General features: G+C 41.7%; 1 protein-coding gene across 2 annotated transcripts; it reads left to right on the forward strand.

The window, feature by feature from the left end:
- Positions 1-10357: 10357 nt before the first annotated feature.
- On the forward strand, positions 10358-37953 carry Slc18a1 (solute carrier family 18 member A1). 2 transcript variants are annotated; one of them, XM_051181915.1, is made up of 16 exons: positions 10358-10478; positions 12131-12397; positions 14253-14607; positions 15780-15838; positions 19976-20059; positions 20907-20999; positions 22475-22564; positions 22787-22830; positions 24978-25038; positions 25110-25205; positions 33420-33498; positions 34635-34686; positions 35856-35919; positions 36164-36283; positions 36500-36633; positions 37843-37953. In XM_051181915.1, the coding sequence occupies exons 2-16, from the start codon at positions 12274-12276 to the stop codon at positions 37951-37953; spliced, it is 1566 nt and encodes a 521-aa protein (XP_051037872.1). In that variant the 5' UTR covers positions 10358-10478; positions 12131-12273. The 2 variants fall into 2 exon arrangements, with proteins under 2 accessions (XP_051037872.1, XP_051037873.1); XM_051181916.1 differs by lacking the exon at positions 36500-36633 and having other exon boundaries at positions 37843-37938.
- The last annotated feature ends 34136 nt before the right edge of the window (positions 37954-72089 follow it).

Below are 72089 nucleotides of genomic sequence, written 5' to 3' on the forward strand. Positions count from 1 at the left end.
TGGAAGCTGCAGTATGATATACTGAGTCACACAGAAAACCCCTTTATCCACACATTTTTACATGCAGGCATTCATCACAAAGAATCATTTGTCTGTTTCAAGGCCCCTGATCTCTGCTATACCATTGACTCCAGACCCTCACTGGGACCCTTCCTGGACATCCTGTTGCTACCCTGTGTTGTGGAGATCTTGCAGCCCTGGGTCCACAGGGCCCCTCACCCCCACACCTCCTTTGTACTCCAGGATATGATCACTAATGGGGTGGAATATTGGAGTGGGCCAACATGTAACTCTGGTTCTAGGCCTGGATAGTTTCAGGGTTGGTCAGCCCCCCAAGCTCTCCCCTGTCTTCATTACCAGTGTCAGCTCTCCAGCATTACCCTAACCAGTTCACCCCTTGCAGCAATGAGCAAGAGGTGGGGCCATTTGTCTGGCTTTCCCATCCCCAGGGTCAGTCAGTTCTCCTACACCTATACCTTCAGGGATAGCTCTACTGTGTTGCTCAGGTAAGGTGTAGAGGCTGCTCTCCCTTGTGCTGCAGCTGATGAGGGACAGGAGCAGCTCTCCTGCTCTTATGACCTCAGGGATCCCTTTTGAATTTTTGATGCAAGGGCTATCTATATAGTTCAAGATGTCCTCAAACTCACAATCTTCCTCCCAAGTGTTGGGATTACAGGAGAGTATTACTGCACCCAGCTTTTTGTCGGTTTCTGCTGCTGAGCTTCCATTATACTTTTGAAGCAGAAGTAAAATGCGGAATATTAAGGTGCTACATGGTTTCTCTTTAAACTGATAATTTTTTTTGGTTAGGCGTGTGTGTGTGTGTGTGTGTGTGTGTGTGTGTGTGTTTGAGAAAGTATCTCGGTGCAGCCCTGGCCATCCTGGAGCCCACTATGGCTGCCTTGAATTCTCAAACAGTCACTTGCTTCTTCCTCCTGAATGCTGAGATCACAAATGTGCACCACCTTTTTGGAGCCTATTCCCTATGCTGGGATGCCTCACCCAGCATTGATGCAGGGAGAGGGCTTGGTCCTTCCTCAACTTGATATGCTATCTTTTGTTGATTCCCAGGGGGGCCTGTCCCTTTCTGAATTGAGGAAGATGAGGGTGTAGATGGGAGGTGGGGGAGGGAATGGTTAAAGAGGAGGGAGGGGAAACTGTGGTTGGTATATAAAATAATGAAAAAAATTAATAGTAATAAAAAAGTGTGCACCACCAAGCCTGGCTTATGTTTGTTGAAAGATGGACCAGGTTTGTGACTGGTGGTGACATAAACATGCCATCAGATCAGTGACGAGTCCTATAACATGAACACATGGATGGAATGAGGTCACAGCAGAGGGTGGCAGACAACAGGGTCAATAGTAGTTGATGTCTCACTCTTTTCTTGCTGTGTTCACTTTATTATTATGTTTGTAAGTTCACATGTAAAATGCAGAGTCTCTTTATGTCACTGTCCTTTTTGTAGGACTAGTTTATAATTGTTAGAACAGAGCCATATTAGATGTTGCTCTCCAGTTTACAGGTTATGAAACACAAGTCCATGAAAGTAAAGTGATTTCTCTGCAATTTGAGCTTCTTAGACTGTAGACCAAGTCTTTTGACTTTACAACTTCTTTGCACACATGTTTTTCTTATTTCTTCTGTTGCAGAATATTATTTTAAGGTGTGTTGTGTTTGTTTATGCTCTGGAACATTTGTTTAATGATGTAAAGATGTGTTGCTTTTGTTTATGTTACATTTGATTAACTCTGTGAAGCTGCAATTCTTTGCCTGGCGAGACACCTGATGGTCTAATAAAGAGCTGATTGGCCAATAGCCAGGCAGGAGAAAGGATGGGCGGGGCTGGAGGTCAGAGAGGATGAACAGGGGAGAACTCTGGGAAAGGAAGTAGGAGCAGGATAGAACAAGGAGAGGAGGACATTGGGGGCCAGCCACCCATCCAGCCACTGAGTAAGAGTGAAAGTAAGATATACAGAACTAAGAAAAGGAAAACAGTCCAGAGGAAAAAAGTTGTCAGGATAATTTAAGTTAAGAAAAACTAGCTAGAAATAAGTCAATCTAAGGCTGGGTGTTAAAAAGTAAGATTTAAGCCTCTGCATGTGTGATTTGTTTGGGAGCTGAGTGGCAGCACACCCCACTTGTGTCCCAAAAGACCCGAAGAGTAAATGAGTAAGGAGTAAAACAACCAACATTTTTGTGTTCCAACATGGACCTAGAGTAAAAGAAAATACAACACTCTTCTGTATAAATTTAGAGCAATCTACAAATACCTCCAACACAAATTATCAACGAGGAATTTGGAGAGATCAAATTAATAAAGCTGCTAACAGCCCTTTCTCTGATATCAAAAATGAACTGGGGATAAGCTGGAAATACAGCTTCTGGGATTTTTAGAGAAAGCTCCTGAGAAATTCTAACTTAGCTCACCTCTGCCTTTCCATCATTGTCATTGCCTGCATTGTCTTTAAGTCTGAAACTCAGTGCCATGAAAGCTCTTATTCCTCGATTTACTTGCCATGCTCTCTTTAAGTGGAATATTCTGTCCCACGAGCCAGCTCCCAAATAACCACACAGAGACTGATTATTAAGTATAAAAGCTCAGCAGATAGCAGATAACTAGCCCTTACAATGTAATTTGACCCATTTTTATCAACCTATGTGTTGCTACATGACTCATGACATTTACCTGTCCTCTTGCATGTCTTGCTCCCTCTCTGTCTATCTGGTGATTCCATCTTTCTTCTACCCAGAGTTCTTTCTGTCTGGCTCTCACACCTATACCTCCTTGTGTCCAGCTATTGGCCATTTAGCTCTTTATTAAACCACGGAGAGCAACACATCTTCACAGGGTACAAAAAGGCTATTTCACAATAGCAGTCAGAGAATCAAAAGATCAAATTAAAGCTTAAATGATGGCTTCTGCAAGCAAGTGCCTATTATGTGAACACTGTTAATGAACTCAACATAGTGTGATTCCTGGAAAAACACCAGAGAGCTGCAGGATGCATTCTTGCTCTGTGGCATGAATTCATTGCCCTGGGCTAGATGGAGCAGGTCAGGTTTGCTCGTAACCAGTTCTATGTCTGTGGGCCCATGCACCTCTAAAGCAAAGATGGCATTACTTGTAGAACATTTTTTTCTAAGGAACGCAGGGCTAAATAATGGAGACAAGATCAACACATATGATCCCACAGAAATAAAACACTGTAAAATGAAATGCTACATTGTGTACCTGGTTAAAAAAAAGAGTCACTTAGGGTTGATTAAGGCCAGGAAGAGAGGGGAGAGTTAGGCCTTTCAGTCAGAATTTGGAGAATGGGGCTAGATCTTGGTGGTAGATCACTCTCCCAGATTCTAGATTCATCCCCAGCACTGCAAAAAACAAAACGAAAACATCAAAAAGAAAGTGGAAGAGATTGAGGAAGAGTCCTGGGTCTTGAGAAATCTGTGAATTCTTGTGGCGAGCAAGAAGTAATGACTCTGAAGTGGTCAGGATAGATAATGCGCTTCAAAGGGGGATTTACTTAGGGAACTTAGTGTTTGTAAATTCTCCTCATAAATAGAGGGGCTATGCAGAGCAGAATCCATGTCTTCATGCTTTTCTGATAATTAAGTTCTTAGAACACAGTACTGTATGCCTACTATGTCCCAGGTATTGTGAGGTGTCTACCAGAGAAGACCATTTGGACATAGATTCAAGGCAACAGAAAGTCTTTATCAGGCCACCATCTATTACACTGGGTGCTCAGGACCTGAGTGCTGCTGTCTTGAGCCTTTCTCAGGATGAACTTTTAAGCACAAAGTCCACCTCCTGGGCTGACACACCATAGTTAGCAAGAACACTTAGCCAGAAGCAGATCTACAGAAACCAAAAAGCAAGGTTAGTGCATTTAGGGACTTTCCCAGAATTACTGACTTTGATGGTCTTTGGTCTCATTTTGGCAGGTGTTGTTGCCTACATGCTGGGTACTAAGGCCAGTAATATTAATATAGTTACTGTGTAAGGAGTAAGGTTTTTCCTGCCCACCGCCAGTCTTGTCCCGCCGCCGCGCCAGCCCCAATTAAGGCACAGAGACTCTATTTGATATTATGCTGTTGGCCAGGTACTTGTTTCTTATCGGCTAGCTCTGTCTTAAATATTAACCCATTTCTGTGTATTTCCATGTGGTCTTACCGAGAGCGGAGGAATGGTGGTTCTGTTCTCTCCAGTCTTCCCATCTTGACTCCTCCTTACTACTTCCTCTTTCCTCCTTGTCTCCTAGTCCCACCTATCTTGCTTTCCTATTGGCCAACAGTGCTTTATTCATTAACCAGTATGAGAAACATATACAGAATGACATCTCCCATCATTACTGCTATGAAATGTTCTCAAAAAACCTCTGTGACAAAATCTTGGAGGCCAGCCTGTGACTCTATTGGGAGATGGCGGAACTTTCAGAAGTAGGGTCTAGTAGATGGAGGTTATGTCATTGGGGAATGCCCTCAAAGAGTGTTTGGGATCCTAGCTTTTTTCAGCTGCCATGAAGTAGACAAATATTCTCTACCATAAAATCCCCAAGTCTAAGACTTGGGACCTGACGAGATGTCTCAGTGGTTAAGGTGTTTTGTAACCATGAGGACCAGAGTTCATCTGCTATGGCCTGTGCAATAATGCAGGCATTCCATACAAACATCTAACCCCAGTGTCTGGGATAGTTTTATGTTAACCTGACACAAGGTAAAGTAATCTGAGAGGAGGGAGCCTCAATTAAGAAAATGCTTCCTCTAAGATCTGGCTGCTGGCAAGCCAGTAGGGCATTTTTAAATTAGCAATTGATAGGGGAGGACCCAGTCCATTACTGATGGTGCCATCCCTGGGCTGTTTGTCCTGGGTTCTATGAGAAATCTGCCTCAATTAGCCATGGGGAGCAAGCCAGTAAACAGCACCCCTCCATAGCCTGTCCATCAGCTCCTGACTCCAGGTTCCTGCCCCGTTTGAGTTCCTGTCCTTCACTGATGAACAGCAATATGGAAGTGTAAGCCAAATACACCCTTTCTTCCACAACTTGCTTTGTGGTCATGGTGTTTCATCACCGCAATAAAAACCTCAACTAAGACACCCAGCTTGGAGGAGACCAGAGACAGGAGCCTATCTGAAAAAAGTGGAGCTTCAGGTTCAGAGAGAGACCCTGCCTTAAAGGGATAGAGTTACCTTGTAACCTCCCGTAATTCCAGTTCCAGGAGATCCAATGCTCTTTTCTGACCTCCATGCTCAGGAACAGTGCACGATCCTCTTTTCATGTCTACAAATGCATACAGAAATATACAAATACAAAATTTAATATTAAAAACAAATCTGGTACTTGAAGTACCAGAGGCTCTTTCTAATGGCATGCTGAGGAGCAGGGAGCCATAGAGGGAAGAGAAGGTTCTTGCCAAACAAAAGACGGAAAGGGTGAGTGACAGCGAGGGGAAAGCAGAAGGTGGGTAGACGTGTGTGTTGGAGACTTAGTCTATAGCAAAGAAGTAAAGGTCATGGCTGAGGGCACAGTGAGAAACAACAGTCAGAAGAGTCCTCACATCCAAATCCTAGCAGAGAAGTCCCACTGTTACAGGACACCTGCGCACTTCTGCCAGGCTGAGTTGAAGGGAGGGACTTGGCTCAGGAAAAGATGCTTGGCTTCACTGGCATGGAGTGTGTATTTTCTTTAGCTTTACACTTTCCTGTCTCTTTCTTCAAGAGGATTGGGAATGAAGCTCTTTGGTCCACTTACATATTATTGAATTTGCTACTGGTGTCTTGAGATGGAAAGATTATGTGAAGTCTCAGTTTATGTCAATTTGGGGCATTGTGGGGCATGTGGGGGGAGGGAAGAAGGGAGGGAGAGAGGGAAGGAGCTCTATTTCTGGCTTTGTTTTATTTTAGATTTATTTATTTTCATTTATGTGTAAGAGTGCTTTGCCTGCATTGATGTATCTGTACCATGTACACGCCTGGTGCCCTCAGAGTTCAGAAGAGATTGTTGAGTCCCCTGGAACTGCCTTAAAGCTTCCCAAATGCTGAAATTATTGATGTGTGCTATCATGCCTGGCTTTGACTTTTGGTGTTTTAATGTGCCTTGTTCACCTGGATCTAAAACCAGCACTTATGTTCACACACAGTGACTCCTTGCTCTTTGGACACATCTCTATTCCATAGGATCTTCAGTGTCGTAACAATCATGGCCACAGAAAGTTACAGTTCCTCCCCATAAATAGCCCTGTTCTTTTTCAGAAGCCTGCACATAACTTCTGAAGCAAAGCCATATATTTGGGAACCAAGCCTCTGCAGTCTGAGCCTACGACCCTGCAGTCTGGTAAATATGAAGACTTATGAAGTGATGGTTAAATATTTGAACAGCTAGGGGAAACAGGAAGGAGCGAGAAACAAAAACTACCCCTCAGATTTGAGTCATAGGATACACACCTGTTGTGACAGGCCATGTAAACCTCGGAAGCAGTCATCGTTTTATGTGTATATAGAAAAAAAATCTGTCTGTCTGAGGTCCCGATTGCCAGCCATTTAAACTGGAAAGAACAGAACCGTGGCTGGAGAACCTTACACTTCCACTTTGCTCTGATCAAAAATACAGGAATTTGCAAGAACCTAGAAGCCACTTGCATATCTGTATCTAGATGGAATTATTGCTTTTTACTGGTTACTCTTTAGTTTTAAATTTCTTCCACCATTATGTGGAAGGTATGTAGAGCTGAGATGTACATTCATGTACTTGGGAGGACAAAGCAGGAGGATTGTGAGTTTGAGACTAGCTGGAATATGTTGTTTCCATCTTGTTTGTTTTTTAGACATGGGTTCACTCTGTAGCCTAGGTTCTCTTAGAACTCACTGTGTAGTCCAGCTTTAAACTTATGGAGATCTCTTACCTTAGCTTCCAGCATGCTGAGATTATAGATTTGATTGTGATATATATTATATATTCAAATATGTATTATATGGCCATGATGTCATATAAATTTTTTGAAAAAGTTTATTTTTTTTCAAAAGAGACATAAGACCTATCATCTTAACCATTTAAAAATATACAATTCAGTATTAAGTGAGATTGGTTCCACCAGCCAACTTCTTTCTTTCTCCTTCCTACCTTTTTTCCTTCCTTCCTTTCTTTTTCTTATTTTACACCTAGATCCCAGTTCCCTCTCCCTCCTTCCCTTCCTCCCTCTCTCCCACCCTCCCTTCCTTGCCCCATACCCTCCCATCCCATCCCTCCTGCCACTCCACAGGGGGTGATGCCCTCTAAATCTGTCAAGTCATTTGGAGTAGGGACTAGGCCCTCTCTTCTGCCTCTAAGTTAATAACAGAAGTAACCCTCCATGGAGAATGTGCTCCCAAAGTCCTTTTGTGCACCAGGGATACATCCTGGTTCCATTGTCAGAGGTCCCTTAGACTGCCCAGGCCTTCTAACTGAGACCCATGTTCAGGAGGTCTGAGTCAGTCCAACGCTGGATTCCCAGCTCTCAGTCGGGGGTCCATTAGCTCCCCCTTGTTCAGGTCAGCTGTCTCTGTGGGTTTCTGTAGCCTGGTCTTGTCCTCCCTCTCTGCATCTCCAGTTCGGCTCAGTGTTTAGTTGTGGGTGTCTGCTTCTGTTTCCATCAGCTACCTGATGAGGGCTCTATGATGGTAAATAAGTTAGTCATCAATCTCTTATCAGGGAAGGGCATTTATAGTAGCCTTTCCACTGTTGCTCAAATTGTCAGTTGGGGTCAGTCTTGTAGGTCTCTGGACATTTCTCTAGAGTCAGTTTTCTCTTCAAATTTATAATGGCTCCCTTTTTTATGGTCTCTCTCTCTCTCTCTCTCTCTCTCTCTCTCTCTCTCTCTCTCTCTCTCTCTCTCTCATCTATTCCTCCCCTGACTCCATCTTCCTAGTCCCACTTGCTTTCCTCTCCTCCCCTTCTCTTTCTCCTGGCTCCCTTTCCAATCACTGCTCTCCCCCCCAATATGCCCAGGAGATTTTGTTCCTTTCCCCTTCTTGTATGAATCTCTTAGATTCCTCCTTGCATCCTAATTTCTCTGGTGGTGTGAATTATAGGCTGATGATCCTTTGCTCTATGTCTAAAATCCATATATAAGTGAGTACATACCATGTTTGTCTTTTTGTGACTGGATTATCTTTTTCAGGATGGTTTCTTTAAGTTCCATATATTTGCCTGTGAATTTCAAGATTCCATTGTTTTTTTTCCTCAGAGTAGTATTCCAATATGTAAATGTGCCATATCTTCTTTATCCATTCTTCAGTTGAGGGGCATCTAGGTTGCTTCCAGGTTCTTGCTATTGCAAATAATGCTTCTACGAACATAGTTGAACAGATGTCTTTGTTGCATGGATGTGGATTATTTGGGTATGTGCCTAAGAGGGGGATTGTTGGGTCCTGTGGTAGACTGATCCCCATTTTCCTGAAGAACCGCTGTACAGATCTCCAAAATGCCACCAGCCAATTTCTAAAAGCTTTTCATCCTGTGAAACTGAAACTCTGTGTTCACTGAAGAACAGCTTCCCATTTCCCCTTCCCCCAGACCCTAGTAAACATGCAGCTTCTGTTTCTATGAATTCCACTATTCTAGGCACCTCATAAGATGACATCATAGAGAGTTTTACCTGTGATGAATGACATACTTTTAGCATAATACCCTCAAGATTAATCCACACTAAATAAGATCTCATTGTGAGTATTTATCTCATTTGCTTATCCATTCATCCATTAGGGAGCATCAGGGTTGCTTTCAGCTTTTGAGAAGTGTGTGCATGCCTGAAAATTTATATTTCGGCCTACATTAAATGGCTCGTGGTAAGGGCGCTTGCTGCCAAGCCTGATGACTTAAGTTGGATTCACTGGATCTACTTGTTGACCAGCCAGCCTGGTGAGTGCAGTGACAAATGAGAAAGGTCTCAATGACATACAAGGTTGTCCACTGACACATGTGTCATAGCACACATGTATCGCCCCTCCTATAAATAAAAACATTAACTGGAAAAAGATAAGCACTCATTCCTGTGCTCATCAGTACCTGTAAAGACTTACTTGTCCTGCCTGTGATGAACATAAGTAATGCACACTTGAAAATGTACATGATATATATATATATATATATATGTGTGTGTGTGTATATATATATATATATATATATATATATATATATCAGCAATGCTGAAAATAGAGTAGCCATTTAACAGCAGCTGTCACTGTTACTATTATTTCTGCTAATGTAAAGTATGAGCACCCTTCAGCCACATTTGCTCTCTTAAGCCCCTAGTTCCCCAAATCACCATTTTCATACCCTCTGCATTGGCGGGGGAACATGGAGGCAGAAGTGTCAACTGGGTTCTGTCTTTTCGTTCAGACCTAGAAAATATACTTACTGATATATCCCTCCAGCTTTTGACCATAATCCTTTTTTCCCTTAGAGACACAGGTCTGAGGGAATGTTGGGAGACCCACGTGCTTTGGCCCCTGTGATAACAGGGCACAAAGGCACAAGCACCCAGAGATTCTCACATCCTGGTCATGAACTTGTGACTGTTTCTTGCGTGCTAAAAGGTACAGGTGTTACAGGTATGATTATCTTAAGGCCCTTGGGACAGGAAACCAATCTTGAAATATTTGAGCATGCTTGGTGTAACCACAAGGGTTCTTGTAAGTGAAGGAGGGAGATTATTTTAGACACATGCTAGGTATTTTGAAGGCAGAAGCTAGGAGCCAAGATCTGAAGGTGGCCTGTAGGAAATGAAAGAATTAGGTTGTCCCCAGATCATCCAAAAGGAACAAAGCCCTGCTGATACCTTTATTGTAACCCAGGCAGAGCTGTGTGGACTTCTGACCTCCAGAGTTGTATAATAGCAAATGTGTGCTAGGAATCAAACTATATACATGTGTGGCAAACCCTTTATTAAGTCATCTCCCCAGCTCCAGATGTTAGCTTTTATGGCTAAAGAATGGTAGGCATATAAATTTTCTTCACATAAATGTTTCAAGATTTATTACTTTTGAGGAGAGAATAGGAGCCCAGGAGATGTCTTTAAGTAGCAAAGATAGGAGATGCACCCTGGTTCTATCTTGCATTCTAGTTTGTATTGAGATCCAGGCAAGAGTTAAATGAGTGGCATGATAGATAAGTGTAGATGAAAACCAGCACAGCCCAGAGCCTCTTTGCTTAGTAGGAAATCCCTCCCCCTCCATCCTCTCTAGCCCCAGCCCTGCCTGCTTTTGACACAGGGAGCTAAGGGTCTAAATGAAACCTATTGGAGGTTCCAATTAAGTCTTTGTGGACAAAGTGCCCGAGTACACACACACACACAGGCCACAGGCACACAGAGTATTCTCAGATAACAAGCCGCAATAAATCCATCTGCACATCCACTTTCAGAGCACAGACTCTCAGCTGTCTTGCCAATAGCTGCCAATTTCTCTCTGAATGCCTCACATCAAGATGAACTGTAAGGTAAGGTAAGGTGTTTTTTTTTTTGTTTTTGTTTTTTTTTTTTTTGGACAAATGTAATTCTTTCTCAAAATTTCTGTTTCTTATTAGAGCATTTTGACTGTTCAGTTTATTACTGACGGATTGACAGATATTTTGCTTTTTTGATTTATTTTAATCTCTCCCTACTTATTTTACTCTAATAACTTTATTTTTGTTGCTTTTTTTTTTTTTTTTACTCTTTCCTTATTTTCATTCTATGTGTATTAAGTAAGTTTGTAGTTCAACATTTCTCACTATACGAAAATGTGAAGGCTCCCAGGTATGTGGTTCCTGGGTCAACATTATCTGGAAATTTGTTTCACTTGGGAGCTTGCTCCTTGAATTGTAGTGTGGAAGATATTCTTCTAGCCTGGGGCATAGAAGACACCTTCTCAGTGCCTGGGGTACTTTTGCTATTTGAGGCTAACATTTAAGCCCATAGATAATATTCAAAATTATTTACTGTTTGTTTTATGAAACTGGTTCACTATAGAATATTTTGAAATGATAAACAAAGAAAAGAGTAAAATCCCTGGTGATAAGTAACCAGCACTTGAATGTCCATCTTTCTAGTCTTTTAAAAAATAAGCTATGTTTTTATGTACAAATGTCAAGCTATGAATGTAACATCTTCTCCATATTATACATTTTATGACAGTAGTCTATTTTCAGTGTTACTGTATTAGTATTGTTGGCACTCTAACAGAAGCCTCATAAAGAGCAAATGGAATCATCTCAGAAATTTCAATTCCCTGAGGTTAGACAAGGATCATGTGATGATAGCATAAATAGGAAACTACTGATACAGAACTCCTTAGGGAATTCATTGTTAAAGTGTCTTATTTAGGCAGCAATCTAGTTTAAATACAAGAATACAATTAATTCCAATGTACAGCCACAATATATGAATATATGAATATATGCAAATATATGAATTAAGATGCTTGGGATTTTATCTCCATTTGATAGCAATTATGTAACACAGGACAAATCTTTCCAGCTCCTGAGTCTTTTTTTTTTTTTTCCTTTTACTGTTTTGTTTCTGGTTAATGCTAATGCTCGTCAGTGGATATACAGCCTGGGTGACACACAATTTTGCAGTCTCTTATACCATAATTTTTGAGTGGTGATGAACATAAAACTTTTTTCTGCATAGTCATAAGGTTACCTTTATTTGCATTAATGTTATTTTTGAGGCAAGGTCTTGCTGTGTAGCTGTGACCTGGATCTCTATGTAGTTCAGGCTGGCCTCAGTCCTCCTGGCTTCCTCCTAGCTTCACCTCCAAAGTGCTGGGATTACAGGTGTGCACCACCATGCCTGACTCATGAAGGAACTCTTAAAAAGTTATTTCAAAATTACAATGATTTAAAAATGAGTGGAAAAGAGAATGTAATAGTTCAGGTGATGCCCACACCATTCATACGAAAGGCTGATGTCTGTCATTTGGTCATCTGTGGAGGCTGTTCAATGCAGTGTGTGCAATTTCACACATAAATCCCTGGTAAGCAAAGTTTCCTTCAAGGTGGTGTGGGAAATATGAAATTATTGGGATTATACAAGAAATGAGCAGACAGGCATGGAAAATTCAAACTCGTTTGCTACTTGCAACCCTTCCCATTTTTGATTTGAACAGTGAGCTTTACTGGACCAGGCAGACTTCCTCTTCTTCTATAAAGGTGACAGAAGACCCACATCTGTCCAGGAACGTTCCTAACCACCTGGAGAAGACCCCTGTTTTCCCATTCCCTACCCAGCCCAGTCCTCTGAAGGCCTACCATGTTTCAGGCTGTTCTGGGTGCTCCTCGACGGGTGCTGAAGGAAGGGAGAGAGTCCCCACAGCTGGTACTGGTGGTAGTGTTTGTGGCTCTGCTCCTGGACAACATGCTGCTCACTGTGGTGGGTACGTTTGGGGCTTTTTGTGTGAGGGTGTATCTGCTTTGGGTCACAGCGGGCAGCATGAACCCTGTTTGATTTCATCAATGAGAAGACTTGTTAAGTTTTTCATATGGAAACAACATGGAGATTGGAGGGCTGGAGAGAACAGTAGGCAGCAGGGTCTGAAGGCTGTCAACTTCAGACTAATGACTCCAGAGGACCAAACAAAAACAGGTTCAGAGGTGCCTGTCAGGAAAAGAAGACCTAAGCCAGAATGTAACTTCTTCACCATGTGTCTTCCCATGGTTGCTGATAACCCTGGATCCACCTGGGGCAGTGAGCAAGGTTTTCCTAGGATGCTTTTCCAGCCTCTTCTTTGCAAACATAGGACATTCAAGTCCTTACCAGGCCTGATATTGTTTGCAATTCATTGCCCACAGTCCCACCTTTTCTGACTGACATTTCATTAATTTTTACATGATATTACAGAAGCATAAGTACCATAAGTACTAGCAAGTTGTCTCTCCTGGGTGAAATATATGCTTTAAAGAAGAGTCATCTTGTGACAAGTAGACAATCCAATACAGTCAATACTCATTTCTTCTGGTTCTATAATTATATTAATACAATTCTCACAAACACTGAAATAGCAAATAAGGAATCTTTGAATTAAAGTGAAATATGCTTATATACTCTTCACTTCACCAAAAACATTAAATCTTGTCATAAATGTGTCTTAATAGGTTCTGTCTCTTTTACAAAAAGCTTAAAGATGTTAAATGACATGTCCAAAATTTGCAGTGGCAAATTCTGGGGCTGGAATTCAACACCCGTGAACTGCCTCAGAGCCAGAGTTTCTCATACCACACTGCCAGAACCTTAGCCTTGCCAGCCCTCTGGTCATCTTGGAGCTGATACAAAGAGGCAGAACCAGCTTTGTTCTACTTCAGCTGGAATATGTGAATTGGGTGACCATTATTTTTCCTATTTTGCACCCATATGTGAAAATCATTATAGGTCATCATCAATATTGGTTCTCAGGTTATGTATAATTATTTACAAGTAGGTGAATTAACCAGTAAGGATGCCACAAATTCATAAATTTTAACTATATGGTAGCTAGAATTTGGTTCTTTAGCTAATAGGACGATTTGAGCATGTGTGATCTTGAGTAGGCTTTAAATGATGTCGCATAGGAGTCTTCTTCTGCATAAAACCAGACCTCATAGTAATGCCTTTGGACTTACTAATGGTAAAAGGCAAGCTAAACAGACAAACCCCTAATGAAAATGTGAGGGGGAAAATTGGGGCTCTGTTCTCTTGATCCTGTGTTGTGGGTGGAGATGGTCACTTCATTTTTTTAATTACTGTTTTGTCCTATCTTGTTTATCTTAAATACCTTTAATTTATTTAATACCCATTATTTAGATTTCTTCCATTTTGAGTACTTGTCAGTTACTAGTATTTATGTGTGCCATAAGTGTGATTAGAATGTTTTATTTGCAGTAAAACGATCTCCAAAAATTTCCTTTTGAAAATACTTTTTCCTCATTTTTAATTTTTACGTCCCCATCTTACTAAATATTAAGTGTTCTGTGATCATTTTGATGCTCATGTGTTTTGGGAACAAAAGTGAAATGAATCTGTTATTACACCAGAATGTTTGTTTTCAACTCACAGATCAAATGTGCCTTAATAATTTGTTTTCATTTAGATGTCAAACAGTTGATAGATTTGCCATTTTTATCGTTGGAGATCTGCTTATTTGTAAATAGCCTATTGCACATTTGAACAAATAAACCAGTGGACAGTATTTTTCTATTGTTAAAAAAAAGGATCTCTGTCTTTGAGTTTCCTTACATATCCTCATTGATTTTCAGTGCCCATTGTGCCTACCTTCCTGTATGCAACAGAGTTCAGAGACGTCAACTCTTCTTTGCATAGGGGTCCTCCTATAAGCTCTCAGCAAGCACTCACCTCTCCTGCCTTCTCCACCACACTCTCCTTCTCTGACAACACCACCATGACTGTAGAAGAGCATGTGCCCTTCCATATAGCATGGACAAATGGCACCATCCCTTCTCCAGTCACTGAAGCTGGATCAGCACCTAAAAACAACTGCTTGCAAGGGATAGAGTTCTTGGAAGAAGAAAACATCCGGGTTGGGGTTCTATTTGCTTCAAAGGCTTTGATGCAACTTCTGGTCAACCCATTTGTAGGACCTCTTACCAACAGGTAATTCAGTAGTTACAGTGTCTGTCTTAGTCACTGCTCTATTGCTGTGAAGAGACACACCACAATCAAGGCAACTTTTGTAAGAGAAAGCATTTAAATTCAGGTCTTGCTTACAATTTTGGAAGTTTAGTCTATTATCATCATGGCATGAAACATGGTGGCAAGTAGGTACTGGAGTAGTAGCTGAGAGCTACATCCTGATCCATAAGCAGAGAGAGAGAGAGAGAGAGAGAGAGAGAGAGAGAGAGAGAGAGAGAGAGAGACACTCTGGAGTTGGCATGGACTTGAAAGCCCACTCCCAGTGACACACTTGCTCCAACAAGACCACACCCCTTAAACCTTCTAATCTTTTTAAAGTGGCACTCCTTTGTGACTAAGTGTTCAAACAGCCTATGGGTGCCATTCTTATTCAAATGCCACAGTGTCCCATCCACATAGTACAGACTTGGGCTTAGCACAGAGTTCCGGGTCTCATATAGGTCAATGGTTCTCAGCCTTCCTAGTGTTGTAACCCTTTAATATAGTTCTTCTTGTTGTGCTGACCCCCAACCATACAATTATTGCATTGCTACTTCATGACTGTAGTTTTGCTACTGTTACGAGTTGTAATGTGAATATCTAATATGCAAGATATCTGATGTGTGACCACTGTGAAAGGATCATTCCATCCTCAAATGGATCATGACTCATGGGTTGAGAGCTATGGTATAGGTTGCTATAAGAGAAAAAAATGCTCTGATGCCGAAGGGAGCTGGAAGTTTGGAAGCTTGTTATCCCAAGGATAATAGGTTATTGGTGAAGTGTTACAGGCGTCACACTTTCTTAGTGATGTGAATATTGAATACCAAGAATAGCTGGAGGTTGGAGAGCATGGCTTGAATGGGATGGAAGAGTGAAAAAGACAGTCTGAATATAGTTTGAAGCTCTGGCTTCCGAGAAATCTCATCTAGGATGATCCTGAGGTTTTGAGAGATACCTTTTCTGGAGAGGATAATTTGGGTCTTTTATGGGTAGATTTACATGTTTGTTCATTGATGTGTATGCATTCACATATGAAAAGCATGCTCCCAGGTTAACCCTATCTCTGTTCCTACTGAGATGAAAACAAACAAACAAACAAAAACACGAATGCCTACTTCAACACCATCTTTCTTTGTTCACTTCCGTTTTAGGATTGGCTATCACATCCCCATGTTTGCTGGCTTTATGATCATGTTTCTCTCCACACTAAGTAAGTCATTTGCTTCCATTCACTAAGCATATTTGATTCCATCATGTAAATGTAGTGTAAGGGAGCAGGATTGAGTTACCCAGAGGAAAACAGGACATCTGAACAAGTCAACTGGGACACTGACTGAAAAGTTTTGAAGTCATTTGAACAGGGCTGGGATAGTCTTAGTAACCACCTCCTCTAGTTGGAATCATTCTCCTCTTCTACAGGAGAAAGGATTCTAAATCATGACAGCTGTTTGAATGTATACACTATGGGATATACGTGTGTGTGTGTGTGTGTGTGTGTGTGTGTGTGTGTGTGTAACTAATCTCTTGAGCAAGCTTACTACAAGCCTTCAATCTTTTAAAAAGAAATAGTATTAATTTAATGTGCTATGGTAAAGGTATTATTTTGGTATGCTATGGTAAGGGTGGCTAACAACAACAAAAGAACATTGTATCATAGTAACTAGAAAAGTCCCCAAATCCTACTTTTTGCCCAACGAAGGACATTAAGGGTAATACCCTAGGAAAGTAAATTTGCTAGAGAAACAGGTGAGTAAATGACAAAGCCTGTCCAGTACCAGCTTTATGTTCCCAATAATGTGGAAGTGGGATCAAAACAGTGAGATGAACAAGCCTGACGTGTGACCCGGAGATGTGAAGGGACGAAGCACCGAGGTGAGTTGTCCACTTTCAGGGAATTAATGCAGGGAAGGCACCTGCAGATCTTCCTTTGGTTCCTACTGCCTGTGCTAACTCCTTGCTCCAAACTGCACAGCTTCTCCCTCTTGATTTTTTTCTTAGTTTTCTATCACACATCCTTGTTATTCCCCCTTCTCAGCTTTTCTTTCCTCTACAGTAACCCAACCCAAAGTTTGATGAAAATTAGTTGCACTTAGAGATGAAAGGAAGTCTGAAGTGCAAGAGCTTGAAATGGGATGCTTTTGCTGAGAACTGGAAATTCTCTTGGGTAATTATAACAGAATGAAAGAAAATGAAGTCACCAGGCTCTACTGCTTAGTTCTACACTCAGGGTCACAGACAAGGCCCTCATCAAACTCTGTGGGACACTAAACAAAACCAAAACCAGTAAATGAAGGCAAGAGATTCATGGGGTGGAAGGGCTGGTTGGGTTCAGAGGAAAATGGGAGAGGGTGGTGGGGTGAGGACCAAAGTGCACAAGTATGAAGTGATGAAAGAACAGAATTTGCTCATAAGAAAAAATGTTAGAAACTTGTTAGCAGTATTCACTAGTTTCCCCTAAGTTCAGTCTGCGTTAGAGAACACAGTCTGTGTTAAGGAACACAGTCATCCAATGTGACTTATAAGTTCATTAATTTTTTTTCTGGAACACATGTAAAGAATGAAATATGTTCTAGGTGTCTCGAGGAGGGTGTGGTGGTTGTCTTGGGAATTATGACCATACCATGCAAAATAAGATGATGAAGTGACCCAAGCAATTTAGCACAAAATCCTTTGCCTGCTCCTCTGCCAAGAGATAGTAGATTAAAAACCTTTTCTATTCACCTAACTTTATGTGTTAAATAACAATTATGGTTTACATGAGGTCACTAGTGTTGCTCTACTGAGTTAGCCCAATTCTATTAGAAAGAACATATATTTGGCTGTTAGGATAGCCTATGTAAGTCTTACTTTGGGTTTGAATAAAATAATAAGTAAGAACTGAGCATGCTGGCACATGCCTGTAATCCTAGCACTTGGGAGCTAGAAGTAGGATGCTTAGAAGGTCAGAGTCATCTTTCGCTATAGTGGGTTCAAGGCTAGCCCAGGCTACATGAGACCCTGCCTCAAAAAACCAAAGTTACTAAGAAGCTGCTCGTGCTTATAACTCCTCTCAAAGCTGCACCCTGGGACTTCTTGATGTAACTGGGAGACAAATAATGGCCCATATTAATTTAGAAAAATGAAAAGGAGTCAGGTGGTGGTGGCTCATGCCTTTAATCCCAGCACTTGGGAGGCAGAGGCAGGTGGATCTCTGGGCATTTTAGGCTAGCCTGGTCTACAAATTGAGTTCCAGCACAGTCAGAGCTGTTACAGAGAAAAATCCCATCTCAAATAAATAAATAAATAAATAAATAAATAAATAAATAAATAAAACCCAAACCCAACCAAATAAACAGAAAAGGAAAATGATTGTGTTTTTCTCAATAGTGTGACCAACTATCCTGATTTTCCTGGGATTGAGGTTTTCCACAATGTGACTTTTAGTTCTGGCACTAAAAAAGTTCCAGGTAATGAAAGACAAATTGGCCACTCCATTCTTTAAGGATATAAAAATAGTGGGGTTTGAGCATACTAGATATTAGAACATCTGAGAATGGGCACTGGAGGTCAAAAAAGGAGGGACCAAGAAAGTGTGCTTTTGGGAGATCATGAGTGGTTGGGTGTGGTCATGTTGGGCTGTAACTGAAGATCATAAAACACAACTAAAGACACCTATAATAAGTGGTCAGGAGGATTAAAGTTTGTCTGAATCAGGCACCTAGGGAAGGATTTTTTTGAGATATCATTTGGGAGTCAAGGATGAGTGATGTCTGGGACTACCAGCACAGCCTCTAAACCTGTAATTTAGTTTGAGACAGCGCTCTCCAGTTTGCCTCTCAATTTCATTGTGTTAGTCTCAAGTAGATAATCTGTCTTCAAGGGCACAAACTGGATGTGCTCCTCCTTTTTCACATCTGCTATCAGTCCAGTCCAGTCCAGTAGTGTACCCAGCATCATTTAATAAACCCCAATTTGATTTTGTGGAAGCACCTTCCACCAAGGGGAAAGGTCAGCTAGAATGTAAGACGTCTTCTACCCAATGTCTATGGTCTTTGAGGTGCACACAACAGATGGCCCAGGAGGGTCTAGCCATGGCTAGGGGCCAATATGATGTAATGCAGGATCCAGGAGTAGGGTTAGGTACCAATTAGTAGAATATCAGACTCTCAGCAAGAAGTACCCCGCCTTCCTTCCACTTTGTACTGATTTGATTTATGCATCTGTGGCTTCTCAGCTTTTTCATCAGTTTAAAATAAGTCCTAACTGAATATTGGAATGATTAAGTAGTTAACTTCAAGAACAAAAGACAAATATCATCATGCTTTCTTCTTTTATATTTAAATATGTTAATTCTGAGAAACATGAGTCTTATCTCATAATGCATGCTTAAGATCTATGTAATAGTGACTCATCTTTATGGAATCTGGATCAGCTTGCTAATTCTTGTTTTTTCTATGAAAAATCTGATGTTTATTTATTATGTTATTTATTTATTATATGCAATGAATGCCATTCAGTACATTAAGGTCAAAGGACAACTTGAAAACAATTGGTTCTGTCCTACCATGTGGGTTCCAGGGATCAAACTCAAGTTGCAGTCTTGACAGCCAGCACCTTTACCCACTGAGCCATCTCTCTAAAAAAAAAAATGTTATTTTATTAATGTCTTGCTTTGGTTTTTGCTGATGTGATAAAATATTGTTACCAAAAGCAACTTTGTTTTTAAAAAAAAAGGTTTATTTGGCTTACAGAGTATAGTTCATGGTTGGGGAAAGCCAAGTCTGGAACCCGGGAGGCAGAAACTGATGTGGAGATCATGAAAGAAAGAGGCTTACTAGCTTGCTTCTAATTGCCTGCTTAGCTACCTTTCTTACACAATCCAGGACCATCTGCCTAGGAATGGCACTGCCCATCTTGGGCTGTGCTCTCCTGTATTAATTAGCAATCAAGAAAATGCCTAACAGACATGGCTACAGGCCTATGTGATCTAGGTAATTCCTCAACTGAGGTTACTTCTTCCCAGATGACTCTGGGCTACCTCAAGTTAGTTGCCAAATCTGACTGTGACAGCATAATTAACCTAATATCTAATAATGGGCTTTGTTATGATTGTGTCATGCATTATACTTTTGATCATGTTCATCCCCCTCCCCAATTACCTTCTTTTATCCCCCTGACTCTCATAGATAATCTTCCTCTTCCCAATGAGCCCCATTTACTTGTCTTTTTTGGTGACCCAACAAGTTTAATTAGGTTTACTTATAGAAGCATGAGTGAGGGACTATTTACACCCTACTAGTGGCTACACCACTGAGGAAAATGTTCTCCTCATGCCAACCTGGATCATTCTGAGTCTTCTCTTCTGCAGTGTTTGCTTTCTCTGGCACCTATGCCCTGCTATTTGTGGCCCGAACCCTTCAAGGCATTGGATCTTCATTTTCATCTGTTGCAGGTAATGCTGCAACACACACACACACACACACACACACACACACACACACACACACCACCACCACCACCACTATTACTACTGTTTAACTACTTCAGGTACTACATAAAATTTATTTGAGGAAATTAAGGAAAAACTGATTGTGGACTTGTGGGAGGAGCCCATAGATCCCTGGCCTGTGTTAACTTCAGATGTTATGCAGGTGCAACTAGCTCAAATCAGAATGAGCCAAGGTCAGGTTCTTTATCTACACCCACTTCATGGCCTTTCCTTTGCATTGCTTTTATTTAATAGACACAGTTATTTCAGTAATGTCATCGTAGTTTTCAAAGTATTTCTCAGCAAAGAAGTCACAGCATCTCATGAGACTGCTGCTGTGATATGCCTCTCACACAACTGAATGGCCTGATAACACAGTTGCTGCATGTTGCCAGCCTGTTCTCTCTCCAGGGTGCCTAGTTTTTCCTTGAGCACCACTGAATACAATAGTCCACTAATATGTTTTCTTTTCCTGGCCTGGTCTGTGACCTCCTCATGCAAGGAAATATATTTGGAAATGACAAAATCCTATGAAACATGAAATAATTAGACAATAGTATTATTATATTATCCTTCCTCTAAGGCTTTTTATTTTTTTAACAATATTAACAATATCAGCACAAAAATAAGTTGCATGTAGGGAAAGAGGGAGTTGCAACTGTAGGAGGCAGTATGAGCTATGTTTTATAACCCCTCCAATGAAATATCCAGCAAAGACAGTCATCAAGATATTATAAGGCTAGGACCAAGGGCTGTAAGAAGCAATCAGCAACCTCCCATATGCCAACTTCAGCTGTTCTTTTCTGTGCAGGACTTGGGATGCTGGCCAGTGTCTATACTGACAACCACGAGAGAGGGAGAGCCATGGGAATTGCTTTGGGGGGGCTGGCTTTGGGCCTTCTGGGTAAGTAGCACCTAGACAGAATCCTGAATTCAGGAAATGGGGGTGATGCAAACTCCACAAAGATGGCTGTAGGAGTCAGGTACTTTCCTGTCATGGAAGATGCATAAGTATTTTCCTTGCCTTCTTGGCCCAATTGTGTTGACTCTTCCAGAAAGATCACTAGGGAAAGGTGTAAAGTGTATGAAGCTGTGCAGTGTATGAGTATCTGGAAAAGTCCTGAAGGCCAGTCTGTCCAAGGGAATGAATGTCCCTACATTACTGCCTCCCTCATCTCTACTTCCATGCACAGCTGGTGCTGTCCACAGGAGAGCTGGGCTTAGCTTTTTAGCTCCGCTAAAAAACGGAGTCTCTGCTGGTTTCATAGAACTAACATTTTTCAATTCTTATGACTTATGAATGGCTGTCCCCAGGCTAGATAAGAGAATTAGAAAGATTAAGGAGTTATCCAAAGTAATGCCAGGGCCAGGATAAGGACACATATGTTCTGTACTCAGAAGTCCCAGCTCCAAACAATATGTGTTTAGACTTCATGCTGACTAATTCTACAAGCTGCTTCCTTTTGCATTCTCTCCCTGCCAGGCACTATGCTGGCACAGATGACATAGAGGTTAAAGACCCTGCCCTCAGGGAGTTTACAAACTTGCCAAGGGGAAGACCCAAGTCTCCTTCTTCCCAGGTCTATGCCCTACTAGCCACCATGGTAGAGAAGAGAGGAAAGAAAGCTCTGTTCTTTGATAGTAGCCATATGGATACTCAGCCTTGGATGCAGGTCATATTAGAGTCCTTTATAACAGTTGCTTTTACAAGAAAGAGCATGCTACATCTCACAGAGCCCCTTCAATGTCAGCTGCTCCCTTTTCCATGGTTTGAACATGGCACTAACCTCCTACAGGTTCTCTTTCACCCACCTCCTCCTTCATAGTACAGACTACTATGTTGGTGTTTCTTCTCTGCTAAAAAGTAGCATGTTTCTCAATAACCAACACGGCTATTGCTGTTTACATCAAATCTGGATACCTGGAACCCTTGATTAGTGTTGCTTCAGTGATCTTCATCTTTATATTTCCCCACAAAATACTCTTGCTGCATTAATATCAATTTTTACCCCCATGTGTGTCCCCATTCAGACCCTACAGTGTTGTTCCTACACGTGGTCCCAGGTGTAATAGACTTGGCAAAGTGCTTATGACCATCCTGCATGACTTATTTCATTAGACTTACACAGTATTTTGGGCACAAGACTGTTTACTATTGAGCGTTTTGCTCCATTTCAATTACTTGTCCTGTTGCCTCTCCCATCCCTGCCCTGCTATATTTCATTTAGTAGAAAGGAATTCCTTGAGGACAAGACTGAATCTTCCCACCTCTGAACCCCCAATTCCAGTGGTGCTTAGAGCCCCAAGGCCTTCAGTAAAGGCTGAGTGGGTGATGGGGAAGAGTTACATTGCAGGTGCCTGTGCTGCCTTCCGTTTCAGTGGGAGCACCTTTCGGAAGTGTGATGTACGAATTTGTGGGCAAGTCTTCTCCATTCCTCATCTTGGCCTTCCTGGCACTTCTGGATGGAGGTAGGTCAATGCTGATACTTCCAGGCAGAGAATAGCTCAGCTCAGGTTGAAAATACATGATGCCATGGTGTCTATCTTGACATGTTTAGATGGGTCAAGGACTGACCAATTTTAGGAAAAAAAAATGAAGAAACTGAGGGAGTCAAGCTACACAGCCATTAGTAGTGTACTGGATAATTAGTGAATAAACAGAACTGTCCCTTGGTCTCCCTTTTTTCTCAGCTCTCCAGCTTTGCATCCTATGGCCTTCCAAAGTGTCTTCTGAGGTAAGTGGACATGAAACTCCATTGCTCTGGAATAAATAGCATGGCTGAACACAGGAGAAAGGGAAGTCAGGAAATTGAACCCCAGATCTGGATTCCAGACAGGCCTACACTTAGAGTAGCAAAGGAGTCTGGCTTGGTATTAGACGAAGACAGAAGTGAGGCTGTAGAAAGAATTAGGTGTTTTCTATGGAATGACAAATGTGATGGAGACCTCCAGACAAATAAGAACATCCACAGTTGAGCACCATTCAGTTATGGTTAAGAAATATCAGTATTTATGTTTATCTGACTTCAAGACAAAGTTACTCTGAGAAATCCAGATGGAGCTATATTATGAGGGTCTGGGTAGAGCATTGAGCAAGGAGCTTCCCAGCATGTGACACTGGTTAAGGAGGTGCTGGTGTGTAGGCATTTGTGTGTGTGACAGAAACAGTGATGCCAGATGAGAAGGGAAGAGTGTGTCTACCATTCCTGGGTCAGACTGTCTGAAGTCAAGGAGAAGGGATTGTAACAACAGAAGTAGAGAAGGATTGGATACCACTGGAAGGGCAAGCATGTGTCTGAGCTGGAGAAGATTCTAGATGTGAAGAGCAAGGATATGAGATCTGTTACAAATTTTGATAGAAAGAACTTACTGTAGATGGTGTTACTGTGGCCTGAATGTCAGTGGGAAGACTATAAAGAATTTTTTCTTGAATGTAGTAGAATACTTTGTTGTATGAGTCAGTAGGGATGTAATCACTTCATAACATTAGTATAGTATTTTGGGGAGGTATAGACCATTACCATCTAGGAGCCAAAGCTATCTAGAAAGATATATTCAAAGGATATTAACTTCTCTTTTGCTATTTTTCCTTTTCCTTCTCTCACCTCTATCTCTTGAAAGTGACCACTTTAATTCTGTTCTTTGTTTTTGTTTTTTTCCCAATGATTTATGTGTTTTCTTACACTTATCCCCCTTCCTTCCTTAAAAGCTAACATACTCTATATGCTTCTTTACATTCTCCTTCCCCACTTAATGTATGCTAAAACACACCCCCCACCCCCCCACACCCTTATTGTTTTGTAGTTTTATGATCCATATTAGGGAAGAAAATGTTTCCTTCTGTTTCCTATTTGTGCATTTAGGGGGTTTTCAGTATGTTGCCATCACAAAGAATACTTCAATTAATAACTTCATGAACATGCATTGTATAATATTGGAAGTAATGTTTTCTTCTCCATCTGACCTTTTCTCTCTTCCTCCTTCCCCACTTCTGGCAGTGCTGTAGTAGGAATTAAACACAGGGCTATGCCCAGCCCAGAAGAGCACTCCACCACTGAACTATAGATACCCCAGCTCTGGCAGTTATCATTACATATCTTTAACTGTGATGTTTGCTAACTTCTTTGTGTATATGTTTACTATTTATATCCATTTCTTTACTGTGATTTGTATATGGCATGAGAATATTATAATTTTGGCTTGGGCACATCTGTATTTATCCATTGTTGTGTGTGCATTGTATGGGGTTATTGTATCCAGACTGTTAAATGTCATATGTGATAGAGTAGAATGCACACAAGAGCTTAGGAAATACTCTTCAGTCAGGGGACACTGTGGGAAGGTAGAATTTGAACTTGATCTTGAAGAACAGGTAAGATGGAGAATTAGGGGAATGAGAAGGTTGGTAATTTGGTTAAAGGTAACAACAGGAAGGTGAGGGGTCCAGGTGTAGCTGGTATATATGAGAGAGGGGCAATCAAGACTAGTCATTGGGTGTTCAAGCTCCCCAGCTGCACAGTATAGCTCAGAATGGACCAAAGGGAGCACTCTGCCTGTTGTCAAATGTTGCCTGTGGATCAAACAATGTCTCCAGAGAGATATAGTAGAAAGGCCTGAACACTTCCTGACAATCCTGGCCTTGCTTCCATTCATTGGAGGTAGGGATTATGTCCAATACATGTATGATTGTCTCAGGACTTGAACACAAGATGGACTCTGTCCCTAGCTGTGATAACAGACATGTCACATCCTTTCCCTAGACCCAAGTTTCTTGGTTTTTACAATAAAGGAGCCAATGATATCTAAGGTTGTATCTGAGATGTTGTGAAAACAGTTTCTGAAGTCTGTGGAAATGCAAGGTTCATGTTATTTGTTTTCTCAGAATGCCATGGGAACTCCACTTCTGACACTTCTCAAAGACCCTTACATCCTGGTAGCAGCAGGTAAGCTGAGCATGACTTCCTTCTGTGTGAAGAGTCAGGCAGCCACATTGGCTCACAGAACTGTCTCTCAGGTTCCATCTGCCTGGCCAACATGGGAGTTGCCATGCTGGAGCCCACACTGCCCATCTGGATGATGCAGACCATGTGCTCCCCTGAGTGGCAGCTAGGTAAGTGACCTGGGTCCCCACCAATGGCTAAGGCACCAGGCAGGTGATGTGGGTTTTTTTGAGGGTAATCAACAACCATCAAGTACATATCAAAACCAATCACATTGTCACTACACACCCTTCTGTTGCCCTATATACTCTATGAAGGGTGTTCAGCATCCATCCAGGTCCAGAATAGAGGCCCTCAGTCTCTTCTGCTTCATGGAGGCCTTGCGATTTGAGTGAGCTTAGAGAGAATGCCTGGGCCTCTCTCAGGAAACCTGAGGACAAGGGGGCAAGAGAGGCTACGTGCAAACAACTCAATCCCTACAGGCAGAAGAGGTTTGTGGTGCTTCGGGAAAGTTGATAAGAACCGGATATAGCACATGGACCATAAAAAAATATAGAATCTAATTTTAAGGGACCAATTCAAAGCAGGGCTCCAGCTGTACACTTAACTTCAAATTGAATTTCTTGGGCTGTAAGTGCCTCTGACTAAGACAATTAATTGAGTTAGGCAATGATCAGTGCAGATAACATCTCTTCCAAAGAGGTTCTGGACACTCTGGCTCCTGGTACTAGGGAGCCACTACAACTTGGAGCAGCCATCCCCCAGCAATCATTAGCAGCCTCACCTACAAGTTACAGGTCACTTGGTTACCATGGACCAGCATCTTATACTAATTCCTCAGTGCTGTCTGTATCTATAAACTCTACACATTCTAGATGATACTGGGGCTTCGAAGTAAGTTGTCTAAAACAAGTCAACTTCACCCCACTCCTTTTCTTCAACTTTATTTTTGTTTTCAATATACCCTGACCACAGTTTGCACCACTCCTTCCAATACCCCCCACAAATCTTGTCTCTGCCCTAGATCCACTCCTCCATTTCCCTTCAGAAAAGAATAGATCTCCAAGGGATGTCCACTGAACATGGCATAACAAGGTACAATAAGACAGAACCTCATATCACAGCAGGGTGAGGCAACCCAGTAGGAGGAAAAGGATCCTAAGAGCAGACGAAGGAGTGGGAGACACCCTGACTCCCAGTTATGATGGCACACAATGATAGGGTTTCTTAAAGGAGGCTGAGGCAGGAGGATCACAAGTCCCAGGCCAGGCTGCGCTATACACCTATCTTTTTTTTTTTTTTCCTCGTGATTCTGTTTTTGTTTTGGGACTGGGTTTCTCACAGCCTAGTCAGGCGTTGGACTGGATATGTAGACAACTTAGCCTTGAACTCTTGGTCCTCTTGCTTCCATCTCCCTAGGACCTTAGGCTTTGAGGCATGTGCCCTGCATCCCATGGAACAAGTGACATTTCTAATGAGTTTCCAGGGAACAAGGGTATACACCATACCTGTTGTTAATCACCCTTATAAAAACAGTGCCCATGAAGAACATTTCTCCAGTTTGCAGGAAGAAGCAAAGGCAAAAACCAAACGAAACAAATAACAACAACAACAGTAAAAGCTGTTGAGAGTGATGTGTGGTCTGAATTGGACCTGGTACCACATGGCTAATGGGTTTTAGGTACTGCTGCCAAGTACAGAAGATAACACTGGCTTTGGAAATGGATGCACTCTGGTTTGAACTTACACCCAGCCATTTACCAATTATCATGCTGGAGAGCCCAGCTTTTTTCTTTTCTTATATTTATTTATTTAGACAAGATCTCACGATACAGCTTGGACAGATCTTGACTTCCCAATCCTCTTATCTCAACTTCCTTGGTGCTGGGATTATAGGTGTAGACCACCACACCTGTCTTCATTTCATTTGTAAAATTTATAAAAATCTTTCACTTCTTGGTCTTTGTACTTATTTCAGGGAGGTTAGTGCAATGCATGGGTTATAGGATTTACTAAGCTAAGAATTCATCTTGACAGTCATAGCTATGTGCAATCCACCCTTGAAGACAGGCTGTGAACAAACAGCCTGTGGGTGTTAATTAGCCTAGAACACAAAGTACTGCTGAAATACCAGCTAGGGTCCTGTGCTATGGAACAAGTACATGTTTGAGGGAAACCTCGCTTAGGAAATTTCACACAGTTTACAAGGATGTCAAGCAGACAGGGAGCTAGGCCAGCGAACTTCCTCTCTCTATGTATCAGCGAAACCATTCAGTAGTTATTACCTCTAAACTTTCAAAAGCAATTAAACACAAATGAACAGGTATAGTTTGAAGCAGATTGCCACCCTGTGCAGATAAAGTAGGCAAACACAGGACAGCATGCTCCACTTCTGCTGCCTAGAAGACAATATTAAAAGCAAACAAGAGGCTGCCAGGCCCTGGCCAACTGTTTACATTGGGCTTTGAAATCAGAGACATGGTACTTTTTATTGGGTTACATTGTTTCCTTGAGGTTCAAAGTGGTACAGGGAGGGGCTATGAGACCCAAAGAGACTCACACTACTGGTTCCAAGCACACCTTTAGGCCAGAGATGGCAACAAGTCATTCTGGTGGGCTTGTGTAGAGGAGACACCTGGCCTTGAAGTGAGATGCCTGGGTCCACCCTATCACAGGTCACAATAATGAAGGCAAGTACTCACAGGGAACTTCTTGTGTGCCAAGACAGTCTAAAAGATATGCAGTGTGTTCTCACTTCTTTTGTTTTATTTTTTATTTTCGACAAGCATTCGTTTTTTAAAATAATTTTATAGCTACAATGTATTTTTATCATAACCTTTCTAATTCTTACCACTTTGCCCTATTCTCTCTTTAAAACCATGGCCTTCTCTTTAATTATTATTGTTTTAGTGTGTGTGCACTCATGTATGTATACATTTGCATGTTCATGTACATGCATATATGTGTGTTTTTGTGTATCCTACTGAGTCCAATAGTGTTGTCCATATGGTCATGGGTGTAGGACTGACTACTTGGGCAGGGGCAATTTTCAAAGGGGCTCACTTCTGAAGAAAGCTATTTGTCTTTCCTTTTGATGCCTGGAGATCTTCAGTTAGGGAGGAGCTTTGTGAGCCCTTCCCCCATGTATACTGAAATACTGACCGGTGTGGTCTTGTGCAGAAAACCATATTATTGAGATTTCATGGTTGCAGCTTCCCATCACATCTGAACATGCCATATAACGACAGTTGCCTTGTCCTCAGACTCTTACAATCTTATGTATTGTGTTCTCTGAGTTTTGGGTATAGGGTTATGTCACTCTGCCTGTTTGGGGACAGGCTCTCTGAACTTTGGGTGTAGGGCTATGTCACTCTTCATTTGGGAACGGGCACTTTAAAGTTACTTGTTTTCTGCATTATGACCAGCTGTGTTTCTTTGCAATAGCTTCCAACTGCTACAAAAAGAAGATTTTGTGATGAGGGCTGAGAGCCTATGTAGTATTTTCTTGGCGAATCACAACCACCCTGTCCCTGTATTAATTTTATTTTTATAACAACATAGCCGAGGTGGGCTAACTTAATAAACTTAGGAAGCTTTGGAGGTGAATGGTACAAATAACATAGTGCTGGATGTTAGCAGCACGTACAATTCAGGATGCAATCCCATCCTTCAACCCACCCTCAGAAAAATTCTAGAGGTTCATGGGAGCCCCTTAATGTGTCCCTAGGAAAACCCCTCTGATGATCAAAGGACTCACCCCGCACCTTTAGCAGGGTCTCACATAGTGGCTTCTAACTCACTGTGTATTGAGAATGAACTTCTGATCCTTCTGCCCCCTCCTCCAGAATTCTGTGATGTGACCAGTTGTAGGACAGAACCCAGGGCCTCTTGCTCATGCTAGGCAGGCACTTTACCAACTGAACTATATCTGCACCACAGGCCTTGCTCTAAAAGGCCTTTTCCCCTCCCACAGAAACCTTCTGTGGAATAAGCCCCCAGTACATGAATTTCCCCTGGGGGGGGGGAGTCTCACATACAAACTATTTACAAACCTTTATTTAAAAGATTCTTTTGACCTGACCTAGTATGCCATGGCCCTTCTAAATCCTGGGTTTTGTGGGACTCCCTGACCTTGGCACGTATCAGCATGCTATCTTCCTCTCCTCTGCACCTCTCACCCTTGCTGAAGAGCTGGATACTTTCTTGAAAGCATCACGGAATCCTGAGGGTCCCTGATGACAGCCTACTCTGTATGTACCCTGTGGACAGTCTGCCCCTCGAGGCTTTGCTCTCTTTTGTTGCTTCTAGACAGTTTCTTCCCTGTTTACTTTCAAAGACCCCTGAATCCTTATAGTCCATCAGCTTTTACTGCCATCCACTGACCTCTTTGTTACCCTTTCTCCCACAAAAACTGTCACACTTGTTCTTTCCAACGCTATTCCTGTCCTGAAATAGTGACTTCACTGTCCTGGTGGATGAGGGTGTTAACACCTAAGCCTCCCACTTTCTCGGCTGTTTTCATGCAGTGATCCTTTTGTTCTTAATTTAACTACTAACACCACTCCTAATCCATCCCCTCTGTAATTTCAGTTCCAGGCAAACTAGTTAGCATCTTCCTGTTCTTTGCTTAATTTAACCTCAGGCCAGTCATCCACTGGCTTCAGGTCTCTTTTTTTTTTCCATCACTGCTCATGCCCTCCCCTCCCACGGCCGAACAAGTGCAGTTTGGCTTCTAGAGTCCTGCACTAGTGTCGTTTCCTTTGAAAGTCTTCTTTCCTTCAGAGACTGTCTTCTGGCAAAGTCCTAGCCCTGGTTAGACCTTTTAGTCTTGCCTCTGTCAGGAACAGTGAATAGAGCAGCAGTACAACAACACATCCAGGATGCTTTTCCTTATCTTATTTTATTTCTTGCAGTGCTGGGAATTGAACTCAGGGCCTCATGAATGCTAGGCAAGTGCTCTACTGAGACCCATCCCCATTGTCTTTATTATTGCAGTAGTAGAGACATAGATCTCATATATGCTAGATAAACACTCTGCCACTGAGCAAAATTTCCAGCCTTTTAAATTTTATTTTGTGATAGGCCACACCAACTTTCCCAGGCTGGCTTTGGACCTGTAGTCTCCCTGCCTCAACTTCCTGAGCATTTGGGATTGAAAGCATATGTTATCATGTCCAGTTCTTACCTAATATTGATGAGCACAAATCTAATGGTCTTCCTATATGCTGCTAATTATACTCTACTTTTCCTTCCAAACCAACTGTGTTGTTTTTATACTTCCCCAGTGAGACTTCTGTACACTCTACATCTCTACCTTTACCATGCTCAACTATTGCCTTTTCTTAGAAGGCAGGGCAAGGGGCTCCTATGGTCTGTCATCATTTGTCCACTTTCTTGCATCTGTGCCCTCGATAATGCCTTCTCTCTGGGGATGGTGAAACATTCCAGTGACTCCCCATCACCTTCTTAGCTGCATCCCTCACTTCATCAGTTTCTTCTCTCGTACTTTGCTACCTTTCAACAATAAGAACTTGGGCTAGAGATGGCTCAGTGGTTAATAGCACTTCCTGCTCTTCCAGAGGACTAGGGTTTCATCACCAGCACATACATAGTGCCTCATAATGATCTGGAACTCCATTTCTAGGGGACCTGGTGCCCTCTGATGACGCTTCATGGACAAGGTACACATATAGACATGGTGCACATATTTACAAGCAGACACACACTGATTCATATAACTAAAATTATTAACCTGGGTGTGGTGGCATACACCTTTATTCTTGGCAGGAGGCAGAGGCAGAGACAGAGACGGGGTGGGGGGAGTGGGTATCTCTGTGAGTTCAGATCCAGCTTTGTCCACATAGTGAGTTCTATATTGTTCTGTGCAGACTAGGATATCTATTCGTTTTTCCTGAGCTTTTGCAGGAAATCCCACCCATTTTCAATATTAAAACAAAAAGAGTTTGTGCTCTTAAGAAGTCTCTATTTGTAATTATGAATATTTGTGTGTGGCAGTGGACCTGAGCATGTGGGTGCAGCTACTTGCAGAGGCCAAAGGGGTCAGACCTCTCTGGAGCACAGGCAGGTGTGAGCCGCTCAACCTGGTTGTTATGGACAGAAGTCAGATCCTTTGCAAGACCAGTAAGCACTTCCAATCACTGAGCAATCTCTTCAGCCCTACTTCCATGATCCTAAAAGCCCAGTAGAGACCAGCTGGTCCTGAGCTTGTGTGTTCATGACCTCTCCCTAGAGCCCTGCCTATGCATCTGCTGTCTGGCTCCTCCCCGTGGTTGTTTCCAACCTTTTATGTACCCCTGACTTCTCCTCCCCACTGGTCTTCCCCCTCCCCATCACCCAGTTGGTTGAAACAAGAAGCTTTAGTTATCATAATTTCTCTCTTCTCACTCTCATTATGTCCCCACAGGAGCGAGAGCTTTACAACTCCACCTTAAAAAATACTTACAATTTTGCTCCCTCCTCTGCTTCGAAGTGGAGACTGCCTTTTCTCCAGGGTTTGCGAGAGTCTCTGCCTTCACTCTTGTCCTGTTGTTGTAAGACACTTTAGAAAACACAGGCTGGGCTGTTATTGTTTCCAAAGCTTCTCATGTGCTGTCTGCTCACAGGTGTCAGCACCAGGCAGCCTTCCTTTGCCTGCGGCACACTATGTGGTTTCTTCTTTAGGCCTCTGAGCTTGTGTTAGGTGTTGCACATGTTTCTGTCTTCTCTTTTTTGGTAAACAAGGTCTCAGCTTCAGCACCAACCCTCAGCCTTTCCTTGGCTTCCCAAATACATGGTTGTCTTTCATCTAGTCACCCTGACATGTGGCTACATGAAATGTCTTTCACATTTTTCAAAATTATTTTCTTCACTTAAGTTTTAGCATTTACTTTAGCATTAATATTTAGCACAGTAAAATAAATTATTTTAGCATTAGTTATTAATCTCTCCTTAAATGTGAGCTTCCTTTGAGTTATGATCATCTTTTATGTTTACTTCTTTGTTTTATGATAGAGTCTTGCTATGTAGACCTTGAATTTACAATGCTCTCTACTCAGCCTAGTAGAAAAGTTATTGGGGATCTCAATAAAATGGCCACATAATCCCAAGTACTTCTGCAAGGCAATAAGGTACATGAACACTTATCTGCTAACCGCTTAGCCAAGCAAGCACCTGCACAGGGCTCCTGGGCCTCACTCTCAGTGGTTAGAACTGGCTTTGCATTCTTACCTGATTGGTTAATGGACACTGTCATAGTAGATAAGAACATATATTAAGCATATATTTTGATTTTGGAGAAAATGCCAATATTTGTGTGTTTTCTATTTCTTTTTAAATTTTTCTCTTAAAATAGCACTTCCCTTCTTTGACTAAAGGCTTTCATTGAGAAGACAATACATTTTCACTGTGTTTGCTATGTCCTCCCCCATACTGGGATTATAGACTTGCACTGAATTTGTTTCGATGTTTATCTTTTAAAAATATTTTATATTTTATGTATGTGGATGCTTTGCCTATATGTATGTTTTATGCGCCACATGTGTGCCTAGTACCCAAGAAACTGGAGTTACAGATGGTTGTGAGCCATGTGGGTGCTGGGAGTCAAACCTGTGTCCTCAGTAAGAACAGCCTGTGCTCTTGACCACTGAGCTATCTCTCTAGCCATTCTGTGTTCTGTGTTGATCTTATTTACTGTTAAATTACTGGCCTTAAGAATACACGACAAATGGTATACTCATCAGAGGGAAAGAGATGGAGGGATGGGGGGAGAACTTAGAAATAACAAGTAAAATTTCCAAGTCACATAGTTGACAAGTGGACAAGCCACATGCTGAACCCCAAAGTGTATGCTCTGAAGTCTGTGTTCCAGATCATCTTACTCTGTTATCTCAAAGGCATGTGACCAGGATGGTAGTTAATGAAACATTTCCCAACTTGCTCCCACTGTTACCTGGCATGATATAGTAACAGCTCTGCTATACTCAGCTGCTGGAGCCATGGCTTGGAAAGGCAAAGACCACAGGCAAAGCAGTAAGAAGACAGATCATAGACAAGTGAGGGATTTGACTTCCCAGGAAGCTCCTACTCTTGTGCTGATAACCAAGTGAATCTTATACATGCCAGTGGCTTACTAAGTCACTTGTCAGAGCCTGGGAGCTGAGAGAATATTAAATATATTGAGGCTAAAAACTGCCATGTTTCTGAGGAAAGCAGGGCTGTGGGGTCCTGAAACCACTGCTCTTGAGTTGCACAAAGATCTTCAAAGCATACAGCAAAGTGGTTTGGGGACTTGGAGTTGGCAGGGGTACTTTGCTGAACTGTAGGAAATTAGGTGCTTTACATTAAATTGAACCTGTCCTAAGGTGAGCTTCTGTGTTCTTTCACAGGTCTGGCCTTCCTACCTGCCAGTGTGGCCTACCTCATTGGCACGAACCTTTTTGGTGTGTTGGCCAACAAGATGGGTCGGTAGGTAGCCTGACAAAGTGGAAGAGTGATTAAACTATCACTTAACAGTGTCTTTTGAGCTTGTTTCTGTACTTGGGACAGCTTCTTTGAGACACTCTAGGCCACAATGGTAAAAATTGCTGTGAGGGAGGTTGATGGGCAGGTGATGAGGACAGTATAGAGAATGGGTTATCCTGGGCTGATTGCTTTCCAGAGGCAGTGGTTACATAGATATAGCTCTTTATTTCCAGCTAAAGAGGTAATGCCACCCCAATAGCCAACAGCTGGAGAAAAAAAAAGCAGTTGCCAAGCTCTATTCCATGGAATCCTAGGGAATTCTAGAAAGGAACATCAGAAGCCCACAGTGTGTGTGTGTGTGGGGTGGGTGGCAAGAAGTATGAATGTAGATTCTCTCTTCCCCTACTACAGTGATGAGATAGTTTTGATTTTAATTTTATCATTATAGCTCAGTACAAAGAAGTAAACACATTTGAAAGCACTGCTTTAGATATGAGGAGATATGCATATTTCCATGTGGTTTTTGAGATGCATTTGTAAAACCACATATACCACAAGCAGGTAGAGTCTGAACTGGGCTGTAGCGATGGGCCAGTGGGTAAAGGCACTGGCTGTAAAAACCTAGTTACCCAAGTTCAATACCCAGAACCCACATAAAGGTAGAGGAGAGAACTGGCTCCACTAAGTTGTCCCTTGACCTCCACATACATGCTGTGATGTGCTTCCTCTTACAACAACCCCATTCCACACAATCTGCCCTCCCCCCACACAAATAATAATAATTAAAAGCTGTAAAAAGGAAGTAACCTGAACTGGCAGACAATAGTAATCAAGTGCATGAACATCTCCCTAGAGCCGAGTGCATTTGGAACCGACAGACCAGTTCTAAGGGAAACAAGCAAATCCCACTGGACTACTCCCAACCTGGCTATGAGAAGAGATGTGAGGTCAGGGAGGATAAGAGGTCAAGAAAAGGACAGGGACAGAAAGGCTGCAGCCTGCTCCTGCTCTCTGTCTCTATGAAGCTCCTTCCCCTAGTCTAAGGCGTTGCTTGAATTAGGGAGGGTGGGGCTGGCCAAGGTGGTGAGTAGCAGCCATCTCTCTGCAGACAGTGTGTGATGATGGCTCTCTTCTTCCAGGTGGCTGTGCTCCCTTGTTGGAATGGTGGCAGTAGGCATCAGCTTGCTCTGTGTAAGTACAAGAACAGGAGACATGGATAATTTTCCTTCAAATGGGCGGTAGGCTGACTTGGTAGGAACTTCTAGAAAACTATTTCTACATGAACGGAAATGAGATGCCATCCACTGAAGTGACATGCCATCAAAAGGAGGTGGAAAAGGAGAAGAATAGGCTGTGGGTGGGAGGAGCCGGAGGTGCGAGGCTGTGCTCATAGACATGAAGTGAAAATGTTGTTGTCTATTTCTGGAGCCAGCCAGGCAATGGTGTTTTATGTATCCACCAGCCACCAGGCCTGGTGCCATCAATGGCTCAGTCTCTAGAACCAGGACATTTGGTAGAAGAAGGAAAGCAGGGATTTTCATCTTCAAGAGCCCTTTGCCCTCTCAGGCCTCTACTGTCTCCTGTTCTCAGTGGAGACTGTCTGTTTGTCAGTCCACTTGGCTCCAGGCTCAAGGGATGTGAGGACAGAGCTGCTGAGCTTTGGGTACTGCATCCAGGATGAGCTGGAACCCTGGCGATAGGCATGGGCTCAGGCCTCCACCTTGCTTTGTCACTTGCCATTTATGTGTCTCTGAGCTACTCATGTCACCCTCTGCATAGTATCCTCACTGGAGGACTCTGCTTGCATGTCACAGGATATGTGAGGTAGTCTACATAGACTGCAGCATGAAGAGGGCACACGAAAGGCCCTCAGCAAGTCAGCCCTGCCATTGATAAATATGAGCACCTCTTGAGGTGTTGCCCCATAAGTGTGATGAGTTGTCAGTGCTAAATGGCGTGCTAAACCTTTGAAGGCTGTGTGATGGAATGGTGGGTTGGGTAACAGGTACCGAGGAAAGGGTAGGAACACTGCTTGAAAGGGAAGGGCAGGCTTTCAGTAAGGTGAATGCATGCCATAGCTTGCTCTTCTGGCACCCAGATGATGCCACCAGTCTCTCCAATTGTTGAGCTGTGAACTGTGGGGCTCATTTTTTTTTGTCTTTTTGCTACAATGATTACCAAGTTAGGGTTTCAAATAAATGTTGGGACTTGATTTGGTGGTGCAGGTCTTTAAAGCCAGCTACCCCAGGAGGTTAAGACAGGAGGTAGCACATGTCTCAAATACATGTCATGTGAAAACTCGGCCCGCAGTGCCCCATCCCAGTGGCACTCTCAGGATCTCTTCTTCTGTCCCCTTCCAGGTGCCTCTGGCTCACAATATTTTTGGTCTCATTGGTCCCAATGCAGGCCTTGGCTTTGCCATAGGTGAGTAGTGCCCTCAAAGTCAAAAAGAAACCTTTGAGAATTTCCTTTGGGTCAGGTTCCTTTCCTCCCCATTTTCCCTGGAATGGGAGAGAAGCTGGCAGATGTGCAGAGGTGGGTTTGTGGTCCCTACCTGGACCTGTGTTGGTGCTGAGTGTGGGGAAAGCAGGTCATGGAGGCAGAGTGGAGGGAGATGCTATAGCTATGGGTAAACTGACTGACAGCAACCTGCTTCTTCTGGCCACAGGCATGGTGGATTCCTCTTTGATGCCCATCATGGGATATCTGGTGGACTTGCGCCACACCTCTGTGTATGGGAGTGTCTACGCCATTGCTGATGTGGCTTTTTGCATGGGCTTTGCTATTGGTATGTTGGTTGGGGGGCAGATGGGAGCTCCCAGGCCTAAGTGACTTAGTCTCCCCTCTACATTGTAGCTAACAAGGATGTGCAACCAGAGGCCTTGTTCTCTTAGGGATCTGAACATAGTGGAATCTGTTACAGTCTCTGTGGTTACCCAGTTTTCCTAGCATAGTATCTCCCTAATTCAACAAACACTTGGAATTTGATTTATTTTTTCCACAGGCCCATCTACCGGGGGTGCTGTTGTACAGATCATTGGCTTCCCATGGCTCATGGTCACCATAGGTGTCATCAATATCATCTACGCCCCTCTCTGCTGCTTCCTGCAGAACCCCCCAGCTAAGGAGGAGAAACTTGTAAGGCACCCTGAGTTCTGGATAAAATACATGTCCGTTTCTTCCTGTGATTCCCCTGACCCTTCACTTCCTTTCTGCTGGCCATTTCTCTGTTGTGTAGCATTTCTGTTTCTCCTAACACACACATCCTTCCCTTTCCCTTCTTTCTCTAAGCAACCAGGTCCCCTATCACCTGGATCTTAAGTGAAGAAGGAATGGTCACGCATATCTGGTCTCCCAGCATTTGGGAGGTAGAGGTAGAAGGTCAGGGTTGTCCCTAGCCACATATGGAATTAAAGGCTAGCCTGGATTTCATAAGATCTACTTAAAAAATCAAAACAAAACAAAAAGAGAAAAGTGAGATCATGCTAAGAGTTCGGGATACTGACTGTAAAAGGCATCATGTGGTTATTATAGCAAGACTCAATTTACTAAGCTATATCTTGTATAAATAGCAGCATTCCACTGAGTATGTTCAGCTATTCACTCACATGCTCATTCATTTGAATGTGCCTTTATCCTTATCTGGTGGTGTAATTTAAAAAAAATTACCTCATTTATTTATTTTTATCTGTGTATGGTGTATGCAAGATAGTGTATAAGAGGACAGTGTTGTCGGATTGAGACAGTGAATAAGATGCTTGCCCCTTTGTCTGGGCTGGCTTTCCAGTGAGCTCCCAAGACCTGCTAGTCTCTATTTACCAGTGCACAGTCTTTTATATGGGTGTTGGGGATTCCAGCTCAGTCTTTTCTCTTGCAGAGTTAAGTGTTCATGCCTGCTGAGTCATCTCTCAGCTCAGGCCATGGCTTTCAAAGTAAAAAAAAAAAAGTCTGTAGGTAAAAAGATCCTGTACACTGTATAATATAGTTAATATGATACTGCATTCTTCTTATAGCATGAATACCTCAGCAGTCCTAGGAGCTCATGGATTTAGGAAGGATGCAGAAGCTTCTCAAAGGAATAGGAATAGGCAGAAGAGCATCCATTTCAGGCAGCTTATTGCTATGCCTTATACCTATTGATGCTAGGATTCAAGAACAAGCATATCAGATGTTTGTCCTGACTGGACTTGATATGCCTAGGTACCTTGGAAGGCCTGAGCCTATCCACAAGGCAGAAGGAGGATGATGCTATACTTACATCTGACGTTAAGCTTGGATGTGCTAGTGTGGACAGGAAACAGGATGGTCAAAGCTATACAATCTATCTATACTTGTCTCTTGCTGCAGGCTATACTGAGTCAGGAGTGCCCTATGGAGACTCAGATGTATGCAGCCCAGAAGCCCACACAGAAGTTTCCCTTGGGGGACAACAGTGATGATCCTAGCAGTGAAGAGTAACTGAAGAAGTCATCCTAGATGACTCCGTAGGACTTGGATTTCAGTGACTACCTGCTCCTCATGGACCAGATCACTATGGACCATTCGACGGGTTTCATTTTCCTTTCATCTGGTGTCTCCCTTCCTGTCTTCTCATTGATGGCTTGCTCTTACTCTCCCTCTGTGCTTTGATGTCATAGGTGGCCCACTTTTTGTGAGAGGACAGTGATACTTCCTGCCAGACCAAAGTAAGGCTGATTAAAGTTGAGTTATGACAAGTTCTGCAAGGGATGACTCACTTCCTGCAGGCGTTACTGAACAATGTGTCAGTGAAACCAGAAGGACAAATGGCAAGCCTTGTTTTGTTCTCTGGTTTTCTTTGACACATTTCCAACAAGTTATGAGATTTGATCTCTGTCCTGGGATATATTTTCCCTGTTGAGCTTCAATATGTGTGTGTGTGTGTGTGTGTGTGTGTGTGTGTGTGTAATCTTTATGTGTAGGTGTATGTGCTAAAATGACTTCACCCTCATTAAATGAGGCCTTCCTACTCTTTTCATTACCCAATCAAAAGAAAATAAGCAGCTTTCTTAGGCTTGAGTGATGTCTGTTTTTGTGATTTCTTGTATATGTTTTCATCTTTCTAGAACTTCTTAAACTCTTAAAAATAAAAGTGGCTGAAGGACAGAAAACAAAACAAACAATAAAACTACCCCAAAACCAAGAACATTGCTTTAGACTCAAGATTTCTCTGCATGAAGCAAAAAGAAACTTGAAATGTCTCCCAGTGTGTGTTTCTCAATACTAGGAGTAGAATAAGGCATTCATTGTTCACATGTGTCAATGAGTAAGTCATTATCTAATTCAGACATGATAACCCAGATGCCATTTTTGTGGCAGGAGAGAGTGTGTGGGAAAATACAGTAGGTGCTGTAAATCACATGACATTTTATTTTTGAAATGGTTATTGGGTGATAGAGACTCAAGAAAATGGGAGACATGGCACTCATCCTAAGTAGTTCTCATTTGTTTAAACAAACATAATAAAATTTCCAAACAACCCAAGTTAGCATATACTATATATGGATGCTCAGGTCTGGGTGGGGAATAACAGCAGAGAAAGACACGGAGAAAGAATGCTGTGAAAGTACCTTGATGTCAGACATGTATGCAGACTTGACCTAGATCACTATGCTTTCCCCTTGGAGTTGGATAGGTTCAGGACAAACCCTGATTCCTTAGAACACATTTTGGCTCTCAATGAATCTGTGTCACTTAGACAATGACTATCTGATTAGCGTTTTGGGGAGTTTGGTTTTAAACTAGACTTCCTTGATTTGTAGACTTGTATCATTTAGTACAAATGGCATGCTTCTCATACTTTAAAGAAGCTTAAAGGTCAAATTAACAAATTATTTACCTGAATATTTAAGCCATAGTTCCCAATGAAGGTGGAGAGAGAGAGAGAGAGAGAGAGAGAGAGAGAGAGAGAGAGAGAGAGAGAGAGAGAGAGAGAGAGAAGGCCACCAAAGTTTTAAAGAGGGAAGGGAGGGAGCAGATCCATGCAGGTGGGGTTTGTAATAAAAGTTGGGCTTGTTATAGGGACTGCTAATGTTTGTTTTAAAGCCAAGGAGAATTTAGCAGAAGTTATCTTGAGGATAAACTTAATTTTTATTAGTGGCCCTGAAAGGGACATGAAAAGAATGCATTGTAAACATTAAACATTGGCAGGTCATAATGATCTTCAAAAAAGAAAATGTCAATCCAGTGAGAATAAAACTCAAGGATTTTCCTGTAAAAGCAGCAGCTGTTCCAAGCAGCAGGTGATATGCCCCATGAAACAACTGAGGTATACTTTTCTCCTCATAAAAGGTAGCAGTACAAAGAGCATCCATTGATGGTCAAACAAAGAAAGCAGAAGAAAATGCCAGAAAGATGTTGGGCATTCTCAGAACCACACCCAAGGATTCATTCTCCAGTATAAAAGTGTGGCATGTCCACATCTCATGGAGAGGGAGATGGTCCGGGAGCAGTTGGAGAAACACAGAGAAGATATATGGGATGATGACAGGGAAATTCATATGGGGAGGAACCCAAGACAAAGAAGCAAGGATTAGCATGGCTTACATCTTCTAGAAAGTTCTGGTTATGGTGGCCTCAGAGCCTCAGGATGCTTCCACAGTAAAGTTGTCCTACAGTGTCAGTGAGCTGAGACTGGGGTGACTTGAAGAATATTCCCTCCCAGTGTGTTGTCTTACTCATGGGATTTGTCCTAGATAAGGCATGAGCTGAAGAAGTGACCATTAGAAAAAGATTGTTCTCTGTCACTCTCCTGTGCAAGTCCTCTGAGGCTGACATGAAGAAAGAGCAATGTAACCCATCCACTTCAGATGCCTGCAGATGGCATGTAGCAGGAAACCGTAGAGCTCTTTAGTACTTGTTAGTTGTACCTATGTAGGGAAACTACATGGGCTGTCACCAGGACCATATAGATTATGCAGTTTGGGCTTCCTGAATTCACCCTACAGCCTTATGTACAAGACACACAGGCTCTAGATCATGGGAGAGTACAACCAGACAGTTCTCCAGTTATGCAGAGGTAGGAGTAAACAAAGTGTTAACTTTGAATGTGAAATACTCCTTGAGGCTCATGTATTGAATGCTTGGTTCCCAATTCATGGTGCTATTTCAGGAGGTTCTACAAGCTGTAAGGTGAGATCCCATTGGAGGAAGTATCACAGGGGTAGGAGTCTTTCAAGGGGCTGTCTTGTACTGGCTTCCTCCTGTTCTGCTTCATGTCTCCCTTAGATGAATAAGGACCTCTGCCATGTGCTGTCCTAACACTCTGCTGAAATATGTAGGGTCATCAGCCATGTGCTAGAACCCTCTGAAACCAGGAGCCTTCAGCTGTCCTTGCAGAGTTAGTCACAGTGGCAAGAAAGCTGGCTAATTCACACATCTCCTTGTCCTGCCTGTCTGCGACCCAGAAATTGTCCTTTCACATCTCTGTGCCAAAGTATCAACTTCTGCAGTCATGGCTTTCTGTGTGTTCCTCAGTGTGTGTAATAGTTTGGGATTGCTTTCAGAGTCAGGGACCGGGCTTCAGTGAGGAACTTTTAGCAAAGCTGAGAGGCAACAAGCACTACACCACCACCTCAGAACCACAGCTGTACCCCGCCCCATTTCTTCCCTCCCCTCCTTCCTCTGTACTTCCACTTTCCACACTTCCTTCTCCTTTGGTACTTCCTGATCTCCTTCCTCTTCCTCCTCCTTTCATACTTGTTCCAGAGAATAAAGAACACAGTGTTAGCAGAGGCAGGAGAGTGAACAAGGTCTGTTCAGATCTTTCATCCAGGCTGAGTCATTACAGAGTCTCCTGCATAAGGATGTTTCAGCCAATGATGGATTGAATAAGATAGTGGTCCCGTGGATTATGTGAAAGGTCAAATATTCCCATCTCCCAGTGATTTTGAGCTGTTTTAAAGCCAGTTTTGTCTGTACACATACTGGTGTTTATTAACATTCCATGCTAGTCATATCAAAGTTGAGCAGTTATGTGTGTGACACTTAATAATGACAATGAAAAACTAAGTGGGTTTATTATTTACCATGTTGCACTTCCTTTCTTCCTTTTCTTCCTTCCTTCCTTTCTTTCTTTTCCTTTCTTCTTTCTTTCTTTCTTTTCTTTTTTTTTTTTTTGAGACAGGGCTTTTCTGTGTAATAGCACTGGCTGAACTCATACTTACTCTGTAGACCAAGTTGGCCTCAAACTCAAAGAGATCTCTATGTTGCACCTTTTAGAGATTTGTTTTGTTTTGTGTATGACTGTTTGTCCATGTACCATGTGTATGTCTGATGTCCTTGGAGGTCAGAAGAGAACACCAGATCCCCGAAATTGGAGTTACAAAAGGTTGTGAGCCATCTTGTGGTTGCTAGGATTACAACTTAGTTCCTCTGGAAGAACAGCCAGTGCTTTTAACCACTGAGCCATCTCTCCAGCCCCATCTTTTATAATGGTTACACACACACACACACACACACACACACACACACACACACACACACACACGCACGCACGCACGCACGCACGCACACACTCACACTCACACACACACTTTTGAGACTGTCTCTTGCAGCCAGGCTGGGCTTGAATTTCTGATGCTCCTTCTTTAATCTCCATAGTGAGTGCTGGGATTACAGGCATGTGCTATCATACTTCATTTATATTTGTGCTGGGGATGGGACACCCAGCTTTGTGCATCTAATATGAAATCCATCTGCAGCCCCTACCTAATATATTTAAAAGAGCTCCAGATGGGTCTTTTAGGATGCATTCAGAACAATCCAGGCATTGTTTTTGTAGGGGTGATGACAGCTACATGCAAGCTTTTATCTCTGGAAACCCTCCAGTGAGACAAAGGTAGAAGACAATGATAGGGTGATTTGACCTTGTACAGACATGGCATATATATATATATATATATATATATATATATATATATATATATATTCTTCATTTTTAATTTTAAAAAGTTTAAAAATAAAAATTTAAATTTAAAAGTAGCAACAAGTTTACATAATAAATGGACAAAGACAAAATATTGTAGTGGGTTTATTTTGGTTTGCTGGAGGTATGTTATGGATGGTTTTCCTAAGTAACATAGGTTTACCTTGAACTCATAACAACCCTCCTGCCCCAGCCTTCTGAGAGCTGTAATCACAGTTACTCATGACTATGCTCATCTAGAAAAATATTTTTATACAGTTGTATATTGCATTTGTTTTGTTTTCCAAGTATTATTTGATAAAAATATTTTAGAAGCATTTTAAAGTAAAAATGTTAGAGAAACCTAAGTCATTTGTTATTTCAAATACTTTAAAAATAAGTGTAGCGAAGCCCATGTGTATAGTGCTCATAAAGTCTTCAGCAGGGTATGGTGACATCTCCCATGTTCCTTCCTACCCAGCCCCTGACTCTCCGAGCAGCTTCTAGTCCTGCAAGCTCCATTAAGGGTAGTGCCCCAATGGGTGTGCCATTGCAGCTTTCATACTGTATTGCCATTGTACCTTTAATTTATTTGGATATATTTAGATACCAAATGCTTAACCACTTTTGGAGTTCCTTGAATTGTTCCACCATTGTTTCTAGTGTTCAGTCTCAGAACAAAGACAGCTATGGTATGTAGCCTAGATGTCTGCTGGGCCACACCTTCAGGATTTGTAAAGCAGACAGTGCTCTTGTTCTGAGCTATACCTCCAGCCCTTGGTTTTGACTTTTTGTTTTGCTTCAGTTACCCAGGCGTGTCTTGAGTTCATTCTATATCCCACACATCCCTTGAACTTATTATGATCCTCCTGCCTCCATCCTAGGATAACAGGCCTATACCACCAGGCTAGTCTCTACCTGAGTTCATGTTCACACAACCAGGAAAATACCTAAAGATTCTTTCATCATAATTGATAGACTGTAATTATTAAATAATGTGTGACCATAGTTAAAACAAAATGTCTCACACATGAAAAGATAAGATTTTTATTAATAACTTTTGTTTCTTGACTTCATATATGTTATGTAGTACATTCTAGATACTTTCTCCAACATTTCTCTTATTTCACTCCCACCCTGGCAAGTCCCACTTCCTTATGAACCTCATTTTTTCATTCATGACTTTTTGTTTTGTTTGTGACTGAGTTTAACCAGAGCCATCTGTGTGACCACAGGTTTGGATGATGGGCTCACCAGTTGGTATGCAATTAGACACTATGTCTCCTCTCTATAATCTTAGCTGTTCATAGTTCAATAGTAAGAGGTAGAGCCATAGGAGGCCCTGTCCAGGCAATAGCTGACTCTTGGCCAGGGCAGTCTTATGTAGGCCTAGTGCCAGCAAACATAGTTGCTGATAATTCATCATTGCCATGGCCATGTTGTGCCTAGAAGATGACATTTCATGATTCTTCTCTCTGTCTCCCAAATCTTAGATTCTTTCCCTCCCTCTTCCAAGATGATCAATATGCCTTAAGGCGGTAGTATAGGTGTGTTCGTTAGGGCTGAGACCCCAACAGCCCACTTCTTCCTTTGTTTGATGATCATGTGTTTTTTTATTTTTTCAAATTTTTTTTTTGTTGTTATAAGAGACTCATGGGCTCATAAATTTATATACTCAGTCCCCAGTTGGTAGAACTCTTTGGGAAAGATTAGGAGGAGTGGACTTGTTAGAGAAGGTATGTCACTGGGGACAGGCTTTGGGGTTTCAAAAATCAATACCATTCCAAGGTGGTTCTTTGCCTCTTACTTATGGATGAGATATAATCTCTCAGCTTACTGCTCTAGCACCATGTAACCTGCTGGCCTGCCTTGATGATCATAGACTCTATCCCTCTAAAACCATAAGTCTCAATAAGAATTTTCTCTTACAGTTTTCAACAGCCTACTTCTTAGCATCTTGTGCAGCCATGGGTTTTCATGCTCACCTCTACTCACTGCAAACAGAAGTTTTCTTTAATTAAGACTGAGAATAGCCTTTGTTTATCATACAAATAAGTTATTTAGAAGGCATTTGATGCTATGTCAGTTTAGCTATATAAGAGTAATATGTTCTCACTTAGATTCTAAGACCCCCTCAGTCATGACTTTTTGATTGGGTTTACAATATTAGGCATGGATACTGTGTTGTGCAACAACACTCAAATCCAACCACTAGTCAACCAATGGGCACATAGGAAAGTTGCAATAGCTTGGGGTTAGAGAGATGGATCAGCATTTAAGCATGCTCTTCCAAAGGAACCAAGTTCAGTTCTGAGCACCCACCCTGGGCAGCCCACAACCACCTGTAACTTCAGCACCTGCTTTTGATTTCCACAGTCATCTGCATGCTTGCCTATAGTGTGCTGAGATGCACACACATACACAAATTCAACTGTTTTTGAGCCACTCTTTATGGTTAATGGGTCCCATCCTCTACATCCTTTCATTTATTTTTTTTATTTATTTTTCTCTGAAACATCATATCCCAACTGCAGTTTTCCTTCCCTACACTCCTTCCAGTTCCCGCCACCTCTCCTAGTCTCCAGACCCACCCACTTCTCCATTTCTCTTCAGAAAAGAGCAGCCCCCCAGACACATTGACTGAACATGGCATAACAAGTTACAAGAAAACTAGGTGTAAACCCCACATCAAGGCTGGACTAGGTAATCCAATAGGAGGATAAGGGTGCCAAGAGCAGGTGAAATAGAGACACCCCTACTCTCACTGTTAGGAGTCCCACAAGAACACCAAGCTACACAAACATAGCCTAATACATGTAGAGGACTTAATGAAGACTCACGTAGGCTCCCTGATTGTCACTCCAGTCTCTGTGAGCCCCTATGAGCCCTGCTTAGTTGATTCTGTGGGTTTTCTTGTGGCGTCCTTGACCCCTCTGGCTCCTACAGTCCTTCCTCCCCCTCTTCTGAGGGGTTCTCTGAATTCCACCTAATGTTTGGGTGTGGGTCTCTGGATCTGCTCCCATCAGTCCTATCTATTTTCCTATTCTTATCTATTATTATTATTACTATTGTTATACTATTACAGAAGGATTATTATATTATGGAAGTTGCCTAGCCTTTTCTTGATTTGGCAATTTGATATAATCTATTATCTCTCTTTAACAGTAGATGGACATTGAATATCTTTGCTGACCCCTTCCTTGTTCTTCAAATTCCAAATACAGTTTAATCATGATTTTCTAAAATAATGATACCTATTTGCATGATTATTTCTTACTGCTGAACTGGGAGTGGAATCTGATTTAATTTTATTCTACCGCATTTTGTTTTCCTGGAATCCCTGTTTCCTTAAGAGGCTGCCTTCTCTCTCTGCCAACTTTTCCTTTCCCTGGGTCAAGTTCCAGGTTCATTAGCTTTTCCTCTGCTCATGGCTGCACCAGCAGGAATTCCTCATGGCTTCTGCAGGAGGCTGTCTCCTTGGCTCCAGGGCCCACAGACGTTGCAAGGATACTTATAAAGGGTGTGGTGGGGCGGGGTTAAAAACCTGAGATCATTGTCTTGACACCACAGTTAGGATTCTACCCACCCCAGTGGTCCTTTCTTTTCTTCTTCTTGTCTTCTCTCCTCATCACTTTTTTTTAAATTAGAGTGTAACACATTCAACATGTATAAGTTTTAAGTGTGTACCTCATCAATTTGAAGATACATTTTAATATATGTATATATATGAAAGAAAACACATTTTCCCTCATGTTTTTTCCCAGTTACTCACCCACTCCCACATGCATCTTAATTCTTTTCTATCCCTACTAGTTAATTGTGCTGACTGTCAAAGATCTTACACAATTCTCAACTTAGAATCCTTTCATTTTTTCCCTGGGGGTTTTAAATACTTTTTCTTAACTACATATATCAAGAGGACCCTTAAATGACCTCTCACTCTATCCCATTGGGTTTGGCATGATGGCCCATTTTGCAGATGAAAAACTGAGTCTGAGATGTTAAATCATTAACTTGGTTTCAGATCATCACTTCTCAAATGACAAAGAGCAGAGCCTGTATTGAACTCAGAGCAATATGACTCCCAAGTCTGAGTCCCTTCCTTGTTAAGCCAGTATTGTTATAAATGCTGTCTGCTCATGGATAATATTTCGTAGAGGTTTTCCTATGTATACATATACAGTTGCATGTGCATGTGTGTGCACATGTCTTTGGAAGCTAGAAGTTCACATTAGGTGCCTTCTTCAATTGCTTCCCACATTTATTATTATTATTATTGTTATTGGAGAAAACGTCTCTCACTGAACCTTTAGTACACTGTGGTCTGTCCAACCAGCAGGCCCCAGGAGTCCAGCTTTTTGTGTCTCTCCAGCACAGTGGTAACAGGCATGCAACCACACCTGCTTTTGAGTTCTGACTGTCTGAACTTCGATATCCATGCTTGTAAATCTAATACTCTATGAACCAAGTCATCACCCCAGTTGCATTTTAAAAATAAATTATTATTCAAGTTTAAATGGGCCACAGGAGTCTTTCTTCATATTTTAAAAAATATGCCTTGATGCTGCAACCTTTATCTGTTTCCATCTTGCTTCTCCTTCGTCTGGAGTTACCTGCCCATTCTATCTCTCACAGTGAAATTGGCCTCAGATTTCCATGTTCACAATAATAAGTAAGGGTCAATTTCCATTCTCTCCAGAAGAGGGCAGCAGACTCCACACTAAATTAAAAAACAAAAACAAAAAACCAAACAAAAAGGCATCAAAAAAGGAAGCCAGACAAATCCCTCTGATAAACTTGATGCAGCATTTTTTGAAGGTTTATTATTTATTGTGATTATTGTGGCGTTTACACATCCTTAATTTTTTACACTTACAAGTTTTAAGTGAAAAAGTATTTTCTTGGGAGTTCATATTTTGTTATGTAGAGCAGGCTGGTCTGGATGTCACTATATAGCCCAGGATGGCCTCAAACTTTCAGACTTCTTGCTTCTACCTCCTGAGTGCTGGGATTACAGGCAGAAGCCAGATCCAGTCTTTAGAGCAGTTTTCTATAGGCATTCTTCACCCCTACCTTGTCCAGATTTTTTTTTTTCTTTCTGCTGAAGGCTCTGCCCTGCCCTCCTTCCAGCTCTCCAAGCAAATATGTTTTTATCTTATATAGATTCTGTGTTCTCTCTAGGACAGTTCCAAAAAGGAGCTGACTGGGTGTTTGGCAATCATAGCTGTGTGGCAGCTGGCACACGATGTCAGTGCAGTAAGTATTGCTTTCATCTGCTCAGAGTCAGAGCTAAAGAGTTAAGGGACATAGTAATGCAGAAAATAACATTTGCTTCACCAGGTGTTTTTAAAAAAAAATGTCCTCTGTATGTCACTTGGTATGGAAATTAGATTATAATGAAATTGTAGGCTGTGGGGTGGCCTCTCTGACAACCGTCTTGAATGCAGGTGTTTTGCTTAGCCTACCTTTGGGCTTTCATTTCAGGATAAATATATCCCCAGGGTGGGAACACAGATTTGGCTAGGTCACATCACTGAGTAACAAAGTGGTTGTTTCTGACACATATGGACAGGGATCCAGGCAACCCAGACTTAGCCTGGATGATCTGTGCCCAGGAAGAGCCTGAGCAGATGCCTTTCTTTATAAGTCTCAATAACCTATCCTGGCTGCCCTGAGATGCTGCAAGGAGGAGATAAGGGAGTGCTGCTCTGGGCAGGACCAGAACAAAGGATCAGTCTCTCTTAATGGCTCCAATGCACGCAGCTTTCATAATTCCTCAGCTACAGGGAAGAAAAGGGACTTGGCTAGGAAGAGGCTTGGAATCCCCTGGAGGGTGTTGTTAGCAAGGCTGTGGGAGAGGTAGGGAAAGGAATGCACAGGGGAATAAAGGTTGGCCCAGTGAAGAGATAAAGGCTCTTAAGCAATCTACAGGAATCCTTCAGAAGAATAGATGAAAAGTAAGGAGTGGAGAGGCTGTATGTGCAGCTCAGTGGCAGAGTGCATCCATGTGTGGGGAGAAGAAAACTGGAGAAGCTGACACATTGGACCAGGACAACATAAGCGCACAGAAAGTGTGGGGATGGTGTCTCTTATCCCAGTAGTTAATCTGCCCTGGCTATTTGATGAGATTCTTGGTTGTGGTGGTACTGCTGGTGGTGGTGTGGGGGTTAAGACTTCTCCCCTTGGTCAGATAAGTGAGTTACAGAGTGAGCCTGTCCCTGTGCTCAGGAGAGAAACAAGGTGGGAGGAACCTGGATTCTGAGTGGCTTCTCCTGCCTGACAGTGTCAGAGCACCGTCCCAGGGTAACCTTCCCTGAGCCCCAACAACATCAAAATCCCTGGAAGCAGAGAATACAATACATTTTCATGGTAAACTCTTGGGATGGGGCGATTATTTTGGATCTTTAGGGATGGACTCTTTCTAGACTCTTCAATAGAAGGCAGCCTATCCCAGCTAAGGTGGGAGTCTGAAGTATAGCCAGAGAAGGGTCAGAGGATTATGGAGGTGGAAGGAACTGTGAGCTGTGAAGATTGAAGGTCTCAAGAAGCTGGAAAAGGTGAGGGGGGAAAAGATTCCCCCAAAACTCTCATCCTACAGCAGAACACTTCCTGCCATTGCTTGGATTTTAGCCTAGCAACATGTATTTTGAATTTCTATTCTACAGACAGTTAAAAAAAATTTTTTTTAAAAAAATGTATTGTTTTAAGCCACTAATTTGTAGAATTTGTTATAGTAGCACAGGAAAATAAATAGATACATGTAAATAAGATGAAAGCTTAAGAAAATCAGAGAGTTATAAATTTTTACCTTTTGTTTTGATTTTATTTATTTTTGACATTTTTCTTAGCTATTGTATCCTGATTGTGTTTTCCTATCTCTACTCCTCCACATTCCTCCCTACATCCCCTCTCAGCTGGATCTATTGCCATGCTGTTCTTCATTAGAGGATAAATTAGAGGGATAAATATAAAATATAAGATTAAAATAAAATTAACACATCAAAATATGACAAAATAAATACTTGTTTGCACACTCAAGAATCCCATAAGAAGACTAAATAGGCCAGGTGTGGGGCTGTACGCCTTTAATCCCAGCACTCAGGAGGCAGAGGCAGGTGGATCTGCCAGGCTGGTCTACATAGCAAGTTCCAGGACAGCCAGGGCTACACAAGGAAACCCTGCCTCAAAACAAAACAAAACAAAACCCAATAAACAAACAAACAACCACTCCCAAAACAAACAAACAAACAAACAACACCCACCCCACATGGGCTGGAGAGATAGCTTAGAGGTTAAGAGCACTGGCTGCTCTTCCAGAGGTCCTGAGTTCAATTCCCAGCAACCACATGGCATCTCATAACCATCAGTAATGAGATCTGGTGCCCTCTTCTGGCTTGCAGACACACACGTAGGCAGAACACCATATACATAATCAGTCAATCAATCAATCAATCAATCTTAAAAGAACCCAAACCACAAGTGTAATATATGCAAATGATATGCAAAGGACCTGTAGAGTAAAAAAAAGAGAGAAATTAATACATATGAATAAAATAAAAATAAAAAACAGGATTTTTTTTTTTAAAGGAAAAACGCTATACATGACATAAAACAAAGATCCTTCGAAGATGTCTTTGAGTTTGTTTTGTGCTGGACATCCACTGCTGGCCATGTGACCTACCCTTAAGAGAGGTTTGTTTTCTCAGTGAGACTCCCTTGGAGGAAATTAAATTTTCATTTTCATTTACAAGTGTCTACCAGTTAAAGATAGCTTCTGGGTTAGGGATAGGGGCATGTGTCCATTTCTCCTGTCAGCTCTAGAACCCCATGTGGCACAGAACCATGCAGCCTCTGGGCTTCTCCATCGGTCTCTGTGAGTTCATGTGTTGATTGAGAGGCCTTGTTTTCTTGGTGTCCTCCATCCCTTAGGTTCCTTGATCCCTGAGGGGGAGGTTCTGGTGGAAATATTCCTTTTAAGGGTGACTGTTCCAAAATCAGTCTCCTCATAAAATCTGCCTGTGGATCTCTGTTTTGTTTTGTTTTTGTTCTTGTTCTTGTTTTCTGATGATGGCTGTGTAGGACACAAATCTGTCAGTATAGCAGAATGACATCAAGAGTAATTTTATAGATAGATAGATACATGCATATATATATATATATATATATATATATATGTATACATATATGTGGTTTTACTCTAGATCTCTGGGCTATCTAGTCTCACTTTCTTGGCCACCCAAAGAGTGTTGGGTATGTGTTCCATGTAATGGAATAGACCTTAAGTCAAATAAACATTAATTGTTTGCTATCATAAGCTTTGTGCCACCATTCCACCATTTCCCTATCATATGTTGTAGGCAGGAGACCATTGTAGATCAAAGGGATTGTGGCTAGCTTGGTGTTTACATTTCTCTTTTGGTAGTATGAAGAGTAATTTCCTATACCAAAGATGCTAGAACACAAGGGTGAAGGCTTTATGTAGTTACCAGCTTGACTTCTCCATGTTCAATGAGCTGTGTAGGTGTTTTCTTCAGCAATGGGACCTTGACTTTGGTTTGAGGAGAGCAACCTACAGTCTTGGCAACAGCCTGGGTTGTTTGAGGGTTCCTGTGGCCCTTTGGCCAACAACTCAACTACATGTAACCCAATCCTGGTACTGGAAGCTTCATTTGGTGACAAAAGATGCCCAGTTGGGTCCCTGTCCCCACCATTACTTGGTGATGTCATCTAGATCATCTTCATATATGTATACATTTTAGGGAGTTTCTACTATACTATATTTCCATACTACCCCTCAAATGCCCCTGAATTTATCTGTCTCTCCCCCTCCTCTCTCCCGCATCCCCTTTTCTCCTCTCCCTCCCCACTTGATGCTCTTATTCCCCCATCCATCCATAACTATCTATTCTATTTCCCATGGTTTACTCTATTCATAACCTCCATGGTTCTTTGGATGTAGCTTGGCTACCATTGACCTCACAGGTAATACCCATATATAAATGAATACATACAGTATTTGTCTTTCTGGGTCTGGATACATCACTCTGGATGTTTTTCCAGTTCCATCCATTTACCTGAAAATTTCATGGTGTCTTTTTTTTTAAACATCCATTGTGTAAAGGTACTACATTTCCTTTATCCATTCTTCTGTTAAGGGACATCTAGGTTGTTTCCAATTTCTGGCTATTGTGCATAAAGCAGCAATGAACATGGCTGAGCAAGTTGTCTCTGCAGTAGGAGGAAGCATTCTTTGGGTATTATGCCCAGAAGTGGTATAGCTGGATCTTGATATCAATCAATTCCCATCTTTCTGGAAAACTGATTTCCATAGTGGCTGTGCAAGTTTGCACCCCCCACCAGCAATGGATGAATGTTCCCCTTCTCCATATACTCAACAGCATGAGCTGCCACTTATTTTATTGATCTGACAAGTGTATGTTGAAGTTTCACAATACTTTTAATTTGCATTTCCCTGATGCTAAGGATATTGAACATTTAAGTGTTTTTCAGCTATTTGAGTTTCCTTGTTTGAGAATTCTTGTTTTTAGATCTGTACTCCATTTTTAAATTGGGTTATGTTTTCCTGATATCTATTTTTTGAGTTCTTTATATATTTGGATACTAGTCTTCTATTACATATGTAGTTGGTAAAAATCTTTTTTCACTCTATAGGTGTAGTGAGATAGTCCTTCTTTGGCACTGACCATGCCCATTGGGGGGTGGAGCCATGGGCGGAAGTGACCTGTGGAAGGAGGTCAGAGAGAGAGCCGGGAAAAGCTCTCTTGCTGACGGGACTCGGACAGGAGAGCATCGGGTGGAATTTCCTGGTGTTCATCTGTCTAGGTTGTAAGTTATTTCTCCCTGAATAAACATCTATTCGGCCTATTTGTTTATCCTGATCCTTATTTAACCGCGATATATAGGCTGTTGCTTTGTCTGGATGGTGGTGTCATTTGCTGTGCAGAAGTTTCTCAGTTTCATGAGGTCTCTTTTATTTATTGTTGATCTTAGTGCCTGTGCTAAAAGTGTTCTGTTCAGAAAGTCTTGGCCATTGCGATGCATTCAATGTTATTCCCTATTTTCTCTTCTATCAGGTCCAGTGCATTTGGTTTTATGTTGAGGTTTTTGATCTATTTGGACTTGAATTTTGTGCATAATGATAAATATGGGTCAGCCTGCATTCTTCTACTGTAGCTGTCCGGTTGGACTGGCAGCATTTGTTAGTAATGCTTTGCACACTATGAATTTCTGGTTCCTTTATAGAAAAATCGGGTGTCCATTGGTGTGTAGATTTATGTCTGTGTCTTCTATTCGATTTCATGAATCAGATTGCATGTTTGTTTTTGTGTCAGTACCATGCTATTTTTGTTTGTAGTATAACTTGAAATGGCTTTGTAGCACAACTTGTAATTGGGGATAATACTCTCCCCTCAGTTCTTTTATTATTCAGGATTGTTTTAGCTAAACTGTGTTTTTGTTTAGCTGTTTTTTTTTCTTTTTTCTTTTTCTTTTCCTGTTGTAGCTCAGGCTGGCTTGGAACTCAGCTTTGGAAGGCTGGTATTACATTCATTGGGGGTCTTTATTCATTCTGTATAAATCCATCAGGTGGAACCCTAACTACACTGGTGAATCTGACTTCTTGGAAAAACGCTTTCTGACCTTCACCCTCTTCATAACCCCAATCCACCAACCCTGTGAGACTGTTGTTTGACAAAGGGCCTGAGGGAAATTTATGAAGTGGCTGGGTTTGTTTGTTTGTTTGTTTGTTTTTAATACTGTTTCTGTCACCTTTCAGTTTAGGCTTTACAGGTCACCACAGGCCCTGTCATTTGCTTGCTTTAACTTCTGAACTCTTGGCAGTATTTTGCTAGATCCTATCACTTAAATTTAGTGGATGACTCCCTGATCTAAGTATGCTACTGTGTTCTCTGCTTTGGCCTTCTCCCATCTCTGACCTTCATTCTTTCCAGAAAGTACTGGAAACGGTAGTTTACACTCACTAATCCACTTATTTAATTCCATGACCATCATTATCATTTATGAAATTCTTATGGTGTATCAGTTACCATGCTAAACACTGTTTCCTTCTAGAAGAACAAGACTGAAACTGAGGAGATAGTCCTGTCATAAAGTACTTGTGGACCTGAGTTGAATCCTCAGAACCCATGTAAAAATTTGGGGGCATGGTGATGAATGTGTATGTTTGGAGAGAAAGAGACAGACAGGAGGATCCTTGGGGCTTGCTGTGCAGCTAGTTGAACCTATTTGGCTCCCGAGAGACCCTGTCTCATAAAACAAAGTGGAGAGCATGAAGAGCACAGAGGTTGGCTTCTGCCCTCTGCACATAGGTGCACATATACCCGCCCCAACATTCCAATGAAAGACCAGTGGTTGATCAGGAAGAAAAATGATGGTAGTGGTAAGACTCCTGGTAGAGGGGATATTTGACCTTGAAGTATCTATAGGTGTATGACTCTCATGAAGGAGAGTTGAGAAGCAAAGGCAGTGGGGGAGAGGTGGGGCATCAGGTCATTGCATAGCCCTAAAGTGGCTTTAGATATTGGAAGTAGTAAACTTCCTTTCCAAAGAGACTTGACTCTAACCCAGGAACTTCAGGCCTAAATTTACAGTCATCTGGGATTATAGCTGACCCTGCATATGGAGGCCTGTGTATCCCATTCACTACTTCAACTGACAGCAGAGAGTGCCATAGAGTTAGAGTTTGTGAAGTTTACATCTCTACTGGACATGTAGATGAGTTTTCAGTTTTCCTTGTTATTTTCTCTAAGCAACATACTATAACAACTACTCTCTCATTGTTTACATTGTATTAGTGTAAGTAACTATATTAGTTATTTGTCTGCTGCTATGATAGACAAAAACAAAGTAAAGGAGGAAGAGTTTACTTTGTCTCAGTTTGAGGACACAGTCCATCATGACAGGGGAGGGGAGTTGTCGTGGTGGCAGCAGGTCATATGACATCTGCTGTCAGAAAGCAGACAGATAGATGCTGGTGCTCACCTAGCTTTCTGCCTCTTATGCAGCCCTGGGTTGCAGCCCATGGAATGGTGCTGTGCAGCTTTAAGGTGGGTCTTCTCATCTCAACTAACTTAATATAGAAACTCCATACAGCATACTCAGGGGCTTCTCTCTGCAGCAACCCTGGATTCTGCTGAGTTCACCCTCCTCCACATTAGTCACCACAGTATTCTAAAGATAGTTTAAAGAACACAGAAGGGTACATGTGGGTTATATGGAAATATCCTTTCATATAAGGATCCCAAGCCCCAGAGGATGTTGGTGTCCCAGGAGGAGTACTGGAGCCACTTTCCCAGGATGACTTAAACGCTTTAGTTTTGTCTTAACGTGGTCATATTTGTACCTTCATTTTATTTTATTTTTAAAGATAGGGCCTAAAACTCACAATTCAATAGCTTAGAATTCACTATGTAGTCCAGGTTGATGTTAAAGTCATAGCAATTCTCCTGTCTCAGCTTCCTGAGCCACTACACCTGACTTTGTATCTTTATAAAGACCTATGTGATCAGGAAGACTGGGTAGGTATCTTAATGTAAATAACAAAAAGGGTCATACATGGGTAAAAGAAGTGACCCAAAAGGGGGGCAGCATTTGTAAAACTTTGCAAACTAAATATGGAGAGGGTAGAATGGAACAAGGTGTCAGAGTGCACAACCTTCTGTCTCCACCTGAGTGATGGGCACTATTGACGCCTTTGGTCCAGGAGAGGATAGATTTTTAGGTTAGAGAGCAGTGTGGTGCACAAGCCACAAAACAAAATGAATCAGAACAGCGAGGATAAATCAGGAAGAAAAGGGAGGCTGTTGCAGACAGGGAAGCAGTGACCAGTAACACTGAACAAAAGGCTAAGAAGAAAGAAGAATGGCAAGACCCATGACTGGTCACATTTAGAGTGTCTTGAAAGTCCGTTTCAGCCATGGTGAGGATAAAGGAGGATTAAAACTGTGCAGTGGTTCCCATTTCCCTTTCCAAAGAGTTGCAGCCTCAAACAAAAGGCTGGGAAAGGGGTTGGGTAGAGATGTGGGAACTTGGATATATTTATTTTTTAGATGGTGAGGATGGAACGCTCTCCTGACACAGGGAAAGCAGTCAGTGGGTAACAAGAGACAGAATAAAGACAAACATTCTTACAAATTGAATAGCCACAGGAGATATGATGGTGTGAGCTCCAGGTAATGTCTGTGAGCAGTTGGTGCAACTCTCAAATCCTGTACAGTGGGCCATGGCTTCCCCTTGCCTGAATGACCCTGGAGTTCTTATGTAGTCTAGGACAAGGCATTTCATGAAGGCTTTGAGTCCTAAGGAGGAGGTAAACAGAGCTAGGGGCCAGCTCCAGGCCTGCCAGTAGTCACACTGGGCAGGTGGGATCATCTCTGATTCTCAGCTTTCCTCCAGGGAAAATGAAGGTGAGGGTGTGTGCATGCAGTCTCTCAAACTTCCATACTACCCTACATGTTCTACTTAAATTTGTGTTTTTGCTTTGTTTTGTTTTTTCATCCTGAGAAGGGGGTTCCTTATGATGAGGTTTCTTTAGCTTAAGGAGACAGTTTCTGTTTTGTGTACCTGTGGCTTTCCCTGGGTTCATCAATGTCAAGTTTCTTCACTGTGGCTAGCTTAGCTTGGTCTCTCTTTAGTTCAGTGCTAGACAGCCTGAGCTCCCCATACCCCAGCTGAAGAATGCTGTCCTTGTATTGGCTTGGCAAGAGGGAAGTCAGGAGAGACTAGGCCCAGGCAAGTCATGCATTTCCCATTAGGAGAGAAACTGGGCCTGCCATTGTTCTTAGAAAGTCTTCCCTGGGATTCACTGACCTCGTAACAGGAATCTAACAACAGACGACTCTGGCCCAGGACCCTGCAACAGTTGGCCAGCCTGCACACTGCTCTTGCTGCCTAGCAACATTTGGCTGAGATTATCACTTATACTCATAATGAACACCATATTGCTAGTTTTAGGAACCTTGATTTTAATCTTTCTGAAAAGATGATGTCTCCAAAGCTTTTCCCAGTGGAGAGACCAGTGTAAGTTCTTCTAGAAATCATGGATGGAGCAAGAGGGGTGCTCCAGTTTGCTTTTCGGGAGGAAAGGGTTTGTTTCATCTTATGGTCCATCATGAAGGAAGTCAGGGCAGGACTTGGGGAAGGAACTGAGGCAGAAGCCACCGGAGTAAGCTGCTTACTGGCTTACTCAGCCTGCTTTCTTATACCACCCAGGACCACCAGTCTGAGGTGGCATCACTCCCAGTGAACTGGACACTCCCACACTAATCTTAATCAATTAAGAAATATATGAAGGTATTTTTTCAGTTGAGGTTCTGTCTTTCCAGATGACTCTAGCTTGTGTCAAGTTGACAGGCACCTAACCAGCACAGGGAGAGTTGAACTTCCAAGATGCTCATCGGGGCCAAAAGGAAATGATGTATGATAAAGCCAGAGTACACGATAGCTTTCAGGCTTCCCCGGCACCTGTGGCTCCACTCAGCTCTTCTCACCCCTCCCTCTTCCCTAAACTTCTCCAGCTCACGGGCTTCCCTTCCCCCAGCTTCTCGTTCCTTTATAACTCTGCCATTCCAGCCATGTGCTTTCTTGGTTCTCTCCTACCCCCCCCCCCGACCTTGTGACCTCTTTCTTGCCCCTTTCTCTTGTCCCTCCTCTCCTGCTCTCTCCTTTCATGGCCCTGGTCAGTCTACTGGCCATGTCTAGCTTATTACTTTCACTTTCTGTCTCTGCTCTGGACTCTTCCAGATGCCTCTAATGGTACTCTTCCTCACATGTACAATGAAACCTTCCCCTCAACAATACCTTAGAGCAATCAAGTCCTCCCTTTATAAACATTTGGTTCCAAAATCTCCATTTTATACAATGCTAGTAGGGTAAGGCTGGCAGAGACAAGGAAAAATTACAGCATTGGTGGCAAGGCTCTTTGTTGTTGCCTGTATCTCTAAGTTCTGAACAGCTTTTGGCCAGGGTTTTGGACATGAATGTGGTCTTCAAAAGCCAGATGGACTTAGAAAAGGTTTGTCTTTTTCATTCAGTATGCAAAGAAGGACATGGAAGGGCTGTGGAAACAGGCCTGTATCTGCCCAAGTGCTGGGAACAGGGAGAATGAACGCTGCTCTGCATGTGTTTTAGTGTGGCCTTAAAGCTGGGAGAACAGGTTCAAACTAGTCTTCTAAGTCCAGACTTCTCACTCACACCTTTATGGTACTCATAGACAAGACACAGAAAAACAGAGCGAACCATTCCTAGAAACACTTCTTACAGGGCCTGTACAAAGTTTGGAGTGGCCACGTAGGGGAGTCTCCTGGCCAGACTTTCCATCAGGATCACTGAGTTGGGGTGTGTTACCCTGGTGGCACTGCCTGTGTGTCTATTGAAGTGGTCTTGGCTAGAAGTTCAATAGAGCAAGGATGAGTTAACCCGAGTGCAAAGTTCTGTGATTCCTTTCTGGGGTGGTGGTTTGTTTTCCTTGAGGCATTTCTGGACTGAGATCAAATGGGTTGGGCTGCATTTTTGGTGAAAGGATCATCATGGCCACCAGAAAGCTGTGACACAGAGCCAAGACTGTCTGTAGCAGGGAATGGCAAGCTGGCTACTGGCTTATAACCATCCAGAAAGTTTGTTGGGCTCTGGCACCATTAGGTCCTCTGAGGTTCTTGATTATAGGGAATTTGTTCCAAATATTAATCCTCTATGGCCTGGATTCATAGTAATATTTTCACAAGTAAGCCAGAAAACCTATAGCAGACACGAGAGTCCGATTCTTTTCCTTTTCTTCCTCTGGTTTCTGGGAGTATTTAGTCATTGGGGATTAGACAGATTACCAAGGCTTCTTGACTCTTGACCATTTTAGCTTCCAATTCATTCTCCTTTTAAAATGTTTCTTCTTTGTGGCTGCAAGTTGCCTTCATTGTAGCACACAGCAGATTGATCTAAACATATTAAGTGTACTTAGAAATGTCATAACCCAGGGAAAAGGTTTTGTATCAGGGATAGTTGGGCCATGGAGACCCTGAGTTCATTCCAGAGCTATTGTTGAGTGAATGACAGAGTGACTGTGCAAGCCAGAAGCTTGGTGAACCTCGACAAGGAAGCTCTGGAGTGCTCCTTTTGCCCTGGTCATCTGCTGAAGCCATGGCCTACATTGGAACCACGTAGCCTGGAGTAAGAGAGAGAGGGGCAGGGAGGGAGGAAGAGGGGATGAAGGGAAAAGAGGGGAAGCAGGAGAGATTTTGTGTGATGTGGAAAACATTCAGAACACTGAACACCATCTCTAGTTCTATAGTATGGACCATTAGGACTTTAGGTGGTCATTCAATGAAGGGCGATAGTTTTGGACTCTAACGGGGAAAATAGTAGGAGGTTCATTGGAAAGGAAGACTAAAGGAGACAACTATGAGGGATTTTAATGCTGTGTGTCTATACTCTAGCCTTCGTGTAATGACTTACTTTCAAACTAGTGTCCCTAATACTTTAAGAAAGTACTTCAATCTAGTCCTGGTGTCACACAGAAGTACATCAAACACTCAGGAGTCTGAGGTAGGAGGACTGTCATGAGTTCATGGGCAGCCTGGGCTTTGGAGTTAGACCATATCTCTAAACAAGCATTTAACATCACCATTTCCTCCTGGTCACAATAGAAGAAATTAGATTTCTTTGTAACAAATAACATTTGAGCAAGATATGAGAAATCGAATTTAATCACTGAGGACATAAAAAAGAAATATGTATGTAAATTCTATGTGAAATATGCAAGGGCAGTGAGCAGAAGTGCTAGAGAAGGCAAGCACTACATAGAGTGGAAGACATGGGAAGGTACACCCAGGCAGTCAGAGGTCCCTGGATCAGTGGCCCACTCTTCTGAATACATTTGCAGTGCAGCCTCCGTCATCAAGGAAGGCTTTACTGATTCCTTCCTACAGGTAACTAACAGCTGCTTAAGGATAGAAAATGCAATGGGACCTTTTTCCCAGTGAGGGCAGAGCAGTCTCCCTGAGTCAAGTGACTGGATCTGGCAATCTCACACATATATCTCCATCAGCTGCCGTGATGGCTGAACCAGCTACAAGGAGGAACAGTGAATTCTCAGAGAGCCCGGATACTATGGTTTGAATGCCCATCCCCCCAACACTTCATGTTGAAATATGACCCCTCCTTGTGAATATTGAGATCAGGTGACACATTTATGAGGAGACTGTGTCATGATGGCTCTGCTTCATGAATGGATTAGTTCATAGATTTGCTGACAAGTTAGATAATGAATTGGTGAACTCACCCATTTATAGATTAGTAGGTTAGAGAACTGATGGGTTATTTTGAAGTGATTCAATTATAAAAGAGAGCTCCTTGTTATACTTTCTCTGTCTAGTCATATTAAGGCTTCCCCATGCCATGGCACAGTAGGAAGACCCTTTCCAGGTGCCTGTGGATGTCAGCACTGTGCGTTTGGACTTCCAGAGGTTCAGGATATAGAGATTTGTGTCCTTTCTAAATCACCCCATGTGTGGAATTGGTTTTAGTGAGGGGGGATGGACCAAGACTTCACTCTTTCCCTCATCTGCTATTACTAGGATGTGTTATTATGTTTCAGAGAAACTATCAATATCTTGTCTTAGACAGAACAGGAGTCAGAAGCTGGTCCTAAGCACCTTGGGTCTATTTACTTATTTATTAATATTTTTTTTTCTTTTCAAGAGTTACAGGCAAACTAAAAAACAAACAAACAAACAAAAAACCAAAAAGGAACTCCCTGCTCTTCTAGAGACTAAGCTGGCTGCCAGAAGTTTTGCCCCCAACTCCTGAGTGGAGACTCCCTGCTCATCCACAGGCCACACTGATTAGAAGAAAGAAAGGAAACAGAAATCAAAGAACAAAACATCCATCCAACAAACTCAGAAATCAGTACACCTATAATGACCTCAAACACAGCAACCCCTGAATATTCAAACACAGCTGAAAGCACAGAAAGCACAAGAAAAAATTATTAAAACCAACTTTATTAAAATGATTGAGTTCCCTTAAAGATGAAATGAATAAATCCCTCAAAGAAATCCAGGAAAACACAAACAGGTGAAGGAAATAAATAAAACTTTCAGGATATGAAAACTGAAATAGAAGTAATAAGGAAAACACAAACTGAGGGAATTCTGGAAATGAAAAACCTAGACAAGTAAACAGAAATCACAGATACAAACAATACCAACAGAATACAAGAGATGGAAGTGAGAATTTCAGGCATTGAAGATATGATAGAAGAAATAGGTAACATCAGTCAAAGAAAATCATTAAGTCCAAAAAGTTCCTGATACAAAAAATCCAGGAAATCTGGGTCACCATGAAAGATCAAACCTAAGAATAATATGAATAGAAGAAGAAGATTCCTAGCTCAAAGGCTCAGAAAATATTTTCAAGAAAATCATAAAAGAAAGATTCCTAACCTAAAGATACAAGGAGCTCGAAGAACACCGTAAATTGGAGCAGAAAAGAAAGTCTCTGTGCCACATAATAATCAAAACACTAAACTTCTAGAACAAAGAAAGAATATTAAAAATTACAAGGGAAAGAGGATAAGTAACATATGAAGGAAGAACTATTAGAATTATACCTGATTTCTCAACAGAGACTTTAAAAGCCAGAAGGACATGGACAGATGTCTTGCAGATTCTAAGAGACCACAGCTGCCAGCCTAGACCACTATATCCAGCAAAACATTCATCACTATGGATGGAGAAAACAAGATAGTCCACGATCAAGTCATACTTAAACAATACCTATCCACAAATCCAGCTCTATAGAAGGTACTAGAAAGAAAACACCAACCCAAAGAGTTTAACTATTCTCATGAAAGCACAGGAAATAAGTCATCTTATTTCAACAAAACTAAAAGAAGGGACACACACACACACACACACACACACACACACACAAACCCATCAACAACAACAGTAAAAAATAAACAGAAAAACAGGAACTAACAATCAGTGATAACTGATATTTCTCAATTATCAGAGGTCTCAATTCTCCAACAAAAAACACATTAACAGAATGGATGCAAAAACAGGATCCATCCTCTTACTGCATACAAGAAATATACCTCAACATCAATGATAGGTATTACCTCAGAGTAAAGGGTTGGAAAAAGACCTTTCAAAAAAATTTGACCTAAGAAACAAGATTGCATAGCCATTCTAATATCTAACAGAATAGACTTCAAACTGAAATTAACCAAAAGAGATGGGGAAGGAAGGTTCATACTCATCAAATGAAAAATCCATCAAGAGGACATTTCAATTTGTAATGTTTGGGCCCTGAACTCAAGGGCACCTACATTTGTAAAATAATTACTACTAAAGTTTAAATCACACACTGATCCTCACACATTGATAGTGGGAGATTTCAATGCTCAACTTTATGTAGGTGGAATTTTCTATCTCACCACTTGCCTCCCAGATAACTACACAGAGACTTATTAACTATAAATGATCAGCTGATAGCTTAGGCTTGTTACTAACTAGCTCTTACAACTTAAATCAACCCTATTTCTTATCTACATTCTACTGTGTGGCTTGTGACATATGGCATGCTCATCTTGCTTCTCCCTATATCTTCTAGTGTCTTCGCTCTTCTTTATCCCAGAGCTCTCTCTCTCTCTCTCTCTCTCTCTCTCTCTCTCTCTCTCTCTCTCTCTCTCTCTCTGTCCACAAATCATGCCTACCCTCTTCTGCCTAGCTATTGACCATTTAGCTCTTTATTAAACCAATGAGAGCAACACATATTCACAGTGTACAAAAAGATTATTTTACAACAACTCTCACCAACAGACAGGCCATCAAGACAAACAATAAACAGAGAAATGTTGGATGTAACAGACATTATAAACCAAATGGACCTAACAGATCCATTTCACCCAAACACAAAAGAGTATACCTTCTTCTTAATACCTCATGGTGGTTTCTCCAAAATTGACCACATACTCAGTCAAAAGTGAGTCTGAACAGATACAAGAAATTGAAATAACCCCCTACACCCTAAGAAACCACAACAGAGTAATGCTAGATCTCAAAAATGGAAACAACAGAAAAATCTACAAACTCATGGAAACTGAACAATTCTACACTGACTACTGGGTCAAGGCAGAAATAAAGAAAGAAATTAAAGATATCCTAGGGTCCAATGAAAAAGAATGCACAATATACCCAAATTTACAGGACACAATGGAAGCAATGGTGAGGAAAGTCTAGCGCTAAGTGCCTACATAAAGAAATTGGAGAGATCTCAGCAACTTAACAGTACACCTGAAAGAACAAAGTAAGTAATCACACCCAAGAGGAGTAGATGTCAGGAAATAATCAGAGAAGGCTGAATCAATTAAATAAAAACAAAGAGAACTTTACAAAGAATCAATGAAACAAAGAGTTGGTTCTTTGAGAAACTTAACAAGATAATTAACCCTTATCCAAACTAAAAGACAGAGAGAAAATGTCCATATTAAAAAAGTCAAAAATGAAAAGAGGGACAGACACAACAGACATTGAGGAAATCCAAAGAAATATTAAGTCGTACTTTAAAAACCTATACTCCACAAAATTGGACAATCTAAACAGAATGGATAATTTTATCAATCATTACCACTTACCAAGGTTAAATCAAGATCAAATAAACAATTTAAATAGACCTGTGACCCCTAAGGAAATAGAAGCAGTCATTAAAAGTTTTCCAACCCATTAAAAAGCCCACAGTCAGACAGTTTTAATTCAGAATTATATCAGACTTTCAAAAAAGAGAAATTCCAAAAAAATACCAACCCCCCTCAAACTATTCTACAATATAAAAATAGAAGGAACAATGCCAAATAAATTTCATGAGGCCACAGTCAGCTTGATACTCAAAGCACACAAAGACTCAACAACGAAGGAGAATTACAGGCTAATTTCCCTTATGAGCACAGATGCAAAAGTACTCAAAAACCAAATTAAAAAACATGTCAAAAAATCATTCACTATGACCAAGTAAGCTTCATCCACGAGATTTAGGATAGTTCAACATATAAAAATCAGTCAAGGTAATCCAACATATAAACAAACTGAAAGGAAAAAAAATCTCATTGGATGTTAAAAAAGTTTTCCCTCATGATAGAGGGAATCCAACAGTCCCTCATGATAGAGACACATGGAACATATCTCAACACAATAAAGGTTATTTACAGCAAGCCAAAAGTCAATATCAATTTCAATAGAGAGAAACGCAAAAGAAATTCCACTAAAATCAGGAATAAGACAGGCTGTACACTCTTTCTCCATAACTACTCAACACAGTACTTGAAGTTCTAGCTACAGCAATAAGATAAATGAAGGAGTCAAGGGGATAGAAACTGGAAAGAAAGAAGGAAAGAAGTCAAAGTATTGTTAGTCACAGATGATAATATACACAAGCAACTTCCAAAAAATAAAATAAAATAAAATAAAATAAAAAAGATTGAACTCCTATAGCTGATACATCCTTCAGTGAAGTGCAGGGATAAAAGATAAACTAAAAAAAAAATAAAAAATATGACAAATGAACTGAGGAAGACATCAGGAAACAACACCCTTCACAAAGATACCCTTTACAAAGCAATATAAAATATCTTAACTCTAGCCAACCAAACAAAAGACTTATGTGATAAAAACTTAAAGTCTTTGAAGAAAGAAATTGAAGAAGACATCAGAGGACTGAAAAATATCCCATACCCATGGATTGGTGAGATCAACATAATAAAAATGGCTCAGGTGTGAAGAGCACTGTCTGCTTTTTCAGAGGTCCTGAGTTCAATTCCTAGCAACCACATGGTGGCTCACAACATCTGAAATGAGATCTGGTGCACTCTTTTGGCATGGAGGGATACATGCAGGTGGAGTGCTGTATACATAGTAAATAAATAAATCTTAAAACACACACACACACACACACACACACACACACACACACACACACACACACACACAAATCCTCCAGCTATCCTATTTAAAGCAATCTACAATTTCAATGCAATTCCCATCAGAATTTCAACATAATTCAAGAACAATACTCAGCTTCTTATGGGGAAACAAGAAACTGATAGGCAGATAAGTATTCTACCATTGAGTTATTTGCCCAGCTCTTTTTGTTTGCTTGCTTGCTTTTGTTTATACTCATGATCCTACTGCCTCTCCCTCCAAACTGCTGGAATTTATAGGTCTATACTATAAAGCTTGTTCTGAATCATCATCATCATCTTTTTCTCACAAGGTCTTGATATGCAGCCCTGGCTGGCCTCTAGCTTGCACCAATTCTCTTGCTTTTGCCTCTCAAATGCTGAGATTACTGACACACACTGAAGTGGTAGTTTGAGTTATTTTTAAAATCATTCTTTCACAAAAGTAGAGAGGTTCTTCCTCTACTGGTCAGAAACACTGGGTTGGATTTGAGTGCTGTGTAAGACACTATAGTATGTGAGATCCTACTGTCCAGGACAGTGAGTCACCCTTTGGGGAAGATGAGAGATAAAATATAAATAGGGAAAGTTACTATAAATTTTCATAAAAATTATAAGTTGAATGGCTTAAATAACAGAAATTTATTTTCTCACATTTCCAGAAACTGGGATTGTGGGGTCAGGATAACAGTATAGCCAGGTGAGGCCTCTCCTCATCCCTAGTAGATAGCTGCTATCTCTCCATATATTCACAGGGCCTTTTTTTAGTACATGCTTGTGAAGAGTATTTATTACTATGGAACTAATCTAGTCAGTGGAAGGTCCCGTCTTCACAATCTTACTTACTCCTCAGGACCTCCTGCAGGCCAGCTCTCCAAATGCCACCACATTGGGCTTCAGCACTCAACCAGGAGTACATTAACACTGAATCTGTAACAGCGTTGGAGATTCCCATTTTGTCAGAGACTAAACACAAATGACGGAAAATCACTGATATTCAAGGGAAGGTTTGGTCATTGTGGGTATTGGGAGGAGTTGCATGCCCAAGAAGGAGGTGGGTTTCACTGGGGAAGAAAGTTCAAGAATGTGTCTTAGGAAAGAAGCAGATGCCTCTGGGAACGTATAAGCTATTCTGAGGATGTTTGGACAATGGACAGAGAAGAGGGGATGCCAAGGTGGTGGCAAGGAGGCAGTGTCACAGCAAGCACAAACAAGTAGGAAGTTGAAGGAGAGGCACACTGAGACACCATACTCATGATCTTTGAGACCAGGTTAGGCAAGTGCCTGCTTGCTGTTTGTTAGTTTTTATCTTATTCTTCTTTACTCTTCTAGGGGGTCACCATCCAGCACCCAAATAAATCACACATGGAGGCTTATTATTACTTACAAATGTATAGCCTTAGCTTGACTTGTTTCTTGTCAGCTTTTCTTAAATTAATCCAACTACTTAATTACCTTCAGGCTTTCCCCTTTTCTTACTTCTGTATATCTTACTTTCACTCTTACTCCGTGGCTGGCTGGGTGGCTGCCCCCAATGTCCTCCTCTCCTTGTTCTCTCATTCCTTCTCTTCCTTTCAGATTTCTCTGCCTATTTATACTCTGCGTGCCAGCCTGCTTATCCTTGCTCCTGCCTCACTATCAGATGTTTAGCTCTTTATTAGATCATCAAGTGTTTTAGACAGGCAAACACAGCTTCATAGAGTTAAATAATGCATCATAAACAAATTAACACACATTAAAATAGTTTTCTACAACACTTGCTTGCTTACATATTTGATTTTCCAGACAGAGTTATGCTATATAATCCAGGCTAACCTTAAACTCCAATTGTAGCTGAGGCCTTGGTCTCCTGATCCCCTTGTCTCTATCTTACAAGTGCTGGGAGTACAAACACCCATTTTGTAATCCAGCTGACCCAGCTGAGTTCTTCCCTCCCCCTCCATCTCTTCTTGAGACAGGGTTCTATTATATAGTTCTGACTGGCCTGGTACTCACTATATAGATTAGAGATCGACCTGCTTCTGCCTCCTGAGTGTTGGATTATAACTAGACATGCACCTTCTGTTAAGCTCCTGTTGGTACAGGGGTTCCAAGGGGATGCTGTGCAGAGGCATTCCCTTATGAAAACCCCTGATGAAAATCTCTTTTCTCCTGAAGGGTGAAAGGTACTCAGCCGTCTACACCTTCTTATCCACACACAGGGGAAACAAACAAGAAAGAGTATGAGGAACTTGGCTGGTTTCCTGTGAGATTCACTTTTCCAAATCCCAACAACGACAAAATAACTCTTGCTTTCTATCAAGACCAGATATCAGTGGATAGTTCTCTGAAAAGCATTTCACAATTCACAACCCTGGTACAGATGCTCCTAAAATAAAAGACTATTCATCCCCTAAGAATTCTGGCAAGGAATTTCATTCTATTTGTCAAGAACAGCCAGAAACATCCTTTAGGTGAAAGAGGACCTAATAATGTGTTGTTAGCTGGATTCCTCACACAGCTTCTAAAAAGGTAAAACAAACAAACAAAAAAAACAAATAAACATGCAATCAAGCAGCATGCAATATTTGCCTTGGTTTTCACCTGAACTTGTTATCTTACTACCTACATGTGGTAAAGATGTCCTTGCTTTTAACACTCAAGCTGATGGTTCCTCATATGTGGTTCTTATTCAGATGAGTCCCAGAAAGGAAGATGGCCAAGTAGGCATCTAGCTTAGATCTTGGGTCTCAGAGATACAGAGAGGCAGATGCAGGCAAGGAAGTGCTGCCATGCTTTGTATTTCTCTTACCAAGATCTGCTCTCTTACCAGCTCTGTACCCAGAGCTCTTTATACTCGCCAGCCTAGCAATCCATTCCTTAGACTGTACTTCTACCAAATAAAGGCACAGATTTCATAGGCCTATCACAGTGACATTTTGGATGAGGGTGATAACTGGTTTCTTAGCAACATCCAACTGGAATTATCTTACAAAGTTTGTGTGTCATTCTCTTACTTTTGGACTGACCAAATTCCTTCTTAGAACATTTATATATCTTTCTTGAAGTATGCTAGTATAAGTGTGTGTGTGTGTGTGTGTGTGTGTGTGTGTGTGTGTGTGTTCTATTTGGGATTTAAATATAATTGCACATAAAACACAGAATAATTTGGCCCCTGCTAATAACTGCCAGCCATAGTCATAATTATCTTAATCATTTCCATCAAGGGTGTTCCAAGCTGGTGACTGGGTGCACACAGAAATGTTCTTATCTGCACATATTTATTCAGTGACCAACTTCTCTCTGAGTCTGGTTCTTAGCACAGTTTGTTAAAAAGTTAAAAATATGGCTTATTGATGTGCTTTTATGCACTTTTTTTTTTTGCATTATCTAAGGATCCCGGATTTAGAGAAGGAATTTAGTTGCCTTGCTGAACTGTGGGTGGAGGAAGTAATGGCTGAATCATTAGGGGAAAAGAGAAGAGGAAACATGTTTTCTACCACGTGAAGGTGACTCAAAGAACAGTTAATGATTCTCCCTGGAGTGCACTTTACCCTAGAGGACAAATGTGCACATCAACTGGGGGTGTCATTATGCAGTGCCTGCATCTGCATTCCAGTTCTGCTCTCTGGTGTATGCTTAACAGGCTGACCACAAACTTGAATTTTTAAAGTAACCATTTCAGGTACATCTTCTCTAGTGTCAGGCCATACTGAGAGAACCTAGTGCAATGATGGATATATCTCACCCAGGTCATGCATGGATGTGTGTAGTTGTTTCTTTGCTTTTGTAAGCCATTGCTTGAGTGAAGCCAAGCATGCATTCTCATATGGCAAGAGGAAATCTTCCACAGAACAGAATGGGCAAAGCCACTGTTGCCACCCACCTCCAGCTCCTTCCTCTACACAGCCATGAGTCCCTGATTAGAAGGATTGACTTCACCAGAGTCAGGCAGACGGTGTAATCCATGCCTCCTGTCTCCCACCCCAACCCTACCCTACTCTCAGTTCTTGTTTCTTCTTTTGGGAATGAGTTGGAGCTGCTCCAGCATTTGGAATGACTTCTGCCCAACAGTGACAAAGGGTGCCAAGAAGCCCACAGCCCTTTCCTAAAGAACACTCATTATTCCCATTTGCTGAGCTCAGATGTTTCTCAGCACAGGGAAGAACTTTTGTTCAGGAAACAGAACTTGTTGGGGCTTGGAAAAGCCCCTTAGTCTTAGATGTTAGTGTCCATCACTTGCCCTTGGAAATCATTGTTTAATGATGCAAATATGCATTGAATTCTTTTATACTGTATTTTTTAACTCTGTGAAGCTCTGTTGCTTTGCCTGTCTAAAACACCTGGTGATTTAATAAAGAGCTGAACAGCCAATAACAAGGCAAGAGGAAGGATAAGTGGGGCTGACGGGCAGAAAGAATAAATAGGAGGAGAAATCTGGGAAGAGGAGAAGAAAAGGGAAAGGAAAGAGGAAGAATCAAGATAGAACAAGGGGAGGAGGACATTAGGGACCAGCCACCTAGCCAGCCATGGAGTAAGAGTGAAAGAAAGGTATAAATAAATACAGACAAGGTAAGTTAAGGAAAGCTGGCTAGCTACAAGCTAAGCAAAGGCCAGGAATTTATAAGTAAGACTAAGTTTTCACATGTGATATATTTGGGAGCTGGGTGGCAGATCTCCAAGAGCAAAGAGTAAACAGAACAAAAGCAAGCAGCAACACAGGAGAAGTTCTCATGGTTGAAGGACTTTGCATATGTGAAAATGCCATGAGTGTGTTCTGTGGCATTATTGTCATGATTGCTCATGATCCTCTGATCCTAGAAGAGGAGAATACTGGGATTCAGAGGATGATGGAAACAATCAACCCGATAGGACAGGGAGTTGGACCCTAGCTAGTTGACATTCTATTGCTGTGATAGACACTGTGACCAAAAGCAACTTGATGAGGAAAGAGTTTATCTGGTGTACACATCCCGACAGCAGCCCATTATTGAGGGAATTCAGGTCAGGGCATCGAGCAGGAACAGAAGCAGGGACCATAAAAAAATTCTGCTTACTGGTGCTCTCACCACAGCTTACCCAGCTCACTGTCTTATAAGACCCAGAATCACGTGCCCCCAGTGGGCAGGCTCTCCAAAGTCAACCATTAATCAAGAAACTAGCCTGCATTGTCAATCTGATGGAGGCAGCTTCTCAGTTGAGGCTCTCTTTTCCCAAATGACCCCAGCATGTGTCAAATTGACAAATGAAATAGAACTAACTTGCACACTCAGGAGGGTAATGGAAATATAGGTTTTGTTTTTTAAAGATTTGAGGTAGTTTTATTTTGTGAAACAATCTTTGTATATTTCTTGGTGTTTCTTCTTGTTATGGTTTGGGTAAATATCTCCTAATGCCCATTTGGTCAAGGCCGCAAGAAGCTGCTTTAGGGACCAATCAACCATACAGACATCTGAATAATGGAAGTTTACTTACTATAAAAAGTTATCACTCATAATGAGGGAAAGAATCCTCAAGAAAATTTAAGGAGAAAGAGGTTTACATCCTTAAATTTGAGATGCTGGCTTCTTTCAGAGCTCAGGCATGGCTCACTACATGGCCATAAAGTTCATAGGCAACATCCTGGAAGAGCTTTCTGGAGCTCTTCCTTCTGTGGTGCCAGGGAGGGCTCCACAAGGGGAGGTGGTATGCCTCAGAGCTTACCGCAAAAACTTCTTGAGAAGGTGTCTAGGAATGTTGCTGGACCTTAGGCCCAAAAGGAGCTAGCTGCTCAAGTGGACACTCACTTCTTTGGTCAGATGTTTGGCAGATCATGCACTGGAAGAGTCAGGAGCAGGTCTGCAGAAATAGGAAGATGGAAATTCTTGTGGCGATACCTTCTAATACCCTCTATCAACAAACGCTAACAATGCCAGCTTGCAGAAGACAGTAGATGATCCAGCTCCATACAATGAGGGTACATGGTAGCCAAGGCAATGAAATGATAACTGATGTGCATTGTGTGATATTTTACAGGGAGCAAGGGCCCTGAACCTGGCACTCTGAGCTCAACTCCTATGGCTACACATTACAGAGGATTTTATATAAAGATGGTAAGTGTTCAACGTGGTACATATTCCAACTACCCTCATCTCTTCATCACACACTATCCTATAACATATGTGCAGTCATTATATGTAAATTAAAAATATATGAATAGGTACAAATGTCCATGGTTATAAGATGGTATTGTGGAGATCAAATAATAAGATGGAGTGCCTGGATAGATAGTTCGGTAGTAAAGGACACTTGCTGTTCTTGCAGAGGAATGAGAAATGTGATTTTGTTCTCAGCAGCCACATGGGAATTTGAAAAAATCTGTAGGGAATTTGATATTCTCTTCTGACCTCCCTGGGCACTGAGCATGAATATGGTACATGCACCCACATGCCGGCAAAACACTGATACACATACAATTTTTAAAAATGAAAGAAAATTCTTAGAAAATGATAGGTAATGGGAGGTGTGTGATGGAGGTAGCAGAAGCAGCAGCGTAGATGCAGCGGCATGTCTTACATGATGAACGCTGGTGACAAACTCCTTCATATTGTCTGCCTACTCAGGAGTTGTGTGGCAGTCAGTAAACCATTTCTTCATTGAATTTCCTGATGTGTAGTGTGAAGAAGTGTGAGGAAATTCCCTCAACATGTTGGCCCTTATAAAAAATAAATGTTATAAGTAAGCACTAGTGGCTGTTATGCTCTCCTGTGGATGCAAGCGTGTGCTTAGTTTTTCTCTTACTGTTTAGTCACCTTGCTTATTGACTCCCTACTCCTATGATGTGCTGAGGATTGTATAGGAGCCCAGAGAAGAGCTCACTTTGAGAAGAGAGGGCTACAATGCACTCAGAGATGTGGTTCTTCAGAAAGAAACATTGCTTATTTTTTTTCCAAGGCCAGAAAAGCTGCCTGTGCTCCCTCATGTCAAGACCAGTTTATAATCAGCCCCATGTGGTGGTTTCCCTCAGCTCCTGCCACCCACATTTCATGCTTGAGATTATGAGCCTTAACACTGCAAAGAAGTTTTCACTTTTGAAGAAAGTTTTATGGCTAGAGTTTCTCAAGACATTTTTTTTTCTGGAAGAAAATTATTGCAGTTTCTCTATGTGTTTGTTTTAATGTAACTAAACAAGACATGTGCAAACAATTATTTGCAAGAGGTGGGGATTGGAGTCAACCCAGGCCATTGGAGTTGGAATGCCCCCTCTTGCTCTTGCAGATGTGAGAGGAGATGCCAGTTGGGTTTGCATCAGGGTATGGACAGAGGCTGAGAGACTTTGCTGGCCTCTTAAAATACCTCCTTGATGTATGATCTCTTTGTTACTCAAACTTTCTAGTAAGGAACAACACACTCATGCACTAGCAACACTGAAGTCTGGGTAAACTTTGTATGTGCTGTCTGTCCTTGCATTGCAAGACAGGAGAATGCCACCTTCTAGATGCCAGTAGAACATCTCCTTCCATTGAGCTGTCAAGTGCTCAGGGACAAGATTACAAAATAACACCTGGCTGGTAACTAAACTGCAATCCTTAAGAAACTTCCAGAAACAGGACAGAAATCCATATTTGTTCCTTAGTACAATACTCAAAACCTGTCAATGATCTCATTCTTTCTGTAAGATTCATCTCAGTTTAATCAAACAGAGAAAGAATTGATAAAAATAGG

This window comes from Phodopus roborovskii, unplaced genomic scaffold, assembly GCF_943737965.1.
Source record: "Phodopus roborovskii unplaced genomic scaffold, PHOROB, whole genome shotgun sequence".
NCBI lineage: Eukaryota > Metazoa > Chordata > Mammalia > Rodentia > Cricetidae > Phodopus > Phodopus roborovskii.

Bases quoted from the DNA above. Each gene is read 5' to 3' on its own strand.
- Slc18a1 (XM_051181915.1), top strand. From the start codon at position 12,274: ATGTTTCAGGCTGTTCTGGGTGCTCCTCGACGGGTGCTGAAGGAAGGG. The intron at 22,831-24,977 runs GTAAGTGGACAT...TTGTTTTCTCAG, and splicing joins CTTCCAAAGTGTCTTCTGAG to AATGCCATGGGAACTCCACT. The intron at 33,499-34,634 runs GTAGGTAGCCTG...CTCTTCTTCCAG, and splicing joins TTGGCCAACAAGATGGGTCG to GTGGCTGTGCTCCCTTGTTG.